The following is a 72,089-nucleotide window of genomic DNA, read 5'->3' as shown; positions in this document are numbered from 1 at the left end:
GAAGAGATATCCGAAGACACAAGAGTACAACGAAGGGATAAGATATATAGAATCGGTCCAGACGAGAGCCGACACCGGCTGTAATATGCCAATGACATCGTCTGAGAACCAGGAAATAAAGTATGATATACATCAAAAAGTCAGAGACCCATTTCTTAACAATCTTGGACCCATGTTGAGTAAAATCCATACCACCTAACTTATCCAAATTTACAATAAATACACATAAATACACAATTAAAATCTCCCCCCCCCCCCCCCCCCTCTAAAATAAGAAGCCTTTTAGTAACCAAAAACTTTGCAACTTTATGGAAAAAATCAATTCTATCAGCAGGAACATTAGGGGCATAGACATTTAGGAATCTCACACTATGCCCATCGATGGTTAAATCTATAACCAATAGCCTCCCCTCCATATCAAAATAAAAGTAATCCACAACAAAACTAACCCGAGACGAAACAATAAATCCCACACCACGACTAAAATTACTCCCAAAACTCCAAAAAGCCTTTCCCCTAAATTTTGATTAAAAAGATTTAGCAATATTTAAACAATAAACACTGGTCTCTTGGTCAAAGAGAAAATCAACATAATTAGCATGAAACAAATGAGATAAAACATTTGACTTCGAACAGCCCATTACAATTAATGGAATTTTTTTTATACATAATAAGGTTGTTTGGTCACTAACTAAAATGCACAACAATAGTATGCACGAACAAAACACATCAAGTAACAACAATGAAAACATATACAATAAAACAACATATACCAATAAATAGTAAAGACAAAAGGAAATGACAAAAAATAAGAAAAAAGCAAGATGAACACCCCAACAAATATAAACTTACCACTATTGGGAGAAGACTAGCTGCAAACAGAAAAATATGAACAATTAAGTGTGGAAAATGACAAAAATTAAACATCACAAAACCAAAAATACATGTCAATGACCTTACCCAAATAAAGTTGAAAAACAAAAGCAAAGATCAAGAAAAACGCCGGTAAAGGGCCATTTTTCGTCCAGTGAAAGCCCGCTAAGCTGGCAGATAGCATGTACCTCTGGGACAACCGCCTGAGGAGTCGCAACTGCACTCGAACCGGGCTCTGGTAACATATTAATTTCTTCTAACAAAGAGGCCTCCCTGGCCTTGCAGCTGTTGGAACAGTTGGCCCTACTGTGACCAAGTTTGTAACACCTTAGACATATTGGCATCCTGACAGTGGCGGTAATAAGCATGGATACCCTGTCGCCAAGGCGCACAATATAAGGGATCTTCTCCTTCCCCTCTTGGTTTAGTTTTATTCGGAGTATACGGACACCCGTTTTGAGGTGAACCCCATCAACCAGAACAGTTTCATTGTCAATATGCACAATGTCCCAATATTTCCCGAAAAATGATCGCAAGAACTGATCTTACAACGCCATGGATCCAATGAATCCGAAGATCCATAATTTCTACTTCATAACTCGAGAAATAAAGAGAGATATCCCCTTTACGCAAAATTCCAGTGGTTAATAGGAGACGGGCACGATTCTCCCGACAGAAGGTCACATACCACACGCCAATTTTTTTCAGTTTTCAAAACAGAATCCATTTCACTGACCTTCAAGCCTTTAAATCCCATGCGCAGAATCCTCACGATCATGTCTAGCACCCTCTATCTCAATTTTCACAGTTCTTCTGGAGGTGGCTGCATCAAAATAGCCGCTGGATATTGGAGGGGCGATAACATCTCCCCTGAAAGCCATTGTAACACTTACAAAAAAGGGGGGGGGGGCCCGAATGCCACACGGTTACCAAAGCAACCGATGCCCCACCGTAGACCGGTAAAGTACAAAAGATGGGGGAGACTCAAGAGTCACGCGTTAAAAAACCGATACCACCCCCTAGACCTGGGAAAAAGACATATCAAACATATCAACACATGAATACAAACAACAATGAAAAACACTGTTAAGGAGTTAGATATGAACACTTCTGGCTTAAATAACAATTTAAAAAAATAGATCTAGTCAAAAGGCCGATAAGCGATGCCGGTTGCCGGCTTGCACCGGCAAAATACATCTGCTAACACAACATATCATAAAGTGCTTAAAATCCTTGGCCAGCAATATTACATGCACAAATAAGTAAAATCGTGACCACACGAGTGCGACACCCGACTGCAAGACATTTGTGAAGATATTCAACGTCGCTAATAGCTCTTCCCCCGTGTGGACCCGGGGTAGATTATGTCCAAAGCACCCCATTGCTGGTCATAAAAGGCGACCGAATTGCGCAACCCGTTGGTTGCGCCCCTGTGTCGATGGAGGAAGGGATTCTGGCGGTTGAGGGCACTGGAGCCAGGAACAGTGTTCTTTTTGCCCAACACACCACTTTGGACCCTAACTTCATCTAGACGGGTGGTAAAATTGGCCCGATTCTATCAATCGGCTGGTCACGCCATGCCCTGTGCATGGAATACTTGATAATTTCGATGTATCTTATCACACAGGTTTTGATCAAAATATATGATGACCTTGATTGTGTAAAATAAAATTTGCCTAGAGTCCTATGACAGAAGGCGGTGGCTCATGGGCCTTTTTTTGTGATACGGACCGCTGAATTCTGTGTTTTTATAGGAAAATGCCATGGGCCGAACCAGCCTGACATTCTTCCTTTTATTAACAACAGCTATTCATGTCTTTATTTCTGGAGTATAACACCCCTGTAGCCCTGGTGTTGCAGCCTGGCTTCCACTGTGGCACCGTCCTTGTTGACACTCCATGGTGGGTGGGTAGCAGGGTTGTCAAAACTTCTTTCTCTCATGATGGAAACCCCACAACACAAAGGTTCTGGTAGCAAAAACAAGAGAAGACATGTTGACGTAGATAATATTTCATCTTCTGATGATGAATGACTCGTGGCCAAGATTTCTAGTTATAGAAGGCATTGATGGTGTGCCTCTCAAGATCAACAACCCTTTTGTAGTTAAACAGGCTGTTCAAGGAATTTGTGGTGACGTTAAAAGCGTCACTCGTCTCAGGTCTGGTTCTCTCTTGATAGAAAGTTCGAAGAGACAACAATTTTTTAATTTGTTAAATGCTCATCATTTTGCCAATACTGCAATTACAGTATCTATCCATTAATCTCTAAATTCCTGCAGGGGCATTGTCAATGCCTGTCTGACATGTCAGAAGAGGAGAATGCTGTGGAACTAAAATCTCAAGGTGTCACAGCTGTGAAACGCTTTACAAGAAAAGATCATGATAGTGTTGTAAAACACTAACACCTATTTATTTACATTTGCTCTTTCTAAGGTCCCAACCTCAATCAAAGCTGGTTATTTTAACATCGACGTGGATGTGTATATACCACATTCACTGCGATGTTTCAAATGCCAACAGTTTGGCCATGGCGCCAAGTCCTTTTGTGGCTCTGCAGTCTGCTCCCCTTGCAGTAAGAATCATGACAGCTCTGATTGCACAGGTGCCATCAGATGTTCGAACTGCAACGGTGAGCACATGTCCTCCTCCAAACAATGTCCAGTCTTTGAAAGAGAAACGAAAATTATAAAGATCAAATACAAAAACAATATTTCTGATGCAAAACAATTGGCAAACCTCAAAACAGTTTATAATCCAAATTCTATTCTGCCATAGTCTCCTCTCCTAAGGAAACTGTTGATCATGCTTGTCAGACAGCTATTTCCTGGGTCACGGATAAACAGACAATGTTTTATTCCACAACAGAGGAATTAACGTCATCGTCTGAAACACAGACTGATATCCAATGGAGCCTGAACCACAGCCTAAGTCTGAGACTCAACCACAGCCTGAGCCTGAGTCTGAGACTGAGCTTGAACCTCATCTTTTATCAAAGAAAAAGATAGAAAACAAATGCAAAAAAAGGAATTCACGTTCTCCAATTGAGCCTCCATGAGTTGCTCTCAAAATTTAATACAATGGAATTGCAGAGGACTTCGTAGGAATTTTAATGAGATACAAGTACTAGTTCAAGATTTTAAGCCGTCAGCTATATGTCTCCAAGAGACATATCTTAAACATACGGATACATTTGATCTGAGGCAATATAATTGTCATCTTTCTTTTTCTCCTCCGGGTGACAAAGCCACTTGAGGCTCTTCAATTTTAGTCTGGCAGGACATCATTCATAGTACTGTTCCTTTAAATACTAATCTTCAAGCTGTTGCTATCCGCCTTACCTTGAACATTGCATTTACTTTGTGCTCTTTGTATATTCCACCTTCATCTGCACTTCGACTGTCTGATCTTCAGCATTTATGTGATCAGCTCCCAAAGCCGTGCATCATCATGGGCGATTTAAATGGGCACAACCCTCTTTGGGGCAAGTACAACTACAAACAATGAGGGGAAAGTTATTGAGGATTTTCTATCTGATAATAATTTATGTTTATTTAATGACGATTCCAGCACCTATTTACATCCTGCCACAGAAACTTACTCTGCACTCGATCTGTCCCTCACCGATTCAAATATTTACAATGAGTTCAAATGGTCTGTACATGATGACCTTTGTGGAAGTGATCACTTTCCTACTGTTCTAGGAGCAATGAAACCGAATGATGACCCATCTTCGTCACGGTGGAATTTTACAAAGGCCAATTGGTCCTTATATGAAACATTATGTGCTGAAAAATTGAAACCGGACCATTTCACAAATGTACCAGATCAGGCACGTCTTTTGTCCCTAAAAGTGACATAGAAGGCCCCTCCTTGATTGGTATTCCAGATGGAAATAATGAATGTCCTTACCAGTGATACTGTCAAAATTGTCAATTAACGAAGCATACAACACTTCTCTAGTGAAGGGTCTCATCTTACACTCTGCCTTGATGGTACAGGCGAAGCTGGACGCATCTCTGTACATCCGGTGCCGCTGCCAGTGCCATAGCAGTAGGAGAAGTAGGGGGGGTGACCACTTAAGGTCTAACTACCACAGTTAAAACTGTGTGGACCCACCCGTAGACCTGTAAATACAGAAAAAAACACAGTTATCACAAATAGTCACCTGATCCAGGAATGAACACCTCCTTGAATACACAATAGTCCTCTGTAATCCTGTACTGTGGCTAAGATACTTCTTTTTTTTTCGTTTGCATAAAACTATTTATTACGTGAAAGGAAAATGAATTACATTCGCAGACAGTGCAATATATTGTCATCCCATAAAATATACCTATCACAGTGTGTAGTATGACAATACTAACAAAAGGCGAATCCAGAAGAAGAAATGTATATTATAAGTAGTGTATGTGAACAGGGCACTGGGGTCATATAAACAGGACTTAATGTTTTCAGATGGACAATTATTTTAAATCGAAGGTAAATAAATAAAACTCCTTGGTAAGACCATCTGGACCTGGAGATTTATTATTCTCCATATCCTTAAGGGCTTTAAGAATTTCAGTTTTTTGACATCTCACCTTCTAGAAAGTCCGCATTAGTCGAATTAACTTGGGGAAGACCAGTAAGGAATTGGTTACATATTTCATCATCAATGGGTTCTTCAGCCAAAAGATTAGAATAAAAGTCAACAAAAACACCCATGATGTCATGAGAGGATTTTACTGAAGCACCAGAAGGGTCTAAAATTGATGATATGGATTTACTTTTACCTCTCTTGGTCTCCTTGCGTAAAAAGTAACTAGAAGGCTTTTGTCCATTTTCAAGGTTTTTAAGCTTTATAGCGGATAACATGCCCTTGGAATTACAATATTTCCAAATCATAGAGCGTTTTTTTGGTTTCACGAATTTGGTCCATATACAATCCCGGATGACAGGAATCTGCATGACATAGATTGCGATATTGGACCTCTAGGTCCTTACGATGGGATACCCGATCAGATTTTCTTATAATTTGCACCAAATTTTGAATTTTGAGCTTGAAGGTATCCCACCATACCAAATCAATTTTTTTCCAAAGGCTGTATATGGGTTTTACAGAAGCCACGGAATATGTTTTTAAAAGAGTCGTTAAAAATGCTATTATTACATTTCCAACAGGAAGAACCGAAATCTATGCCTTCACAATCCTTAATTCTTAACGACACATAGTCGTGGTGAGCAGGGGGACATTGTCGGAGTGTCGACAGTGGATAGAAGGGAAGATGATAAGTAGAATCGATCAAGTCAAGACCCAACACCAGAAGCATTACGCCAAGATACCGCCACCAAATCTGGAAAAGAAGAACGAAAAATATCAGTTAGAGAATAGTCAGAGACCCATTGTTTAATAATAATGCTACCAGCCTGCTTACTATATTGATTCCCTCCAAATGTATCTAATCTAACATTAAGGACACAATTAATATCCCCACCTATAACTAATAACCTGCTGGTGACTAAATATTTAGACAGTGAGTTTTAAAATTCAACTCTATCATTAGGGGCATATACGTTGATAAAACGTATTTTTTTCCCATGTATTGTTACATCTAGTACAATATTTCTGCCATCAACATTTAAACGAAATTGGTTAGCAACAAAATTGACATGATTATTAATTATTATTGCTACTTCTCTACTTCTATTGTTTCCGATTGACCAAAATCCTTTCCCGTTAAATTTTAATAAATAAAATTTCTAATTTTAGGATATATACATGGGTCTCTTGGAGAAAAAGAACATCAATGCTTGAATTATTTTTTGAGATAAAATATTAATTTTTGACGTATCATCCAGCAATCCATTTCAGTTTATTGTTGATATATTATACATATAAGACATTATGTGACACATATATACATGAAATGTAATAAGAAAAAACCTCCTCATTGAGGATGGATATATTCGTTAGTATTGCCATTATTCTGTCTCATAGTTGAGGGGCATTGCTTAAGTCGTCATTCTTCTATCAGACAAATTAATATTTTAATAGTTTATGTTGGCGTTGCAGGGATGACATGTTGGAATCGGACATGGGGTCCATCAATCGCTGGAGCTCAAGGACTTTTTGTTTCTCTCCCTACTCATTCCTGAAACGACTTTTTCAATGTCTGACGAATCAGGTGCACCAGATGTGCTGGGGACAGGATTTGATACATCCTGGGGGACAGTTACCCGAGTATCTTCCATTGCTTTTTCACCCTCATCCTCACTCCTATCGACACCACCGTATGTTGGTTCATTGGCATCGTTCCACATGTCCACCATGTTTCCTCCTTCTTGCCTTTCCTCCCCGTTTTCCTTATTCCCCCGTTCTGCCCTCTTATCCTCACTCACTTTATTTTGTGTCCCCATATCCCTAGCCCTTCTCTGAATTACTTTCTTGAAAAATTCACTTGGGTGTGCCATGCACGCGCTTCTCATATGGCCTTTAAATCCACAGGGTAGGCACATTGGGGACCTACCCATGATGGCCAGTAGCATTGCCATACCATCCCCTAGCCTCACAATATGTGGAACATCATCAATGACACCTTCGTTAAGAATGATACGCACAGGGCGTACTCCCGTACGGATGATCGTTTTGTCTCTTCACACATCAATAACCTGGCCAAAATCTTTGAGGAAGTTCTTTTACGTCATCATGAAGCCAGTGTATCTTAATTTCATGGATTTTTTGGTAACATGAATGTCTACACCTTTGTAAACCATTCTACCAGCGTCCATCAACATTCGGGCACGTCTTTTGTCCCTAAAAGTAACATAGAAGGCCCCTCCTTGATCGGTAATCAAGATGGAAACAATGTCTTTACCAGATATATTGTCAAAGTTGTCAGTTGAAGCAGCATACAACACTTCTCTAGTAAAGGGTCTCACCGTACACTCTGCCTTGATGGTAGAGGCGAAGCTGGACTCATCTCTGTACATCTGGTTAACCGGTGTCATCACCGGTGCCACTGCCAGAGCCATAGCAGTAGGAGGAAGTAGCAGGTGACCACTTAAGGTCTAACTACCACAGTTAAACAGTTAAAACTGTGGTAGACCTGTAAATGCAGAAGAAAAACAGTTATCACGAATAGTCACCTGGTCCACGAAAGCACACCTCCTTGAATCCTTCAAAACACAATAGTCCTCCGTAATCCTGTACTCTGGCTAAGATACTTTCTTTTTCTTTTTCTTTTTCTTTTCTAAAGTTATTTTTGTACACGCGCAGACAGCGCTGTCACTGCAGGGCCACAACACAATTTGAGATGAAAATGCCAATTGCAATTTGCGGATGCGGGGCATGGGGACAAGCAAAGTTAGACAACATGAAATACCATGAAATGGACAACAACAATAAGAATTAAACTCAACAATACAACATCAACAAAATAAAAGCAATATTTGGTTTACACATTTAATATTAAGGCACTCGTGAAGAGAAACCTCGTGGTGAGTGCTGGGTAACGCTAATATAGCTCTTCCCCCGTGTTGACCTGGGGTAGATTGGTCCTCAGCACCCCATTGCTTGTTGTGTACAAGGTGACCAAATTGGGCAGCCCGTTTGCTGTGGGTAGCGTCCATGTGTCGGCGAAGCATGGTAGTCTGGTGGTTAAGGGCACTGGTTCCAGGAACAGTGTTCCTTTGCCCAATACACCACTTCGACCCTTATTTCGCCTAAACGGGTGGTAGGATGGGCCCGGTCCTATCAATCGACTGGTCTTGCCAAGCCCTGAGGATCAATCTTGTGGTGCACAAGTTTTTTAAACTATTGATATTATTTGTGAAAAAGTTGCAATGATTTGTTATAATCTTGGCCAATTGTTGAATTTGTAATGTTTACATTCCATTATCTAATTTGCCTACAGTCCTCTGCCCAGAAGGTGGTGGCTCATGAGCCAGTCTGGTTGATTGATTAATTTTTTAATTAATTCTTCTGCTTAAGTATATTACCTCAGTATCCTTGGTGCTGCCAGTTGGAGGTCCACTGGTATTATCTTTATGACACTCCGTGGTGGCTGGGGAGCAGGGGTGATGTACCTTAACTACACTAACCATGGCACACACAAAACCAGGAGAATGCAACCCTGAAGACCTCGTCTACTTGTTGGTATCGAGTTTTAGTTGTTTCTGCAACTGATGGTACTCCATTGAAGTTGAACCCATTTGCCATTGCTAAAGTACTTTATGGCATAGTTGGAGATGTGCCAGATGTTAAAAAATCCGTTCTGGTTTGCTGCACCTGAGGCACACGGGTAAGCAGCCAGGGGCAGTCACAAGCATAGACATACGGTCGCCCAAACGCACAATTGTAAGGGACACTGTCTGCCTTTGAAGAGTCTGCATCTGTACAGTCCTTACCAGTCTGGATAGGGGCACCACCCACCAACATGGTTTCGGCTTGTATCGCAAGGACCTTCCGTTACCGTGAAAAGTACGAGGCTAAAAAGTCATCGGAGACTACACCATGGATCCAGTGGTTCCTAAGATCCACGACCTCCTTGTCATATGGGGTGAAGTCAATCTTTATGTCTCTATACACAACAGAGCCAGCCTTAAGAAGAAGATGAGCACTGTTTTCCAGGCGAAAGGTCACATACCAGATCCCTGAAGTCTCCGTCTTCCATATTGATAAAACCTCACGGGCTTGCATTAAATCATGGGTAGCGACTTTCAAAATGTCCATAATATTTCCGCTATCGAAATTTCTAACAGATTTCACACGTACCGTGTTTGCGCAACACGCCTGGAGCAAAAATCTGGGAGGGACCGGTGGAGCTGCCGTTGCTTCTACCGTTGCTGCTTGGTAAGCCATTCTAGTAATGGGGGGAGACCCGAAAGTCACACGGCCACTAAAATAGTGGCCGATGCCCACCCGTTGGCCTGTAAAATGCAAAAAGATATTACAATACAAGAAACATTAACACTAACATTAATTCATTCAAAAGAGGGAGAATAGGGGCATAGGCCAGGACAGATTCAATCTATGATGGACATTATTACAATTAATTAATTAAAAGTTATTGTTTATCATATGTAAGATATATCAGGGGAATTGGGGACAAAGTCGGGACATACAACTATATGTACAAACATGTAGAAAATATTTATACAAGGTATTTCACATTTATATACATTTACTATTTCTTAAAAAATTGAACATACATGTAAATAAACACATTGTAGTCATTATATATGGAGCTGATTTTATAATATATATGAGAATCCCGTAAGAAATATTTTATAAACTGAAAGGTGAATTTATTTATTAAAACATGAGACAGAAGAAGGTGCATGAAAGCCAATATTTACCAAAAGCAGAGGGTGATAGTTTAAAGAAGTCCACCCTAATACGTGTTTTAAGGAGTGAAATAAAACGCCAGACAATATCGTTCCAATTAGGCTGTTTGTGTTCAAATTTATTTTTCTTCCTCATGAGCCAAATTGCATATTTTGCCAATGATAGTAAATACAAACACACAGCATACTTCTGTGAATTTGGAATGATTGGTATAGCACCAAATTTATTTGTTTCATGGCACCTTGCAATTAACCCAGAAGATAAATGCATAAGCCAAGGAAAAACGATATTCCACAAAACAACACTACATGGACAGGATATAAAAAGATGGTTTGAAGTTTCTATTCCAGACCGACAAAGGACACAGTCAGGAGAGACAGACATACCACGGGTATGAAGAATATACCCCAAAGGAAGTGAGTTATAGATGAGACGAAAATTCATTGATTTTGGAATACAGTCGGCAAATGAATGATGTAAATTTTTCCAAACAAGTCTAAAATTAATTTATGGATATAACCTCTCAATTTTATTTTCTGTATCTTTCTGAAGAAGGCAATCATAGAATTGCTAAGGGGTAAAAGATACAATATCTACCAACGGTTCCGAAATAATATGCTTTCAAATGCTTTAACTGATGATAAACACTGTAGGTAGAATAATGGAATTGTCTCTGAGTGAGGGATACGCAAAGAAAGGAACTGAGGATTGTACAGACGGAAGGATAGACCTATCCAATATTTTGCATAAAATGACCATTAAGCTGAACTTCCTTTCAGGAGGTTTTGAACATGTTTCAACTGAAATGATTGCAATTTAGATTTGATGTGAATAACACCAAGTCCCCCATCCAAAACGGATTTATACAAAACTGAGCGCCTAATTGGTTCAGCTTTGGACTGCCAAATAAACCGAAACGTTTCTCTCTGAAAGAGATCAACATAATGATTTGAAACTGCAGTAACTGCTCCACGATACCACAGTTTAGACAACCCCAAAAATTGAACAGTACAGTTTTACCAAAGATAGATAAAATGCGTCCTTTACAACATTTGAGTACTGTACGAAATTTAGTAATTAAAGGATGATATTGCACATCATCATTGACCTCCTTGCCTATAATGATCCCTACAATTTTTGAATGGTCGATCCTAGAAATTCCAAAAGGGTGGTCATACCTGTTTTTCCACTTGCCAACAAAAATTCCTTTATTTTTTAGCATATTTAATTTAGACCCAGAGGCCTTGCCGAAATACTGATATAAATCCAGAAGATGTTTAACTGAAGCATCTGATGTACAGAAACCAAGACCATCATCAGCATAAGCGGATATTTTAGCTGAATCATTAGTACCTGTAAGTTGTAATCCCTTTATATTGGAACTGTTACGAATTTTGTGAAGTAGAGGTTCCAGTGATAGTATACACAAGGATGGGGATAACCCACATCCCTGCCTGACAGACCTCGTGACCGGAAAGGGCCGAGAAATGTGCTGATAAACCATTACACAACTGGAAAGTCAGTATACAAAATTTTGACCCACTTTTAGAAATTAGGACCTAAGTGTTGGAGACTCTGTCAAAGGCCTTTTCTTGATCTAAACTAATAAATGCACATCTTTCTGCTCCACATAATCATGCACATTACGAATAAGATGGCAATTACTCTGAATTGACCGTTTTGGTACCGCACATGTTTGATCTAGATGAACTATATCTCCTATAACTTGACCTAAACGTGTGCAAAATATTTTTTATATTAATTTAGCATCAACATTAAGCAAAGAAATGGGACACCAATTACGAACGTTGTTCGAATTATTTACATCCTTACACAGAAGAGTAATGTAAGAAGTTTTAGAAGATTCAGGCAATGAACCCTCAGAAAAATACAAATGAACAAGACGAAGTTAAACATCACCAAGAACATCAAAGTTAGACAAGTAAAACTCCTTGGTAAGGGCATCCGGGCCTGGAGATTTATTATTCCCCATGTTCTTAAGGGCTTTTAGAATTTCATCCTTAGTAATTTCACCTTCTAGTAAGTCCGAATTAGTCGAATTAAGTTCAGGTAAATCGGCAAGGAAATCAGAACAAATTTCTTCATCAATGGGTTCTTCAGCCAAAAGTTCAGAATAGAAATCAACAAAAACACCCATGATACCTTGAGAGGATTTTATTAAAGCGCCAGATGGGTCTAAAATGGAAGAGATACTTTTACCTTTATCTCTCTTTGCTTCCTTGCGTAAAAAATAACTAGAAGGTTTTTCACTATTTTCAAGGTCTTTAGCTTTAGATCGAATAAGATGACCACGAAATTGCAATATTTCCAAATCATTTAATTGCTTTTTGACTTCAGAAATTTGATCAGTATAAAGTCCAGGATGAGAAAATTCTGAGAAGATTCTGCATGACATAGATTGAGATACTGCATTTCTAAATCATTTCTAAGACATACTCTATCTTTCTTTTTCTTTTTTTGTAATAAAATTAGAAAGTCCTTTACTTTTAATTTGAAAGTATCCCACCATGATAAAGTAATGAGGTCTAAAGATGGTATGTAAGTGTGGCAGAAACCCGCAAATAAATATTTAAAAGAATCATCAAAAATATTACTATCACATTTCCAATATGATGGACGAAAATCTATGCCTTCAAAATCTCGTATTCTTACCGACACGTTATCATGGTCAGAGAAAGAGCAGGGGGTTATGGTCGTAGAATCGACAGCAGACAGTAAGGTAGAAGAGATATAGAATCTATCAAGGCGAGACCCAACACCAATAGAATTTCTCGAAGTCACCGCAACCAAACCTTGAAAAGAGAAACGAAAAGTATCAGTAATATAGAAATCAGAGACCCATTGTCTTAAAATATTACAACCAAATTGATTACTATTTGGATTACCATCAATTACATCTACTCTCAAGTTGAGGATACAATTGAAATCCCCCCCCCCCCCAACAATCTATTAGTGACTAGATATTTAGATTATTGATTATAAAACTGTACTCTATCCGCTGCAATATTTGGAGCATAAACGTTAATAAAACGTAGTCTGGTACCATTTATTTGAACATCCAATAGAATAAAACGACCCTCGATGTCTAACCAAAATTGATTTACCATAAAATAAATACTATTCTTAATTATTATACAAACCCCCCCGACTTGTATTCGAACCAAAAGACCAAAACCCCTTACCATTAAATTTTGACTCATACAGTTTAGCTAACGTTAGATTATGAATATTGGTCTCCTGTAAGTAAAGTACATCAATGCAAGAATTGAATTTGTTTAATAAAATATTGATTTTAGTGGAATTATCCAGTAAACCATTACAATTAAAAGTTACAAAATGATACATTATAGTTTGTTGTATACAGTCAACTTATACAAAAGAAAAAACCTCCTCTACAAGAGGATATGATAATGTTTGAGCCATTGATCTGTCTCATAGTCCGTGGACATTGCATAGGTCGTTATCTCAAATCACCAGGAACATTTAAACCCACCCTGGGTTAAATACTGCCCCAGAATATGTCTTCCTAACGGAGGTACCCCCCCAAACCAGACATCGTTGTTTCCTGTGGACATTTACTGGGAGCTTTGTCCACATGTTTCGCCATTTTGTGCTTTCCTTTCCCCGACCTGCTTAAAGATCTGCCCCTTTTTGTTACATTTTCAGGAGTTGCGAAATGCTGACTGTTGCTGTCACTCTGGCTTTGGCTCTGTAGCTTTTGTACTCCTAAATTATTATCTTTGTTTGCATCAGACATGTTTGCGATTACTTCGTCAATCTCTGAATCTTGAGACATGTCATTCATGTTCACATCTTTCTCTTTTCATTCAACTCTTCTCTCTCCCCTTCCCTACATCTATCACTCTCCTCAACACTCTCCACACTATCCTCGACATTCACATCACCCTACCAAACATTCTCCTCTCTCTTATCATCAACATTGATGGGTATAACAGTTTGTTTCATGGTCACAATTAATTCTCCACAGAAGCATTTAAACGTTCTCTTTCTTCTCTGTTTATCCTCTTCTGGATAAGGGTAAGGCAACTGGACCTCATGTGCCCTTGTGGCCACACCCTTAACACATGGGGGATCATGAAGGGGACGTTATCAACATTTCCATTCCGTCTCCCAACCGAGCAATGTGGGGGAGTAAATCGGCTTTTTGCTCCGGGATCTCTATGGGTTACATTTCTAACTTCACTAAACACATAATTATCCACCAGCTGGACTTTCGCTCTTTCTACGTTTCTCACGTCCTCATGCAGCCAATGTATCCTAAGCAATGTCACCTTTTTGTAATGACTGAACTTAATAAATCCATCTTTAAAGGGAACAGATCCCGCATCTAGTAAAGCTTTAACTCTCCTTTGATCGTGGAAAGTAATGAACCATGTTCCGTTCTGTTCTGTGTTCCAGATCGAAAAAATGTTTTTAACAGAGATGCCAGACACAGCTCGCTGGATGGCTTGAAATAAGGCCTCTCTTGAAAGCCCTCTCACATTTGTTTCAGCCCTGATTGTGTTGGGCGATTCCAGAATCCCTGTCACTCTGGTCAACAGGAGGCCACTGCTCCGCAAGAGCCAGTGTCATGGCGACGAAAAGAAGGAAAAATGGGGGGTGACCACTGAAGAGATACTACCACAGTTTTACAACTGTGGTAGTAGACCTTCAGTTTTACAACTATTGTAGGCCCACCCGCCGACCTGTAAAACAAGAAAGTTAGTCAGTCACAAAACAATATATTTACCACTTTATCCAGGAATCCGAAACACAAGATAAATCCACAGTTGTCCTCCAATGTAGCACCAGGAACAGATACTTATTTCAATTTATTTTTTTTAAATATGTATTTACTACTCAGAATTGAAAATACAAACGCGAACAGCGCTGAAGGCATGCCACTCCACTATAAAATACCATGTCACAAAATGAGTGTGGAGTGGCAGCATTAACAAAAGTAAACTAGTAGAAGAAGAATTGAGATTGTAATTTCATTTATAAAGTAAATCCATTTTATGTAAAAGTTGTGTTTGTTTGTTGTTTCACGCCGCACTCAGCAACATTCCAGCTAAAGATGGCGGTCTGTAAATAATTGAGTCTGGACCAGACAATCCAGTGATTGACATCATGAGCATCAGTCCACGCACTTCAACAAAAGTCGCTGAATGTCATCATCCTCGCTGTCATCAGATAAAGGAGTGAGTGAGTGAGTAAGTTAAAATTTAACGTCACATCGGCAATATTTCAGCAATATAGTGACGAGAACATTAATAGTTAATAGATTTAGACGAATAAAAACCTGTCATCGACGGACAGTATAAATAACTAGACTATCACAGTTTAGAAGTAAAACTAGTTGCGTGAACAATTAAAAGAATAACCTATGATTCAACAATACATTATAAAAACGGGCTATACGTATAGATCACTAGCAACCAAAGTTAGGTCACCATACTAGGGACCGTGGGGACGTACGATACTTCTGCTACCTACACAGTTCCCCAGCAGGATTTACACTATCGCTTCAGCTGCTGGTGATTGTAGTCAATTTTAGCCAGTAATTAAAATTTACAAATATTCTAAGATTTAAAATTGTGGTAGGAATAACATCAGATAAAGGAGGAACGATTGGAGAAACGGTCGTATCACGAAGAACGCGATACTTTTGTGCATTTAGGTCTGCTAAAACGACAGCCTTCATCCGAGTCCTGTTTCCATAGCCGAATTGTTCTGACCATTCTTCTAGGGTTGTCTCCGGAAAGTTTACAATCACATTGCCCTTTTCTCCTCTACTCAAGCTAATTTTCAGGGGAAGTAACTCTTTGGCAGCGTTTGTAACAGTGGGACACTTCACATCTGGTCCATGAAGCAATTTAGAATCCTGTGTTGACTGTTCTGTTCCGGTAAGCATGTCTTCATTAGCAGGTTTAACAGCAGGTCCGTCAGCAGGTAAATCTGCAAGAACAGCGTCCACCTGTGACGACTGTTCTGCCCAACTAGGTGAGAGTCCTTGGTCGACCGAACCTGATAACACAACAGAGTTATCCACTAACTCTGCATCAGCCTCCCAAAGTATGTCCATGACTGCCATGACAGTATCCATATGGGAAGAGGCTTCCTGCACAACTGTTGTTGCCATATCCTCTCCATGCACATCAGTGGTTTTCCCCTTCTTTCCTTTCTTGTCGTTACTCTTGACAACATCTGTCTGTTTCCTCTTGCCAGCCCCTCTCACTGTCGGGGGAACAGGATCCTCTGTGGCATCCTTCTCAGCAACGCTAACACTGTCTGAAGCGGGAATCTGAGGGATCACAAGAACATTGTCCTTTGTCTTCGGGCACTTAGCTCTTACATGACCATGTTGATGACATTTCAGACAGATGGGGAGACGCCCCGGAGCCGTGATCAGCATAGACTGCTTCTCTCCAAAACGCACTATGTGTGGCAAGGCCTTCTCGTTCTCTGACAATTCCATCTTGACTAATCGATCACCTGAGAGCACCTCTTCACCGTCGATTTCATGAAATTCCCTGTGAACATCAAATACTTTTCCATATTTTCCAAAGAAATCCTTAAGAAACACACTCTTGATGGTGGCATGCAGCCAGTGCACTCGCAGGGTCAACATAAACTTCCCATAGGCATAGAAGTATAGCCAGGAGGGAATCAACATCTGCTGCTGTCTTCATAGTCAGATAGATTTGTCCATAATGTTCGGTCCTCCATATCCCGAGGCAGTTACTGACTTTAAATCCTGGGGCACTCGTGAAGAGCAACCTCCTCGTGGTGAGTGCTGGGTAACGCTAATCGCTCTTCCCCCGTGTGGAACCGGGGCAGAATATTTCCACAGCCTCCCATTGCTGGTCATATGAGGCGACTAAAATGGGCAGCCCGTTTGCCGTGGGTTGCGTCCCTGTGTCGGCGGAGGACGGGAGTCTGGTAGTTGAGGGCACTGGTTCCTGGAACTGTGTTCCTTTGCCCAACACACTACTTCGACCCTTACTTCGCCTAGACGGGTGGTAAGATGGGCCCGGTCTTATCAATCGGCTGGTCATGCCAGGCCCTGTGCGTAATATTGTATATGCACACGTGTGTTTAATGTTTAATGTATGTTTTGGCCTTGGCCGTCCATAACTTGTGTGTATTCTCAATTTTGGATTGAATAATTTGCCTAGAGTCTTACGGCCAAAGGCGGTGGCTCATGGGCCAATCTGGTACTTTCGACCTCTGAGTTCTGTATGTCTTCAATTTCTTGTCATGGGCCGGACCAGCCTGGCATTTTATTTGTTAGACAAATGCAGCTATTCATGTTGTTTTTACTGGAGTATACCACCTCTGTATCCCTGATGTTTGCATGTTGGAGATCCGGTGCAGGAAAACATCGCTCTTTGTAGCACTCCAATTACTTTCATCATGACACACAATCATTCTGGTTCAAACCGCACTGACAAGAAGAGACGTCTGGAAGCTGAGATTTTCTCATCTGACTACGATGCTTCTATTTCACAAACTTCAAATTCTTGGGCTCGGTTTATCGTAGTGGAATCACGTAATCAACTACCTTTGAAAATCAATCCCTTTGCAATATCTAAAGCCATTGAAGGTATCTGTGGTGAGGTGAAGAATGTTTCACGGCTCCGGAGCGGCTCCCTTTTGGTGGAGTGTGCACGGAGACAGCAGGCTATTAATCTTTTACAATGTACTAGCTTTGCTAACACAGAAGTTGTTGTTTCTGAACACAGAACGTTGAATTCGAGTCGGGGGATCATCCGCGACAGAGCTCGTTGCCTGGCAGAAATGTCAGAAGATGACATTTTGGAAGAACTTAAATCACAGAATGTCACATCAGTGAAACGTTTCAATAGAAAAGAATGTATCGTTCCAACCAATACATATTTGTTCTCCTTTTCTCTTCCAACAATTCCACAATCTATTAAGGCGGGCTATTTTAACATCGGTGTGGAGGTGTATGTCCCCAATCCGCTCCGATGTTACAAATGTCAGAAGTTTGGGCACGGCTCCAAATCATGTGATCGTCCAACTGTTTGCCACCGTTGTGGTGGAAATCATGATGGTACAGGCTGTACAGCAGACCTGAAATGTACAGATTGTAAGGGTGAACATGTAGCATCATCTAAATCCTGCCCTTTTTGGACACGTGGAAAAGACATTTTGACAATCAAATGTCAAAACAACATCAGTTACTTTGATGCCAAAAAACTCTTTGATAGCCGGACACCTTCATCCAAACAATCTTATGCTGCTGCTGCTGCTGTCTCTCGCCCTTCAACCAGTAGATCTATAGAATGTCAGACGGACTTGACGTGGACACATTCTGAACACCCGCTGCCTCTGACTACATCATGTGACAGTCAAACAACTCATTCTGTCAGCCCAGGTGAAATGTCTCCAGATTCTATCATTGTGACTCAGGTTGTGGCCCCATCTACACCCTCTCCTGATATACCAGCTACCAACAAACCATCAACTGAAATGCCCAAAAAACAAAAGAAGAAACAAAACAAGAAAATTTCTACTATGATCCCTACTCTCACTGAAACATCTGTAGATGTTCACAATTACTTTGAGCCTCTTGAGATGGATGTCACCCCATCTTCACACCACAACAGTGGTGACTCCTCTTCACGTTTACGTGAACGATCTCCGGTAGAACCACCATGAATCATTCGAATCTAATTCAATGGAATTGCCGAGGACTTAGGCACAATTTTAACGAACTGCAATTATTATCAACGGATATTTGTCCATCAGCAATTTCTTTACAAGAAACGTACCTTAAAACAACCGACAAATTTGATTTAAGGCAGTATAATTCGTATCATTCCTTCTCTCCTCCGGGAGATAAAGCTACTGGAGGAGCTTCTATTTTGGTGCGGAGGGGCGTTGTTCACAGTCCTGTTCCGCTTGACACAAATTTGCAAGCAGTTGCAGTTAGACTTACACTGCATATTGCCTTCACACTTTGCTCCTTATACATTCCTCCATCCTCGAATCTTCAGCGTAATGATCTACAAAAACTGTACGACCAGCTCCCAAAGCCCTGTCTCATCATGGGTGATCTAAATAGGCATAATCCTTTATGGGGAGGTTCTATCATTAATCAAAAGGGTAAAGTCATCGAGGATTTTGTTTCTGATAATGACCTCTGCATCTTTAACGATGACTCGGACACCTACTTACACCCTGCAACTGGTACGTATTCATCATTAGATCTGTCTTTGACGGATTCAGTTTTGTTGAATGAATTCTCATGGTCCGTCCATGATGACCTATGTGGGAGTGACCATTTCCCCACGGTGCTTAAACCAATTAATCCCGCTGATGATCCACCTTCACCTCGATGGAATTTTGGGAAGGCTGATTGGCTTTTATTTCAATCTTTTTGCAATGATAAATTACTATCTACGTCTTTTCAGAATGTTACTGACCCGATTCAGTTGTTCTCAGATCTACTGAATGAAATTGCTGATGAATCAATACCTAAGTCCTCGATCAACCCACGTGTTCGTAAACCGTGGTTTGATGACACTTGCAAACACGCTAGGAAATGTCGTAAGAAGGCGGAGAAATACTTCCGTAAACATCCCACTGTCCATAACTTGAACATCGTCAAAATTTCAAATGCTAAGGCGAGACGTCTATTCAAACAAAATAAACGTCAATCCTGGCAGAATTATGTCTCAAAAATTAACTCTCGTACCCCAATGTCCAAGGTATGGAACATGATCAAAAAGATCAAAGGCAAGTGATCAAATTCTACAGTAAACCATCTAAAGGATGGCGATACTTTGCTAACGAATAAGTCTGATATTGCCAATAGCCTTGGGAAAACGTTATCTCAACATTCGTCTTCATCAAATTACGTTCCTGAATTTCAAAAATATCAGCTCCAACAGGAAAAGAAAAAAGTAAATTTTACATCTGATAATGGTGAAGATTACAATGAGGTATTTTCACTACATGAGCTATATACTGCCTTAGGGCAAGCTCATGATACAGCAGCAGGCGCTGATAATATTCATTATCAGCTACTGAAACACTTGCCTGAATCATGCCTTGAAACTTTGTTGACTATATTTGATGACATTTGGACATCTGGGACGTTTCCACCTTCATGGCATAATGCCATTGTTATACCAATACCCAAACCTGGGCGGGATCATTCTGATCCATCAAATTACCGACCTATCTCCCTAACTAGCTGTGTTTGTAAAACGATGGAACGCATGGTAATTAATCGATTAGTGTGGTACTTGGAAACAAATAATCTTCTTACCAATATACAATGTGGTTTCCGGAAGAACAGAAGTACTATCGATCATTTAGTGCGTTTAGAATCGTTCATTAAAAATTCCATTGTAAATAGACAACATGCTGTATCGATCTTTTTCGATTTAGAAAAAGCTTACGATACAACATGGAAACATGGTATTTTAAAAGATCTTCATGATTTTGGATTAAGAGGCCGTCTGCCTCATTTTATATCCCAGTTTTTAACAGACAGGCAATTTCAAGTCCGAGTGGGTACAACCCTGTCTGATCATTATAATCAGGATCAGGGTGTCCCACAAGGCAGTATTTTGTCTGTCACTTTATTCAGTATAAAAATTAACAGTTTGTCAAAAGTTTTAAATGATTCCATTGATGGTTCACTTTTTGTGGACGATTTTAATATTTCATGTCGTGGAAAAAATATGCGTACCATCGAGAGACAGTTACAGCTATGTCTCAACAAAATCGAAAAATGGTGTCTTGAAAATGGTTTTAGGTTTTCAAAAGCTAAGACCAATTGTATTCATTTTTATAGGAAATACAAGCACCACAAAGATCCAGAACTATTTTTACATGGCACACCTATCAAGGTTGTAGAAGAGGCCAAGTTCCTGTGTCTAATTTTCGATCACCATTTAACTTTTAAGCCGCATATTAACTATCTTAAAACTAAATGCCTGAAGGCTCTAGATTTGTTGAAAGTTGTTGCCAACACGAAGTGGGGAGGTGATCAGTCAACTCTCCTACACTTGTATAGGTCTCTGATCCGCTCTAAATTAGATTATGGCTCCATCGTTTATGGTGGAGCCTGTAAGAGCAATTTACAAAAATTAGATTCCATTCACCATCAGGGCCTAAGACTATGTCTTGGCGCATTTCGAACGTCTCCTGTAGATAGTTTATATGTAGAAGCTGATGAACCATCGTTAAAGCAGCGGCGTATCAAATTATCGCTTCAATATATTGCAAAATTACGTTCTAACCCGTTAAACCCTGCATATAACTGTATATTTCAACCCCTTTACGAAGACCTTTTTCATAGTAAGACTAAGCTGGTCCCACCACTAGGCATTCGGATTAAACCCCACATTACAGCTGCACAAATTGATTTAGATAATATTTCTCCTTTCAGGCTTCTGTCTACCCCTCCTTGGCAACTTATCAGACCGGAGGTGGACTTGACTCTTACACAATTTACAAAACAAGACACCAATCAATTAGAATATCAGCAAGAATATTTACAAGTTAGAGCTAAATACGAATCCCACCGTTCCATTTTTACAGATGGATCCAAGGACGGCAGCACCGTCTCCAGTGCTGCTGTCATTGGATCCAAAACCGTCTCATCTCGTTTACCAGACCATAGCTCAATTTTCACCGCTGAAGCCAAAGCAATATTAACTGCTTTGGAATATATCCAAAAACAGTACAGTTGTAAACGGTTCATCATCTTTTCAGATTCATTATCGTGTCTACAGGCAATCAAATCTAGCTCTTCACATCATCAATTCATTTTAGATATTTTAGAATTGTATAATGACCTTGCTACTGGCCAATACGACATCGTCTTTTGCTGGTTGCCCAGTCATGTTGGAATCACGGGTAACACTATGGCTGATGCTGCAGCAAAGGCAGCTCTCAACAAATCTGTGACACCACTTCTCCTACCATACAGTGACTATAAACCTGTTATTAGATCCTATATCAAAGACCTAATGCAGAAGAAGTGGGACACTCAAGTGGGTATAAATAAATTACATGCAATTAAAGCAGATATCGGTTATACCTACTTGGGCTGTCAGTCCAGATTTGAAGAAGTCGTATTAAGGCGATGTCGTATTGGCCATTCTCGTTATACTCATGAATATTTGTTAAAAGGTGAGGATCCTCCATTTTGTATCCCTTGTGATGAGAGAATCACAGTCAAGCATGTCCTGCTTAACTGTGTTGATTTTTCCATCACAAGGGACAATTATTTCCAGGTTTCATCTATGAAGGAATTTTTTAAGGTAAGTTCTCATTTAATTATTGCTTTTTTAAAAGAAATAGAATTGATTGATAAATATTGATATGTATTGTAAAAAGTATGCGCTTTTAATTTGGTAAAATGATTATATAACTTAGATTGTTAGTGGCTGTACCTTCAAAGGGGGTTGAAGTAGCGTAAAATAATTGTCCCCCTGTGAGGGTACATAAGTCCTATTTCATTCAAAGTATTTTTCATTTTCCATGTTTTTAATCGTAGAATTCTTGTTGTTTTTAACTCATTTGGCTTAAACTTGCTGACAATCACCAGTAGCCAGAGCGATGGTGTAAATCCTGCTGGGTTACCATGTAGGTAGCAGAAGTATCGTAAGTCCCCATGGTACCTAGTATGGTGACCTACCTTTGGCTATTGGTGATCTAAAGCCCATTTTTATTGTGTACTGTTCTGAATTGTTATGAATTTTATTCTGATATGCTAGTTTTACAATCTACATCTGTGATAGTCTGGTGTTTTTACTGTCCTTTGTCGACAGATTTTATTGTCACTATGTATTAATATATAACTTGATTTAGTCACTATATGGCTGAAATATTGCTGCTGTGACTTTAAATAGTAACTCACTCACTTAAATCCTGGAATGGCAGTTTTCAACACATCTGTTAAGTCCTGAAGAGAGCATACCTTGCCTGTGTAGTAAACCCGGACCGTCCGGTAAGCAGATTCCACGTCGATGTCATGATCTCGGATGGGCCTATGATTCTCAGCTGCCGTATACGCCATGAAGGGAGAAGGTGAGGTGACCACTCATGATCACACAACTACTGAGTAGTTGATGCCTCACGTAGACCTGGTAAAAGAGCGCAAGTTAAAAGTTAGTGGCAATCGCATCTATGCAACAATAAGAGTAGAGACTCCATAGGAGAGGATCACATCCGAATTTTGGGTAAGATACTACACTTTGATCTTAGCCAAAAGGCCGAGAAGCGATGCCGGTTGCCGGCAAAATACATCTACTGACACAACATACCATTAAGGTGCTTTTTATTTACATGAAGCGCTTAAAATCCTTAGCCAGCAATATTACATGCACAAATCAGTAAAAATGTTGACAGCACACGAGTGCGACACCCGACTGCAAGACGTTTGTGAAGATATTCAGCGTCTTTGATCAATGTAAAAATGGAGTAAATAGGCCCATTTTCCTATGTATAAAAGAGTGCGCCGATAAAACATGGCCAGACGTTGTGTAAACGTCCTGCAGCGTCCCAGTCCAACGTGAATACCGGCCGCGACATTAGGACTTAATGAGTGGAGTCGGGGAGACAGACAGGCCAGCTTGAATTAGCTTTGGCCCGACTTTGACAGTCGCGCGTGGGTGAGAGTGACAATCCCGTCCGAATTGCCCCAATGTATTAAATAAACTAAAGGTAAAGATACTTAAGGTGTCCAGCAATGCTACTTTTACAAACGTGTACGGGTTTGTGTTGTTAAAGGAAGAGCTGCGTGTGTGAAAATGTATATTTCTAAGGTTTCGAAGTAATAAAATAGAGTATCTATTGAGAAAAAACGGAGCGGCAGTGCAAAATAAGACGAATGTGAAGATGTAGGCAAAGCTGAGAATGGTGGGCCATTCCCGGAGGTACTGCAATACCGGGTCAATACCGGGTCAACCCGTGATGAGGGCGGTGCGAGCCCCGTGGCACCTCATTCCATTCTAAAAATCAGTTTAATATCGATGTCTCCATTAGGAGACGTATCAGATATTCAGCTGACAAGAACAGATTCTTTTTCTTTTTTTTAATAATCCATTTATTCACAGGAAAAGAACAAAGAAAATGACACATTTGGACAGCAATGAGTCCATCATCCCATTAAAAATGTCAATATCACAGTTGGAGGGATGATGGCCCTAACATCGAAATTCTACAGAGTAGCACTTGAGAGTGAGTCAATATTATCAATATATACATATGTACACATGGGACCTAGAATAATAATGGACACATATCAACTTTATGCTTTATTTATAATTATAACATCCTATGGGGGCCAGTTGGGTTCAGTCGTTGGGTCATAACATAGCGATGTACATGTGCAATTTCTTACTTTATTTCATACTGATGACGCTGATTATGCATGGAAGAATGATAATAGTGATAAAAATAATTATAATAGCTGTAGTTATAAAAAAAATGGGCAACTGGGGTCAATCAGTGGGGCTTATCATAATAATGTACATGATAGAATATAAGTAGTAAAATTATTGTTGATATTTAACAATAATAATAATGGTATTATAATGATAATAGTGACTGTATCGTCATGTGGGGTCAATCATTGGGACATAGCATAATAATGGACATTTGTTTTAATTTATTCTATAATATATTTCTTGAGGATGTAATACATTTTGCTAAAATAAAATACATATATTATACAGAGAAATATTAGTGTACATTTAAGGCATTGTGTTAGAAGAGTGTTATCAGCATTTAATTTACAGAAAAAGGGGGAAGACAGCCAATACACACCGAAAGAAGAAGCTGAAAGTCTAAAGAAGTCAACATGAATACGAGTTTTAAGGAGTGACAAGAAACGTGAAACAATATCGTTTCCTTTTAGCCGTTTGTGTTCAAATTTGTTCAGGTTTCTCACCAACCAAATCACGTATTTAGCTGAAGATAAAAGGTAAAAACAAACGGCAAATTTGGACTAATTGGGAATTTTTGGCAGGAGGCCAAACTTAATAATTGCATGTGTTTTCTTTATTAAGCCACATGATAGATAATCCAACCAAGGAAAAACAATATCCCACAAGACATTGACAATAGGACAGGATACAAAAAGATGATCAGATGTTTCAAGCCCAGAGTGACAGAGAATGCAGTCAGGAGAAACGGCCATACCACGGGTATGAAGAATAAAGCCAAGAGGTAGAGCATTATAGATGAGACGAAAATTCATAGTTTTTGGAAGATTATCCATAAAATGATAATGTAAGTTACTCCAAACAAGCCTTAAGTTGATTTGTGGATAAAGACGTTCTCTGTTACCTTTTGGGGCGGTCGGGTAGCCTAGTGGTTAAAGCGTTCGCTCGTCACGCCGAAGACCCGGGTTCGAATCCCGACATGGGTACAATGTGTGAAGCCCATTTCTGGTGTCCCCCGCCGTGATATTGCTGGAATATTGCTAAAAGCGGCGTAAAACCATACTCACTCACTCACTCACTGTTACCTTTTTAAGCAAACAATCATAAAATTGTTTAGTACTTTTGGATTTCATATCTGCCAAGGGGTCCGAAACAACAGATTCAAATAACTTTACGGATCTGAAACAGTTTTGATAGAAAACAGAAGTGGTTTCAGCATGAGGAATGCGAAGAGATAGAAAAGTAAGGTTATATTGCCTTAAGGATAATCCTAACCAATATTTTGCAAAAAACGTCAACTTTGCTGAGCATCCATTAACAAGTTTGTGTATATGTTTTAACTGAAACGACTGTAATTTCGACTTGATATGTATCACAACAAGACCCCCCTCCAAAATTGATTTGAGTGAGTTAATGCTTTACGTCACATCGGCAATATTTCAGCCATATCGTGACGAGAAATGTTACATTTTTAATACATACATTTTTAACTAAATTAAAACCTGTCATCGATGGACAGTAAAATTATTAGAATATCACAGTTTATTATTTAAAACTAGCATACAACTATAAAAAAGATAGCACTATAAATTACGGTACAATATAAAAAAGGGCTATAGTTCGCCAGCTTCTGAAGGTAGATCACCATGCTAAAATTGGATGTTGACACGAAGTATTTTTTATTGCCTGAAGACATGATAAGGAGTCCGAAAAAATAACGAATTCCTTATGTTTAGATTGTTTATTTATATATTCTAGAGCAGTTAAAATGGCCTGTGATTCAGCTGTAAAAATTGAAGTCATCTGGTAATCTAGTTGATATAGTTCTCGATCCAATGACGGTGGCGCTGGCAACAGCACCTCCATCCTTGGATCCATCTGTAAATATTGATTTGTAAATGTTATATTCGCTTCGTAACTGATTATATTCTTGTTGATATTTTAGTTGGTTGGTGTCAGATTTCTTTAGTTTAGATAAGGTAAGATCCACCTGTGGTTTTACTAATTGCCAAGGAGAAGAAAGCAGACGGAAAGGAGATATATTCTGGAGCTCAATTCCTGCAGCAGAGACGAAAGGTTTAATTCTGATTCCTAGTGGTGGAATAAGAGATGACTTTTTATTGAACAGATCCTCACAAAAATTACACCTTGGTCCTTCATTTCAGAAACGATGTCAATTTCTTTCATATCAGCAAACAGCCGATCCCAATCTCTAACAATACCCTTAACTGGTGTTGAGTGTCCTGTGCGGAGTGACTGTAATCGGGATGCCGACGAACATCTTGGTTGACAGGAGATTAAGGGCTTGTTGTCTTTTGTTACATTCAACTAAAAGAGAGCCTGATCGCAAGCGTTTAATGTTTTTTACGTCTCCTGTAATTCCATGAACACCCTTGGATACTGCAAATGGATTCAACTTTAGAGGTAATTGAACAAGAGTCTCAAGAACAAGGAAACGTGGCCAGTAATCGATGGAATTCGACGGACGCTGTTCATCATCAGTATCAAGTGGACGTTTGGATTGTTTTTGTGGGGTTTCATTATCCATGCTTGTTTGTAGAGTTTCGTCATCCCTAGTCCCCACCCGCCACCGAGTGCCAACAAGGGCAGTGTCTTAAAGTCTGTGGATATCCGACAGACAGACACTAGGGATATAGAGATGATATACACAAGCAGAAGGTTCCACCAGTTTGGCCCATGAGTCACCGCCTTCTGGCACTAGCATCTAGCCAAATTTTGAATTTTAATGTAAAGTGAAAATCCATGTATAATGATAAAAGTACAACAAAGTCAAGGCAAGTCAATAACAGATCACAAGCCCAAGCCAAAAAGTTGTAGAGCAATAAAAGTAAGGTGCTCAGGGCTTGGCATGACCAGCCGATTGATAAGACCGGGCCCATCTTACCACCCGTCTAGGCGAAGTTAGGGTCGAAGTGGTGTATTGGGCAAAGGAACGCTATTCCTGGAACCAGTGCCCTCAACCACCAGACTCCCGTCCTCCGCCGACACAGGGACGCAACCCACGGCAAACGGGCTGCCCACTTTGGTCGCCTTTTACGACCAGCAATGGGGTGCTGTGGAAATATTCTGCCCCGGTTCCACACGGGGGAAGAGCTATTAGCGCTACCCAGCACTCACCACGAGTGCCCAAAATAGATGTGTATAAAACGGAGCGCCTAATAGGCTCAGCAGTGGACTGCCAAATAAATCGAAAAGTTTCCCTCTTGAAGAGGTCAACATAATGATTAGAAACTATGGATACTGCTCCACGGTACCATAATTTTGATAGGCCAAGAAGAACATTGCACAGCACTGTTTCCCCCAAAATAGACACTGAACGCCCTTTACACATTTTCTGAACAGTGCGGAATTTTGTAATCACGGAATGAAATTGATCATCATTACTGACCTCTCTACCTATTACAATTCCAACAATTTTTGACTGGTCAATCCAAGATATTCCGAACGGGTGATCAGATCTTGATTTCCATTTACCAATGAATATTCCCTTTGTTTTTGACATATTTAATTTAGACCCAGACGCCCTTCCGAAAGAATAATATTTATCAAAAATTTTTTTTATTGAAGCGTCTGTTGTAGAAAAACCAAGACCATCATCAGCAAAGGCAGAGATTTTAGCTGAATCATCAGTGCCTGGAAGTTGTAACCCTTTAATAGACAAGTCTTTCCGAATTTTATGAAGAAGAGGTTCCAGCGATAATATGTCCGTGTATAAAATTTTGACCCATTTTTTTAAATTTGCACCGAAGCCAAAAGCGTCCAAAACTTTTAACAAAAACTGGTGAGAAACTCGATCAAAGGCTTTCTCTTGATCTAAACTAATAAAGGCACATGGGAGATTTTTTTCCTCCACATAATCAAGCACATTACGATGTAAATGGCAATTATCATGAATAGACCTTCCGGGAACAGCACAAGTCTGATCTTGATGGACCACTTCACCTATGACATTGCCCAAACGATCGCATAATAATTTGGAAATCATTTTTACATCGACGTTTAGTAAAGATATTTGGTGCCAATTACGTACATTAGTGGCATTTTTGACATCCTTACATAGAAGAGTAATAAAAGATCTTTCTGACGAATTAGGCAAAGAGCCGTCAGTAAGACATCACCAAGAACATCAAAAGTAAACACATAAAACTCCTTGGTAAGACAGTCTGGACCTGGTGATATCAGTCCCCATTGTCTTAAGGGCGCCTAAAATTTCGTATTTTATAATATCACCTTCTAGTGAGTCTGAAACAGCATAGTCCAAAACAGGTAAATCATCAAGAAATTCATTGCTAATTTCTTTGCTAATTTCTTCATCAATGGGATCGGCTGCCAAAAGTTCTGAATAGTATTTAAACGAAAACACCCATGATATCCTGAGAGGTTTTTACTATTTTTCCAGAAGAGTCCAAAATAGCATTAGTTGATTTTAATTGTCCTCTCTTTACTTCCTTACGGAAAAAAATAACTAGAAGGTTTTTCCCCTAATTCTAACTCCTTAGCCTTAGATCGGATAAGGTAGCCATAAAATTTGTTTAATTCCAAGTCTTTAATTAGTTTTGTTAATTTCAACAATTTGATCTATACACAACCCAGGACGGCAAGATTCAGCATGACATAAATTTTTATATTGGAATTCTATTTTTTTGTGGTGGGCTGACCTAGATTCATTACGCACTTTGAGTATAAGTTTAATAAAATTCTGTATATTAATTTGAAAATCGTCCCACCAATCTAGAGTTATTTTTTTTAAAGCAGGAATGTTACTGTTGCAAAATGATGCAAATAATATTTTAAAAGCTATATCCAAAATAGAGTTATTACATTTCCAATATGATGGCCCAAAATTTATGACTTCAAAATCTCTAAGACTTACCGCTACGTAATCGTGATCAGAAAAACAGCATGGGGTAATTGTCGTAGAGTCGACAGCAGATAGGAGGTTGGAGGAGAGATAGAACCGGTCAAGCCGGGACCCAACACCAGTAGAATTACGCCAGGTAACCGCCACCTTATCTGGAAATAAAGAACAGAAAATGTCAGTTATGGAAAAAGCGGAGACCCACTTGTCAATAATATTAGCCCCTTGTTGATTGCTTGTTCTATTACCTCCTATCTTATCAAATTTCAAATTATAAATACAGTTAAAATCACCCCCCAAAACCATTAATTTGTTAGTTACTAAATATTTAGATATGTCTTGAAAGAATGTGACTCTGTCAGCACCAACATTAGGTGCATAAATATTTATTAATCTCATTTTTGTTTCATTTATCTTTTTTCCATCTATTACAAAATATCTTCCTTCTATATCGAAATTAAATTCCTCTACCTTAAAATCAACTCTTGAATTAATTATTATACCAACTCCTCTACTGACATTGGTACCAAATGCCCAAAACCCTTTTCCCTGAAATTTAGATTCATACAATTTTGCTAAATTCAAATTATATATGTGAGTCTTCTGAAGAAATAGAAAATCAATGCCTTAATTGAACAATTTTTACAATTTATTAATTTTAGTCTGCTGATCAATAAGCCCATTACAATTAATTGTTACAAAATTATACATCTTTGTTGGATGTTTTGTTCTAAAGGATAAAAACAACTAATTTAAAACGAGTTATACTGAAATGCACTCCATATAATAAGGAGAAAAATGTGATTCGCAATTCAATCTCGAAGTCCAGGGGCGTAGCATAGGTCGTTTTCTTTTGGCTTTGGTGACTAACCCAACTTAAGTGTCTTTTATTTAGTCTTGCCATGCTTGATTCCCGCGACCTAGACTGGGAAGCCGGCAAGATGGCAGCTCGAGCAGCCTCAGAGACACTTTGGGACACGTGACTCGATTGTCACAGTCTTTTCCCATTTCCTGGCGACCCATTATTTTTTCTCCCTTTTTTTTTTTTTTTTTGGCACTCGTGAAGAGCAACCTCCTCGTGGTGAGTGCTGGGTAACGCTAATAGCTCTTCCCCCGTGTGGAACCGGGGTAGAATATTTCCACAGCACCCCATTGCTGGTCGTAAGAGGCGACCAAAGTGGGCAACCTGTTTGCCGTGGGTTGCGCCCCTGTGTCGGTGGAGGACGGGATTCTGGTGGTTGAGGGCATTGGAGCCAGGAACAAGTGTTCCTTTTGCCCAACACACCACTTTGACCCTTACTTCACCTAGACGGGTGGTAGAATGGGCCCGGTTCTATCAATCGGCTGGTCATGCCGTGCCCTGTGCATGGTAAATGTCAATTTTGATTATATTAGTATATCATGCAGTATATATGGCATATTATCGCGTTCTGCACATATCACAACTTTGCCTAGAGTCCTATGCCAGAAGGCGGTGGCTCATGGGCCAATCTGGCATTATTGACCTCCAGGTTCTGATTGTCATCAGATATTTGTATTGGGCAGAACCAACCTTACTCTTATTCTGTTTGACATTATTAGCTACCTGTGTTGGTATTGCTTGAGTATAGCACCCCTGTAACCCTAGTGTATGTAGTTGGCTTCCACTGCAATACTGTCCTTGTTGACACTCCATGGCGGGTGGGGAGCAGGGTTGTCGAATCTGTTTTCTTTCATCATGGCTTCCCCACAAAACACTGGTTCTCGTTTCAAAAATAAGAGAAGACACGTTGACACAGATACAGTTTCATCTTCTGATGATGAAACTTGTGTTCCTAATGTAGATTCATGGCCTCGATTTCTGGTTGTGGAAGGTTTCATGGCCAACCACTCAAGATCAATCCTTTTGTTGTTTCTAACTCTATACAAGGAATATGTGGTGATGTGAAGAACGTCACTCGTTTACGGTCTGGTTCTCTTTTGATAGAGTGTGCAAGGAGACAGCAGTCTCTAAATCTGCTAAATGCACATCATTTTGCGGATACTGAGATAGTTGTCTCTGTGCACAAGTCTCTTAATTCATGTAGGGGCATTGTTCGTGATCGGGCTAATTGTCTGTCTGACATGTCAGAGGATGAGATTGAGGTGGAACTGAAATCTCAAGGGGTGACTTCCGTAAAACGATTCACCCGGAAAGATAATGGCAGAATAATCAATACCACTACTTATCTTTTGACCTTTTCACTGTCAAAACTTCCGACATCCATCAAAGCTGGATATTTTAACATCGGAGTGGATATATATATTCCAAATCCACTCCGTTGTTTTAAGTGTCAACATTTTGGACATGGGGCCAAATCTTGCACTCACGATCCAATTTGCTCCCGCTGCAGTGGCAAACATGACAATATCGATTGCACCAATGATATCAAGTGTGCAAACTGCAACGGTGAGCACATGTCCTACTCCAAGTTATGTCCTGTCTTTGACAGAGAATCTAAAATTGTGAAATTAAAGTACACAAACAACATTTCGTTTTCTGAGGCCAAGAAATTGGTAGCAGACCAAGCTCCCAATACTCCTTCCTCAAGGTCATACTATGCCACAGTTTCTTCTGCCATCAAAAAGGTGAATACTTCATGTCAGACAGCTATTAGCTGGGTCACGGATCAGCAAACTATGCTCTACTCTCTTTCTGAGATGACAACATCCGCTGCAACACAGACTGTTATACCATCTCCCCCTCAGTCTCAACCAGCTGACCTACCTAAACCAGGCCCTGAGCCAGATACTGATTCTATGCAAGATGCTGAACCTGTGCCAGATATTAAGACAGATCAAATCATTGCAACGAAACGTTTAACCACTAAAGAAAGAAAACAGCAGAAACGAAAAGAAGCTAAGGCCCTTAAGCATATTAAGGAGTCTTTACCAATCCCTATAGAGGTTCACAACAGCTTTGAACCTCTTGAGATGGAGGTCTCCCCATCGCTGCCACTACAGCGTAGAGGACCTTCCCCACGCTCACGTTCTCCAATTGAGCCTCCATGAGTTGCTCTCCTAATCTAATCCAATGGAATTGTAGAGGACTTCGGCACAATTTCACTGATCTTCAGCTATTAATTCAGGATTTCAAACCATCTGCATTTTGTTTACAAGAAACTTTCCTTAAAACTACTGATAAATTTGATATAAGACAGTATGATTCATACCATTGCTTTTCCCCTCCAGGGGATAGAGCAACTGGGGGATCTTCTGTTATAGTGAGGCAGGACGTCATTCACAGTCCTGTTCCTCTCATTACCCCTCTTCAGGCTGTTGCGGTACGTGTAACATTAAATATTGTTTTTACATTATGTTCATTGTATGTACCACCGTCGTTCTCTCTTCGACAGTCTGATATTCAAGCACTATATGACCAACTCCCTAAGCCATGTGTTATCATGGGAGATTTGAATGGCCATAACCCTCTTTGGGGTAGTAATGACACTAATAATAAAGGAAAGATACTTGAGGATTTTCTCTTGAATAATGATTTGTGTATTTTCAATGATGGTACTCACACCTATCTACATCCTGCAACTGGCACTTACTCTTGTTTAGACCTGTCAGTTGTAGATTCCAATTTACTTCAGGAATTTGAATGGTCAGTCCACAATGACCTATGCGGAAGCGACCATTTTCCTACCATTTTACAATCTGTGACACCATCTGATGTTTCTCCGTCATCACGATGGAATTTTACTAAGGCAAACTGGGCTTTATATGCAACCCTTTGCACTAATCATCTAAAACCTGATGGTTTTATTGATGTTTCTGATCCTATAAAACTTTTTTCCGATAAACTAATTCAAATAGCTGATGAATGTATTCCGAAGTCCTCTTCAAATCCTCACATACGTAAACCGTGGTTCAGCAATGATTGCAAACTAGCTAGGAAGGCAAGGAAAAAAGCTGAACAATATTTCCGTCGCCATCCTATGGTCCACAATTTAAATAAATTTAAAATATTAAACGCTAAGGCAAGGCGTACTTTTAAACAAAACAAGCGTCAGTCTTGGCAAAATTATGTCTCCAAGATAAATTCACGTACGCCGATATCTAAGGTATGGAACATGATTAAGAAAATTAAAGGTAAGGGTTCTAAATTTGGTGTTCACCACCTTAAAACTGGGAATGACTTATTAACCGATACTTCAGATATTGCTAATAAACTTGGTGAAACTCTGGCTCAACATTCTTCCTCCTCGAACTATGCCCCTAAATTCCAAAAATATCAAAAGCAGCAAGAAAAGAAACCTATAAATTTTAATTCAGATAATGGCGAGGATTACAATGAAATCTTTTCCATTCATGAACTCAATACTGCCCTTGGGCAAGCTCATGACACTGCTTCAGGGTCTGATAATATACATTATCAACTCTTAAAACATTTACCGCAGTCCTGTTTAGAAACCCTCTTGATGATCTTTGATAAAATCTGGACGTCAGGAGAATTTCCTTCTTCATGGCGTGATGCTATAGTAATTCCCATACCTAAACCTGGTCGTGATCATACTGATCCTTCCAATTATCGACCCATTTCATTGACTAGTTGCGTTTGCAAAACCATGGAACGCATGGTCAATAATAGATTAACCTGGTACTTAGAATCCCATAACTTAATCACAAATATCCAATGTGGATTCCGTAAAAATCGCAGTACCATTGACCACTTAGTTCGACTGGAGTCATTCGTTAAGAATGCCATTGTAAATAAGCAACATGCAGTGTCTATCTTTTTCGATCTAGAAAAAGCATACGACACTACATGGAAGCACGGTATTTTAAAAGACTTACATGACTTTGGATTGCGAGGCCGTTTGCCTCAATTTATATCCAAGTTTTTATCTGACAGACAATTTCAAGTCCGCGTGGGAACTACCCTGTCTGATCATTATAATCAGGATCAGGGTGTCCCACAAGGCAGTATTTTGTCTGTCACATTGTTCAGCATTAAAATAAATAGCCTCTCTAAGGTTTTAAGTGACTCCATTGATGGATCTTTATTCGTGGATGACTTTAACATATCATGTCGTGGTAAAAACATGCATACTATCGAAAGACAATTACAATTATGTCTCAATAAGATAAATAAATGGTGTTTAGAAAATGGTTTTAAATTTTCGAAATCCAAAACAAACTGTTTACACTTTTGTAGGAAATACAAACCTCATAAAGACCCTGAGTTAGTTTTAGATAGCACTCCGATTAAAGTTGTAAAAGAGGCTAAATTCCTGGGTATTATTTTTGACCACCATTTAACCTTTTTACCACATATAAAATATTTGAAAAATAAATGCCTGAAGGCCCTTGACCTACTGAAAGTTGTTTCAAATTCCAAGTGGGGTGGGGATCAGAAAACCCTACTCCAATTATACAGAACACTAATTCGCTCTAAACTGGATTATGGCTCCATCGTCTATGGTGGAGCCTGCAAAAGCAACCTTAAACTTTTGGATACTATCCATCATCAAGGTCTAAGACTATGTCTTGGATCTTTCCGAACTTCTCCTATTCACAGTCTGTACGTTGAAGCTGATGAGCCATCTCTTAAACAACGCCGCATTAAATTATCCTTACAGTATGTCTCTAAATTACGCTCTAATAATTCGAATCCAGCATATGACTGTGTTTTTCAACCCCTTTATGAAAATCTCTATAAAAACAAATCATCGGTTCTACCCCCACTTGGAATAAGACTTCAATCTGATATTTCAGCTGCTCAAATTATTCTTGAAGATATAGCCCCCACGCAGCTTTTGTCTTCTCCACCTTGGCAGTTGGTAAAGCCAGAGGTGGATCTGACATTAACTAAATTAAAGAAATCGGAAACAAATCCACTTATTTATCAACAAAAATACAATGAATTAAGAAACACATACAATACTTACAAATCTATATTTACTGATGGATCCAAGGATAGTGGCGCTGTTGCCAGCGCCACTGTCATTGGATCTAGGACTATCTCCTCCAGATTACCCGATAATAGTTCTATTTTCACGGCAGAGGCCAATGCCATTTTAATAGCTTTACAATATATCAGTAAACAGTCAAAATATAAGAAATTTATCATATTTTCCGATTCTCTTTCTTGCCTGCAGGCTATCCATAACGTATCCTGTCAACATCCACTTTTAATCAAAATTATTGAATTATTTAATGAACTTGCTACTGGCCAATACGACATCGTCTTTTGTTGGTTGCCCAGTCATGTGGGCATCAAAGGCAACTCAATGGCTGATGCTGCTGCTAAAGCAGCACTCAACAAATCTGTGACACCACTTCTTATCCCATACACTGATTTTAAACCTGTAATCAGATCTTATATTTGTGATCTTATGCAAAAGAAGTGGGACTCCCAAGTCGGTATCAATAAATTACATGTAATTAAACCAAATATTGGTTACACCTACTTGGGCTGTCAGTCCAGATTTGAAGAGGTCATTATGGGACGATGTCGTATTGGCCATAGCAGGTATACACACGAATATATTTTAAAAAGCGAGGATCCTCCATTTTGTATCCCTTGTGATGAGAGAATCACGGTCAAGCATGTTCTGCTTGACTGTATTGATTTTTCCATCACAAGGGATAAATATTTCAGTGCAACTTCAATAATGGATCTTTTTAATAATGTTTCGTCTCATTTAATAATTAACTTTTTAAAAGAAATTGAACTGATAAATAAATTTTGATGTACATAATTGTTTCTTAATTTGATAGTGTCTAATTGTGAACTGAGATTGTTAATGGCTGTGCCCTTGACGGGGGTTAAAGTACTGTAAAATTATTGTCCCCCTGAGAGGGCATAGTAAGTCCATATCATTCGACGTCTGTTATTCCTATCATAGTTTTAATCGTAGAATATATGTTCTTTTAAATACAGCTACATTCCCTAATCGTCGCCAACAACTGAAGGGATGATGTAAATCCTGCTGGGGTCCATGCAGGTAGCAAAGGTACTGTAAGTCCCCATGGTCCCCAGTATGGTGATCTACCTTCAGTTGCTGCCGATCTATAGCCCATTTTATAATGTATTGTCCTGTCTAGTGATGTATTTTTATGGTTCCCTGCTAGTTTTAAATAATAATCTGTGATAAGTCTAGTTATTTTACTGTCCCTTGTCAACAGGTTTTTATGGTTTACATGTATTTATTATATATAACTTTTGAAAGTCACGATATGGCTGAAATATTGCCGATGTGACTTAAAATCTTAACTCACTCACTCACTCACTCACTCTCCCTTTTTTTCCTTTTCTTTGCAGTGACCGACCCCTTTCTCGATTTGGAAAGTCACTTTGACTAATACTGTCTGCAAAAAAATCTTGCGATTGTTGGTGCCACACACTACCCACCTTATCTCCCGTATGATCCATCCCCCCCTTTGTGTTGTCACTGTCATCTAATGAATCATCACTGTCATCTATATTTTCTCTTTCCATTCTCTCCATCTCCTCTCTTTCCTTCTCTTTCCTTCTCTTCCCTTTCTCTTTTCTCCCTTTCCCCCCTCACCCTCATTTCTTTTAACCTTTCTTCAGCCATTTCCTGTTCTCTTAATCTATTTCTGCCCTATACACCAGCACATTGTGCCCTGGTATGACCTTTTCTATAGCACTTTAAACACAAGGATTCTCTATGGGGCATGGTGACGAGCATCGCCTTCCCACCTAATTTCACAATGTATGGCATGATCTCCTTCGCACTTTCATCAATTTCCATTGTCACGTTACGTACGCCCGTAAAAATTGGAACACCTTCAACATCTTCTGTTTCATAGTCTACACTCAAAACCTTCCCATAATTTGAAAAAAATCTTGACAGGAATTGGTTTTTGATCGTGGCATGTAGCCAATGGACTCTAAGTGTAATGACCTGTCTGTCATAGGCGTTGAAGTTTACTGTTCCTTTCCCATTTTTATGGTACGGACTGAGTCTAATATTTGAACAAAGTTACTGTCTTTGAAAGTGGCAAACCACTCACCATATCTGTCTGTTTTCCATATACCTCTGAGGCTCTGAACTTGAAATTCCGGATGTTGGGATCTGAAGACAGCTAGTAGATCTTCCTTGTTAAATCCACGGATCTTCGTCTCCACACGGATAGTGTTGGTCGCCATCTCAGTGTCCATATCTGCTGCAAGGATGCCCTCCTTAACCAAAGCGTTGTAGAACGCCATACTGAAGGAGTAATGGGGGGAGACCCGAAGGTCACACAACTCGTAAGTTGATGCCCACCCGAAGACCTGTTGTGGAAAAAGAGTCAGTAATATACAAACAAAGCACAGAGCACAATATACAATCCGGGAGATTTTGGCTAAGATACTTTTTTTTTCTTTTTTATAAAATTTATTGCCTAAATTGAATTTTGTACAGTCGCGTACAGCGCTGTTGCTGCAGGGCCGCCTAAAATTATCACAGTTGTGGGCCCTGCAGCACTAAGAGAGAGTCAGTAAAAGAAGAGACCAATTAAACCAAACAACCATAAGTAAATCAGGCACATAAGAACACAGTGTACCAGCAAGAAAGTAACAACATCAATATGGACTGGGGACAGAGACAGTTGGACATATAACTAACACTTATTAACAGGAACAAGACTAATACAAACGCCGGCTGACTTGTACCGACTACTGATACATCAACGAAGGCATAAACGGACAGGGGGACAATCAACAGGGACATAGAAAGTACAAATGGACATCGAGAACATGAAATTACACTAACCACTGACATGACAACCATAGATAGACACATTAGACGTGAAACACCAGTTTATGATTAGCATCAACTGAACAAAATAAAGAAGTAGATAGCCAGTAAGCAGAAAAGGTAGGAAATGAAAAACAAGAAAAGTCAACCCTGAAACGTGTCCTAAGAAATGACAAAAAACGCAACATGATATTCCCATTTAAGTTTTTGTGCTCAAATTTATTCTAATTTCGAACCAGCCAAATGGAATGTTACAAAATTATACATTTTTGTTGGATGTTTTGTTCTAAAGGATAAATACAACTAATTTAAAACAAGTTATACTCAAATGCACTCCTTATAATAAGGAGAAAAATGTGATTCGCAATTCAATCTAGAAGTCCAGGGGCGTAGCATAGGTCGTTTTCTTTTGGCTTTGGTGACTAACCCAACTTAAGTGTCTTTTAGTCTTGCCATGCTTGATTCCCGTGACCTAGACTGGGAAGCCGGCAAGATGGCAGCTCGAGCAGCCTCAGAGACACTTTGGGACACGTGACTCGATTGTCACAGTCTTTTCCCATTTCCTGGCGACCCACTATTTTTTCTCCCTTTTCTTTGCAGTGTCCGACCCCTTTCTCGATTTGGAAAGTCACTTTGACTAATAATGTCTGCAAAAAAATCTTGGGATTGTTGGTGCCACACACTCCCTACCTTATCTCTCCTTTGTGTTCTCACCGTCATTTAATGAGTCATCACTGTCATCTATATTTTCTCTCTCCATTCTCTCCATCTCCTCTCTTTCCTTCTCTTCCCTTTCTCTTTTCTCCCTTTCCCCCCTCACCCTCATTTCTTTTAACCTTTCTTCAGCCATTTCCTGTTCTCTTTATCTATTTCTTCCCCATACACCAGCACATTGTGCCCTGGTATGACCTTTTCTATAGCACTTTTAACACAAGGATTCTCTATGGGGTATGGTGACGGGCATCGCCTTCCCACCTAATTTCACAATGTATGGCATGATCTCCTTCGCACTTTCATCAATTTCCATTGTGACATTACGTACGCCCGTAAACATTGGAACACCTTCAACATCTTCTGTTTCATAGTCTACACTCAAAACCTTCCCATAATTTGAAAAAAATCTTGACAGGAATTGGTTTTTGATCGTGGCATGTAGCCAATGGACTCTAAGTGTAATGACCTGTCTGTCATAGGCGTTGAAGTTTACTGTTCCTTTCCCAATTTTATGGTACGGACTGAGTCTAATATTTGAACAAAGTTACTGTCTTTGAAAGTGGCAAACCACTCACCATACCTGTCTGTTTTCCATATACCTCTGAGGCTCTGAACTTGAAAATCCGGAATTTCGGATCTGAGGACAGCTAGTAGATCTTCCTTGTTAAATCCACGGATCTTCGTCTCCACACGGATAGTGTTGGTCGCCATCTCCGTGTCCATATCTGCTGCAGGGATGGCCTCCTTAACCAAAGCGTTGTAGAACGCCATACTGAAGGAGTAATGGGGGGAGACCCGAAGGTCACACAACTCGTAAGTTGATGCCCACCCGAAGACCTGTTGTGGAAAAAGAGTCAGTAATATACAAACAAAGCACAGAGCACAATATACAATCCGGGAGATTTTGGCTAAGATACTTTTTTTTTCTTTTTTATAAAATTTATTGCCTAAATTGAATTTTGTACAGTCGCGTACAGCGCTGTTGCTGCAGGGCCGCCTAAAATTATCACAGTTGTGGGCCCTGCAGCACTAAGAGAGAGTCAGTAAAAGAAGAGACCAATTAAACCAAACAACCATAAGTAAATCAGGCACATAAGAACACAGTATACACGCAAGAAAGTAACAACATCAGTATGGACTGGGGACAGAGACAGTGGGACATACAACTTTCGCTAATTAACAGGAACAAGACTAATACAAAGCCGGCTGCCTTGTACCGACTACTGATACATCACCGAAGGCATAAACGGACAGGGGGACAATCAACAGGGACATAGAAAGTACAAATGGACATCGAGAACATGAAATTACACTAACCACTGACATGACAACCATAGATAGACACATTAGACGTGAAACACCAGTTTATGATTAGCATCAACTGAACAAAATAAAGAAGTAGATAGCCAGTAAGCAGAAAAGGTAGGAAATGAAAAACGAGAAAAGTCAACCCTGAAACGTGTCCTAAGAAATGACAAAAAACGCAACATGATATCATTCCCATTTAAGTTTTTGTGCTCAAATTTATTCAAATTTCGAACCAGCCAAATGGAATACTTTGCCAAACACAGGAGATAAAGACACACAGATTTCCGATATGAATTTGGGATTTTCGGCACTAGAGTGAACCGAATTACCTCATGACTTTTTTTCAATAGCCCAAACGAGAGATGACCCAAAAAGTTCAAAACGATATCCCACAAAACAGCAACACACGGGCAATAGATGAAAAGATGATCAGAGTTCTCTATTGCCATACGACAGAGGACAGTCAGGAGTGACAGACATACCCCGGGCATAAAGAGCATACCCTAAAGGAAGAGAATAATAGATGAGACGATAATTTACAGATTTAGAAAGTGGATCCTCGAAGTGATGATGTAGATTAAGCCAAACTTGCCGAAAAGGAATACGTGGATACAGCAACTCAACTTTATTTTCCAGAATTGGAGTCAAAAGACAAGCATAAAATTGTTTAGATGTAAATTGAAAATATCAATTAACGAATTAGAATTAACGGCTTCAAACCGTTTAACTGCCAAAAAACAATTTTGATAGAAAATAGGCATCGTCTCAGAATAAGGGAAAAGAAGAGAAGTAAAGGTAGAACAGTATTTACGTAGGGACATGCCTAACAAATACTTTGCAAAAAAGGTCCACTTAGCCGAGAAATTAGACAAGAGATTTTAAATATGCCGTAAATAAAATGATTGTAAAACCCCCAGAAGAAGGAAGACTAGTTTGATGAAAAGACAACTGGAAAACACGGAGAAGAACATCAACCGAATCAACCGAATCAAGAGTAGGTAAATCAGCAAGGAATTGATTGCAAATTTCATCATCGATGGGTTCATAACCAAATAAATCGCTATAAAAATCAACAAAAACACCCATGATCTCATTAGAAGTAGTGAACTTATTGCCATGAGAGTCTAAAATAGAAGAAATGGATTTCGTTTTACCTCTCTGTGATTCCTTGCGTAAAAAATAACTGGAAGGCCTTTCGCCAATTTCGAGGTCCTTAGCCTTTCTAAAGTACCCCTGAATTGGGAGAACCTGGCTGTCTGTCCAAAATGTAGAATCATAGCCGGGGGGCGAGCATGGGTCAAAAACATGTAACAACCACAAGAAATTTAGACATTATGGGGGGTCATGTACGGTCACGTGAGTTGTACGACGTTTTGTAGAGGGGGACCGATCCACAGCCGCGGATGCAGCAGCCGCTACACCCTGGGGCATGGAGGACCCCGTCCGCATTTTCTTACGCACACTACTCCGACTTCTGTGGGGCACAGGGAAGTCTGACACAATGTCATCGTCACTGGCAGCAGGTAACGGTGCCATAGCAGTCACCTGTGCAGATGTTTTCGGAGGGGCACTCTCACTCTCACCCACATCCCCACCCTCCTCAGAGTTAGTGTCACACACCAGGTCCGAAGTCATATCGATAAGGGCCTCATCACCCTCCTGACTAAAACCAGGGGGAGTCAACACAGCCTCCACTAGGGGCACAGCCGTGGTGGTCACAGCCGCGGGGGTTACATCGGCAATTGAGCCGGGAACGGGCAATAGCTTAGATTCTTCTAACAGGGAGGCCTTCCTCGCCTTTGTGTTGTGGAAACTATCAGGACAATCAGCCCTGCTATGTCCAAGTTTATAGCAACGTAAGCAAATGGGCATCTTATCAGGTGCATTGATCAGCATAGATACCCTGTCCCCCAGACGCACAACGTAAGGTATACGTTCCATACCTTCCTGATTTAGCTTTATGCGCACAATACGAACACCAGTTTTCAGGGGGGACCCATCAATGAGCACAGTTTCATGGGAGATGTCCAAAATAACGCCATATCGTTGAAAAAGGAACGCAGGAACTGGTCTTTTAGTACACCGTGAATCCAATGAATACGCAGATCCATTATTTCAACTTCATAACTTGAAAAGTGGAGACACATGTCTCCCTGACGCAGGATTTTAGTGTTTTTGAGGAGCCTAGCGCGGTTTTCTTTACAAAAGACCCCAATCTTTTCGGTCTTCCAGACGGAATCAAACTCACTGACCTTCAGTCCCTTAAATGCATGACGATCCCCGTGGGGACCAAGGGGAGATAAACAAGAATGTGTCCTCAGCAACATACATACAAAATGAGACAATTCATAATTATGCACTCCCACTATTGGGATAACCTGGCCGTTTGAACTAAATCCAAGAGCAGAGCTCCAGATAGGCTTTTCGTGGTTGTGGGTATTTTACCCATGCATTTTATAATCATTTGGGGCACTCGTGAAGAGCAACCTCCTCGTGGTGAGTGCTGGGTAGCGCTAATAGCTCTTCCCCCGTGTGGAACCGGGGTAGAATAATTCAACAGCACCCCATTGCTGGTCGTAAGAGGCGACCAAAGTAGGCAGCCCGTTTGCCGTGGGTTGCGTCCCTGCGTCGGCAGAGGAAGGGATTCTGGTAGTTGAGGGCGACGGAGCCGGCAAAAGTGCTCCTTAGTCCAACACACCACTTCGACCCTAACTTTGCCTAGACGGGAGGTAGAATGGGCCCTATTCTATCTATCGGCTGGTCATGTCATGCCCTGTGCATAAAATATTTCACGCACACATTTGGTATTTAAAAATTAATCTGTTCTACATGGCTAAATCATATCTATCAATGTATTAAACTTGCTTAGAGCCCTATGCCCAGAAGGCGGTGGCTTATGGGCCAATCTGGTGAAGCTGACCTCCGAATTCTGTACTTCTCCCATTGATTGCCAAGGGCCGAACCAGCCTGACCTTTAATTTGGTAGAATGCTATAGCTCTTCGTGTCAAATTTGCTGGAGTATACCACCCCTTTATCCCTGGTCTTTGCAGTTTGGAGATCCGCTGCAGCATAAGACTGTCCTTGTAGACACTCAATGGTGTCTTGGGAAAAGGGGTGCTGAATTATTTTCCTTTCGACATGGCTTCCCATCACCCTGGTTCAAAAAGACGACATATAGAGACTGTTGAAAATACTACGCCCGTTCGATCCGACTATTGACCACGTTTCTTGGGTATAGAAGAACCAATCAAACTGAATCCATGGAGGTAACTATCTCCAAATGATACTGATAGGAGTACCACAAAGTCTTCCTCACGTTCGCGTGACATTTCTCCCGTGGAAGCACCACCATGAATCCACAAAATATAATACAATGGAATTGCAGAGTTCTTAAGAAGAATTTTAATGAAATACAACTTTTAATCCAAGATTTTAAACCGTCAGCTTTTTGTCTCCAAGAAACATATCTAAAAAACACAGATCTCTTTGATATCCGTCAGTACAGTTCTTACCACTCGTTTTCCCCTCCTGGTGAAGCAGGGCATTATCCACAGCCCTGTTCCACTCAATACTATTCTACAAGCTGTCCGTGTTACTTTGAACATAGTGTTTACATTACGTTCATTGTATCTTCCACCTTCCTCAACTATCTGTCAATCAGATCTTCAGACTTTGTACGATCAAGTCCCGAAGCCCTGTATCATCATGGGCGATTTAAACGGTCATAATCCCCTATTGGGGAGTACTGACACAAATAATGAGGGAAAAGTCATTGAAGATGTTATCTCAAACAATGATTTATGCATCTTCAATGATGGTAATACCACATATCTTCATCCCGCCACTGGCACATACTCTGCCCTTGGCCTTTCACTGACAGATTCAAATATTTTAAATGAATTCGAATGGTCCGTCCATGATGACCTTTGTGACAGTGACCATTTTCCAACAATAATTACAACCATTAATCCGTCTGACGAACCACCCTCATCAAGGTGGAACTTTACAAAGGCCAATTGGTCTTTATTCTAAAGACTTTGTACTGAAAAACTAAAACCCGACAGTTTCAGGAATGTTCCTGACCCTATAGAACTTTTTTCAGATATGTTGAATGCTATTGGAGACGAAAGCATTCCTAAGTCCTTCTGCAAACCCTCATATATGGAAACCATGGTTCGATAATAATTGTAAACAAGCTAGAAAAGATAGGAAGAAAGCTGAAAAATATTTCCGACGACATCCAACTGTCCACAATTTGAATAATGTTAAAAATCACGGGCGCTAAAGCGAGACGTACCTTTAAACAGAATAAACGTGAATCCTGGAGGAACTATGTTTCAAAAATTAATTCCCGCACACCTATGTCCAAGGTGTGGAACATGATTCAAAAGATTAAGGGCAAAGGATCTAAATCTGGAGTTCACCATCTTAAAGATGGTAATACACTTTTAACTATTAATTCCGAAATTGCCGACAAACTTGGTGACACTTTGGCAAATCATTCCTCATCATTAAACTATAATCCTCAATTTCAGAGGTTTCAAAAACAGCAGGAAAAGAAAAAAGTAAATTTTAACTCTGATAATGGTGAGGACTATAATGAAACATTTTCGCTCCATGAATAATATACTGCCCTAGGGCAATCTCATGACACTGCAGCAGGAGCCAACAACATCCACTATCAGCTCCTGAAACACTTGCCCGATTCATGTTTGCAAACGTAACTTAGTATATTTGATGAAATATAGACGTCCGGAAATTTCCCTTCTTCGTGGCACAATGCTATTATTATTCCTATTCCAAAGCCAGGACGGGATCATACAGATCCATCCAACTACCGTCCAATATCATTAACAAGCTGTGTTTGTAAAACCTTGGAGCGCATGGTCAACAATTGATTAGTCTGGTACCTGGAGATCAATAACCTCCTGAGTGACATCCAGTGTGGTTTCCGAAAAAACAATTACCATTGACCGTTTGGTGCGTTTAGAATCGTTTATAAAAAAATCCATTGTCAACAAACAACATACTGTATCAATCTTTTTCGATCTAGAGAAAGCATATGATACAACGTGGAAACATGGTATTTTAAAAGATTTGCATGAATTTGGATTGAGGGGCAGATTACCTCAGTTCATATCTCAATTTTTAAACAACGGACAATTTCAAGTACGAGTGGGCTCTACCCTGTCTGATCATTTTGATCAAGATCAGGGCGTCCCTCAAGGCAGCATACTATCAGTCACCCTTTTCAGCATCAAAATTATTGCTCTCACTAAAGTATTAAACAATAGCATTGATGGTTCACTTTTTGTGGACGATTTCAACATCTCTTGTCGTGGTCAGAATATGAATTCAATAGAGAGACAGCTACAGCTCTGTCTTAACAAAATTAAAAAATGGGCAAACGAAAACGGCTTCAAATTTTCTAAATCCAAAACAAACTGTATTCACTTTTGTCGTAAATAAAAACCTCACAAGGATCCAGATTTATTTTTAGATGGTACTCCTATCAAGGTAGTAGAGGAGGCCAAATTCCTGGGCCTCATATTTGACCGTCATCTCACATTCTTACCACACATTAAATATCTCAAGGCAAAGTGCCTGAAGGCTCTCGACTTGTTAAAAGTCGTTTCAAATTCCGAGTGGGGAGGGGATCAGACCACCCTCCTTCACTTGTACAGATCATTAATACGCTCCAAACTGGACTATGGTTCCATTGCCTATGGTGGAGCCTGCAAAAGCAATTAAGAAAAATTGGACACTATACACCATCAAGGCCTAAGACTCTGTCTTGGAGCTTTTAGGACCTCTCCCGTTGACAGTTTGTATGTTGAGGCAGATGAACCTTCACTCGAACTGCGCCGCATTAAACTTTCACTGCAATATATCACTAAATTGCACTCAAATAAATCTAATCCAGCGTTCAATTGTGTTTTCCACCCTCAATATGAAAACCTGTTTCGAAATCTATCAAACTTGGTTCCACCACTTGGGATCAGAATTCAACCACAAATCACTGCAGCTAAAATAGATTTAAATATGATATCACCCCACCGTCTTCTGTCCCTGACAGATGGTGAAGCCAGAAGTAGACCTCACTCTAACCAATCTAAAAAAGTCTGATACCAACCCTTTGGTATATCAACAATCTTATAACCAATTACGCTCCAAACATATTTCTCACAGGTCCATTTTTACAGACGGGTCCAAGGATGGTTGCAAGTGCCACCATCTTTGGATCCAGAGCTGTCTCCTCAAGAATCCAAGATTTTAGTTCAATTTTTACTGCTGAGGACAAAGCTATCCTAACAGCTAACCAAACAACCTAACCTAACAAAACCATTCTAAAAATTTCATCATCTTCTCTGATTCGTTATCTTGCCTTCAGGCACTTAAAAGTGTCTCACCATATCACCCTATTATCCTTGACATTTTAGAACTCTATAATGATCTTTCAACTGGCTAATGTGACATCGCCTTTTGCTGGTTACCAAGTCATGTAGGCATAACAGGTAACTCAAAAGCCGAAGCGGCAGCTAAAGCAGCTCTTGACAAACCGTTATCTCCACTTCGTATCCCGTACAGTGATTTCAAACCTACCATCAAATCTTATACTCGGGATCTTATACAAAAGAGGTGGGACACCCAAGTAGGAAGCAATAAACTCCACTAATTGAAACCAACAATCGGTCATACCTACTTGGGTTGTCAGTCAAGACATGACGAGGTCGTTTTACGACGGTGTCGTATTGGCGGCAGTCGGTTTACGCACGAATATCTGCTTAAGACAGATGAGGACGAACCTCCTAAGTGTATCCCTTGTGATGAAAGGTTTACCGTCTAGCATATATTGCTTGACTGTGTGGACTTTGCAATCGCAAGGGATTCACATTATCAAAGTGTAAATCTAAAAGATCTCTTTTCCCGTATCAGCGGCCATCTCATCATAAATTACTTGAAAGAAATTGGTCTGTATAATAAATTGTAAATATGTATGTGAAAAAATAAATGCTTGTTTTTAAATTTGGTGTGATGCTATTAGCAACAGACATTATTAAAGGCTCTGTCCAGAAGGTTAACGTAGCGTAAAAATATTGTCCCCCTTTGTGACACGTAATCCTATAGTAATTGATGTAACTATCATCAACCAGTGTTTTAAGCGAACTCATTGATAAGTATTTTTTAATATTGGCTAGTATTGTGCACAACCACTAGTGGCTAAGTGATGACGTAAATCCTGCTAGAGTATCATGCAGGAAGCAGAAGTACTATAAGTCCCCATGATCCCCAGTGAGGTGGCCTAGCTTTGGTTACTGGTGGCCTATAGCCCATGTTTTAAACTGTATTAATGATATTGTTATGCTCCAATGTTTCATAAATTGTTTTTAAATATAGTATGCTCCAATATGTTTCATAAATTGTTTTAAAACATGACATTGCATAAATAACTAAATTGTGTATATATGAGCTTGGTCTCGTCGCTATATGGCTGAAATAATGCCGATGCGACGTTAAATTTTAACTCACTCACTCACTTACATGCACGACGAGGAATCCGTACCACGTCTTCACGGTCCAGCCGGCAGCCCTCTGTTTCAATACGTACAGTCCTCCTTGAGGCACCGGCATCAATGAAACCACTCGCATTTGGAGGGGCGATGACTACTCCCCTGAAAGCCATAGTCACAGTTAGCAAGAGGGGGAGACCCGAAGGTCACACAATTGCCATGCAAAAGATGCCCCACCGTAGACCTGATTAAAGGAAAAATGGGGGGAGACTCAAAAGCCACATAGCTGCAAGCAGCTGATGCCCCACCGTAGACCTGCTAAGACAATCACAATATTAAGCAATGAAAATACAACAAGAAGCAAAGAAACATGAAATACAAACACTCTCATAGATTAGTCAATCGCAAACAAATCAATTATATCAAAACGACCTGGAACACCTGATCTTGGCCAAAAGGCCGAGAAGCGATGCCGGTTGCCAAAATACATCTGCTAACACAACATACCATTAAGGTGCTGTTTATTTACATGAAGCGCTTAAAATCCTTGGCCAGCAATATTACATGCTCAAATCAGTAAAAATGTGGACAGCACGCGAGTGCGACACCCGACTGCAAGACGTTTGTGAAGATATTCAGCGTCTTTGATGAATGTAAAAATGGAGTAAATAGACCCATTTTCCTATGTATAAAGAGTGCGCCGATACAACATGGCCAGACGTTGGGTAAACGTCCTGCAGCGACCCAGTCCAACGTGAAAACCGGCCGCGACATTAGGCCTTAATGAGTGGAGTCGGGGAGACAAGGGGAGACAGGCCAGCTTGAATTAGCTTGGGCCCGACTTTGACAGAGTCGCGCGTGGGTAAGAAGAGTGACAATCCCATCCAAATTGCCCCAATGTATTAAATAAACTAAAGGTAAAGATACTTAAGGTGTCCAGCAAAGCGAAAAATGAATGAATTCTATGAAAAATTGCATTAAAGACGAAAAAAACGGTTGAACTGTAATGAATATTGGAAAATGAACTCACTTGCACAAAGTGTAATGACGCATCAGGCGTGTGTGTAGTTCTTTAAACATCTATTTAGGGGGGATGCCACATTGAAAACGTCTTGTAGTGACGAAGCAGACTGTTGTTGTGACGGAGTGATTGTCTAGACGTCATGTGCGGCGGGCACTCGTGAAGAGCAACCTCCTCGTGGTGAGTGCTGGGTAGCGCTAATAGCTCTTCCCCCGTGTGGAACCGGGGTAGAATATTTCCACAGCACCCCATTGCTGGTCGTAAGAGGCGACCAAAGTGGGCAGCCCGTTTGCCGTGGGTTGCGTCCCTGTGTCGGCGGAGGACGGGAGTCTGGTAGTTGAGGGCACTGGTTCCTGGAACTGTGTTCCTTTGCCCAACACACTACTTCGACCCTTACTTCGCCTAGACGGGTGGTAAGATGGGCCCGGTCTTATCAATCGGCTGGTCATGCCAGGCCCTGTGCGTAATATTGTATATGCACACGTGTGTTGTATTTTAATGTATATTTTGGCCTTGGCCGTCCATAACTTGTGTATATTCTAACTTTTGGATTGAATACATTGCCTAGAGTCTTACGCCAGAAGGCGGTGGCTCATGGGCCAATCTGGTACTTTCGACCTCTGAGTTCTGTATGTCTTCAATTTCTTGTCATGGGCCGGACCAGCCTGGCATTTTATTTGTTAGACAAATGCAGCTATTCATGTTGTTTTTACTGGAGTATAACACCTCTGTATCCCTGATGTTTGCATGTTGGAGATCCGGTGCAGGAAAACATCGCTCTTTGTAGCACTCCATGGTGGGTGGGGAGCAGGGGTGCTGAATCAATTACTTTCATCATGGCACACAATCATTCTGGTTCAAACCGCACTGACAAGAAGAGACGTCTGGAAGCTGAGATTTTCTCATCTGACGACGATGCTTCTATTTCACGAACTTCAAATTCTTGGGCTCGGTTTATCGTAGTGGAATCACATAATCAACTACCTTTGAAAATCAATCCCTTTGCAATATCTAAAGCCATTGAAGGTATCTGTGGTGAGGTGAAGAATGTTTCACGGCTCCGGAGCGGCTCTCTTTTGGTGGAGTGTGCACGGAGACAGCAGGCTATTAATCTTTTAAAATGTACTAGCTTTGCTAACACAGAAGTTGTTGTTTCTGAACACAGAACGTTGAATTCGAGTCGAGGGATCATCCGCGACAGAGCTCGTTGCCTGGCTGAAATGTCAGAAGATGACATTTTGGAAGAACTTAAATCACAGAATGTCACATCAGTGAAACGTTTCAATAGAAAAGATGGTGAAAATTTCATTCCAACAAATACTTATTTGTTCTCCTTTTCTCTTTCCACAATTCCACAATCTATTAAGGCAGGCTATTTTAACATCGGAGTGGAGGTGTATGTCCCCAATCCACTCCGGTGTTACAAATGTCAGAAGTTTGGGCACGGCTCAAAATCATGTGATCGTCCGACTGTTTGCCACCGTTGTGGTGGAAATCATGATGGTTCAGGCTGTACAGCAGACCTGAAATGTACAAATTGTAAGGGTCAACATGTAGCGTCATCAAAATCCTGTCCTTTTTGGACACGTGAAAAAGACATTTTGACAATCAAATGTCAAAACAACGTCAGTTACTTTGATGCGAAAAAACTCTATGATAGCCGGACACCTTCATCCAAACACTCTTATGCTGCTGCTGCTGCTGTCTCTCGCCCTTCAACCAGTAGATCTATAGAATGTCAGACAGACTTGACGTGGACACATTCTGAACACCCGCTGCCTCTGACAACATCATGTGACAGTCAAACAACTCATTCTGTCAGCCCAGGTGAAATGTCTTCAGATTCTATCATTGTGACTCAGGTTGTGGCCCCATCTACACCCACTCCTGATATACCAGCTACCAACAAACCATCAACTGAAATGCCCAAAAAACAAAAGAAGAAACAAAACAAGAAAATTTCTACAAAGATCCCTACTCTCACTGAAACATCTGTAGATGTTCACAATTACTTTGAGCCTCTTGAGATGGATGTCACCCCATCTTCACACCACAACAGTGGTGACTCCTCTTCACGTTTACGTGAACGATCTCCGGTAGAACCACCATGAATCATTCGAATCTAATTCAATGGAATTGCCGAGGACTTAGGCACAATTTTAACGAACTGCAATTATTATCAACTGATATTTGTCCATCAGCAATTTCTTTACAAGAAACGTACCTTAAAACAACCGACAAATTTGATTTAAGGCAGTATAGTTCGTATCATTCCTTCTCTCCTCCGGGAGATAAAGCTACTGGAGGAGCTTCTATTTTGGTGCGGCGGGGCGTTGTTCACAGTCCTGTTCCGCTTGACACGAATATGCAAGCTGTTGCAGTTAGACTTACACTGCATATTGCCTTCACACTTTGCTCCTTATACATTCCTCCATCCTCAAATCTTCAGCGTAATGATCTCCAAAAATTGTACGACCAGCTCCCAAAGCCCTGTCTCATCATGGGTGATCTAAATGGTCATAATCCTTTATGGGGATGTTCAACCATTAATCAAAAGGGTAAAGTCATCGAGGATTTTGTTTCTGATAATGACCTCTGCATCTTTAACGATGACTCGGACACCTACTTACACCCTGCAACTGGTACGTATTCATCATTAGATCTGTCTTTGACGGATTCAGTGTTGTTGAATGAATTCTCATGGTCCGTCCATGATGACCTATGTGGGAGTGACCATTTCCCCACGGTGCTTAAACCAATTAATCCTGCTGATGATCCACCTTCACCTCGATGGAATTTTGTGAAGGCTGATTGGCTTTTATTTCAATCTTTATGCAAAGATAAATTACAACCTACGTCTTTTCAGAATGTTACTGACCCGATTCAGATGTTCTCAGATCTACTGAATGAAATTGCTGATGAATCAATACCTAAGTCCTCGATCAACCCACGTGTTCGTAAACCGTGGTTTGATGACACTTGCAAACAAGCTAGGAAATGTCGTAAGAAGGCGGAGAAGTACTTCCGTAAACATCCCACTGTCCATAATTTAAATATTGTAAAAATTTCAAATGCCAAGGCAAGACGTCTATTTAAGCAAAATAAACGTCAATCCTGGCGGACTTATGTCTCCAAAATTAACTCTCGTACCCCTATGTCCAAGGTATGGAACATGATTAAAAAGATCAAAGGCAAGGGATCACATTCTACAGTTAACCATCTGAAGGATGGCGATACTTTGTTAACTGATAAATCTGCCATTGCCAATAGCATTGGTGAAACTTTATCTCATCATTCTTCTTCATCTAATTACGCTCCTGAATTTCAAAAATATCAGCTTCAACAGGAAAAGAAAAAAGTAAATTTTACATCTGATAATGGTGAAGATTACAATGAGGTATTTTCACTACATGAGCTACATACTGCCTTAGGGCAAGCTCATGATACAGCAGCAGGCGCTGATAATATTCATTATCAGCTACTGAAACACTTGCCAGAATCATGCCTTGAAACTTTGTTGACTATATTCGATGACATTTGGACATCAGGGACGTTTCCACCTTCATGGCATAATGCCATTGTTATACCAATACCCAAACCTGGGCGGGATCATTCTGATCCATCAAATTACCGCCCTATCTCTTTAACTAGCTGTGTTTGTAAAACGATGGAACGCATCATAAATAATCGATTAGTGTGGTACTTGGAAACAAATAATCTTCTTACCAATATACAGTGTGGTTTCCGGAAGAACAGAAGTACTATCGATCATTTAGTGCGTTTAGAATCGTTCATTAAAAATTCCATTGTTAATAGACAACATGCTGTATCGATCTTTTTCGATTTAGAAAAAGCTTACGATACAACATGGAAACATGGTATTTTAAAAGATCTTCATGATTTTGGATTAAGAGGCCGTCTGCCTCATTTTATATCACAGTTTTTAACAGACAGGCAATTTCAAGTCCGCGTGGGTTCTACCCTGTCTGATCATTATAATCAGGATCAGGGTGTCCCACAAGGCAGCATTTTGTCTGTCACTTTATTCAGTATAAAAATTAACAGTTTGTCAAAAGTTTTAAATGATTCAGTTGATGGATCACTTTTTGTGGATGATTTTAATCTATCTTGTCGGGGTAAAAATATGCACACAATTGAAAGGCAATTACAATTATGTCTTAATAAAATTAACAAGTGGTGTCTAGAAAACGGGTTTAAATTTTCTAAATCAAAAACTAATTGCATACATTTCTGCCGAAAATATAAACCGCATAAGGACCCTGAACTATTTCTGAATGGCACTCCTATCAAAGTTGTTAAGGAAGCCAAGTTCTTGGGACTTATTTTTGATCATCACTTAACTTTTCTCCCGCATATCAAATACCTTAAAGCTAAATGCCTGAAGGCACTCGATCTATTAAAAGTTGTTTCTAATTCAAAGTGGGGAGGGGATCAAACAACCCTCTTACACTTGTACAGGTCACTAATTCGTTCCAAACTTGATTATGGCTCCATCATCTATGGTGGAGCCTGCAAAAGTAATTTACAAAAACTAGATACGATACATCATCAGGGTCTGAGGCTTTGTCTTGGAGCTTTTAGAACGTCTCCAATTCACAGTCTCTATATAGAAGCAGATGAGCCTTCTCTCAAACAACGCCGTCTAAAATTATCTTTACAATATGTCACTAAATTATATTCTAATCAGTCCAATCCAGCTTTTAATTGCGTCTTCAATCCTCTTTACCAAGATATTTACAATAAAAAGTCTTCTCTTGTTCCACCACTCGGAATCAGAATCCAGTCTGCCTTGTTTGCTTCCAATATTAAACTCCAAGATATAGCTCCTACTCAACTGTTTTCAACACCTCCTTGGCAAATGGTACGGCCAGAGGTTGACCTTACATTAACAAAATTAAAGAAATCAGATACTAACCAATTAATTTACCAACAAGAATACCACCAACTTAGAAACAATTATGACACTTATAAATCTATATTTACAGATGGATCCAAGGATGGTGGCGCAGTTGCTAGTGCCACTGTCATTGGATCCAGAACAATATCTTCACGTTTACCTGATAACAGTTCCATATTCACTGCAGAAGCAAACGCCATTTTTACAGCACTTAAATATGTCAGTCGTCAATCTAAACATAAAGAATTCATTATTTTTTCTGATTCACTTTCATGCCTTCAGGCGATTAAAAATATGTCACCCAAACATCCACTTTTAATCCAGATTCTCGAATTAATTAATAATCTTGCGACTGGCCAGTACGACATCGTCTTTTGTTGGTTACCTAGCCACGTTGGAATTATTGGTAACACAATGGCCGATGCTGCTGCTAAAGCAGCACTCAACAAATCTGTGACACCACTTCTGATCCCATACACTGATTTTAAACCCATGATTCGATCTTACATCCGAGATCTTATGCAACAGAAGTGGGACGCCCAAGTAGGTATCAATAAATTACATGAAATTAAACCAAATATCGGTTACACCTACTTGGGCTGTCAGTCCAGATTTGAAGAGGTCATTATACGACGATGTCGTATTGGCCATTCAAGATATACACATGAGTATCTTTTAAATGGTGAGGATCCTCCGTTTTGCATCCCTTGTGATGAAAGAATCACGGTCAAGCATGTCCTGCTTGACTGTATTGATTTTTCCATCACAAGGGATAAATATTTCAGTGTCAAAACAGTTAAGGACCTTTTTAATGATGTTCATTCTCATTTAATATTACGTTTTTTAAAAGAAATAGAACTTGTACATAAATTTTGACGTGCTTAATGTATTATTTTATAAATTGGTAGTGCTAATAAATAACTTAGATTGTGAGTGGCTGTACCCTCGAGGGGGGTTGAAGTAGCGTAAAATTATTGTCCCCCTGAGAGGGTATGTAAGTCCCAAACCATTCGTAGTATTTTTATGCATACCAGACTTTTAAATCGTAGTATATTTGTTAGTTTTATTCAATGGCTAAACTTGCATATAATCGCCAGTGACTGAAGGGATGGTGTAAATCCTGCCAGGGTCCATGCAGGAAGCAAAGGTACCGTAAGTCCCCATGGTCCCTGGTGTGGTGATCTCCCTTTAGTTACTGACGATCTCTAGCCCATTTTTATATTGTTTTGTTCCTTAATACTTAATTCTTTTAATTGTTCCGCAACTAGTTTTAAAATCTTATCTGTGATATTCTAGTTCTCATACTGTCCTTCGATGACAGATTTTTATAAAGTTTAAATATATGTATAATTCATGTCTAATTTCTCGTCACGATATGGCTGAAATATTGCCGATGTGACGTAAAGCATTACATCACTCACTCATGTGCGGCGTCATGGCCGACGGCCTTGGTTACGGGGGACTGTATGTAGCTGAAAGTTGAAAAATGCTACTTTTACAAACTTTTAGGGGTTGGTGTGGTTAAAGGACGGGCTGCACGTGTGAACAGGTATATTTCTAAGGTTTAGAAGTAAGAAAAAAGAGTATCTATTGAGAGCTAAGGGCGAAAAACGGAGCGGCAGTGCAAAATAACACGAAGGTGAAGATGTAGGCAAAGCTGAGAGTTCTAATTTTTGATTGAAATATGAGTGGTGGGCTATTCCCGGAGGTACTGCAATACCGGGTCAACCCGTGATGAGGGCGGAGCAAGCCCCGTGGCACCTCATCCCATTCTAAAAATCAGTTTAATATCGATGTCTCCATTAGGAAACGTATCAGATATTAAGCTGAATTTATTGCCGAAACTTACTTAAGTACAGTCGCGGACAGCGCTGTCACTGCAGGGCCGCCTAAATATACTCCTCACAAAAAGTATCAGAGACGTATCAGATATTAAGCTGATAAGAACAGATACTTTTTTACTTTTTTTTAATAAATTTATTCACAGATATGGAAAATGAAAATACATATTTGGACAGCAATGAGGCCACCACCCCTAACATTAAAACAACTTTTCACAGTGATTGGGGAAGTGGCCCTAACATCAGAAAGTATAAAGAAGAAAACATTATCAAATATCCAACGTTAACAATACTCATGCTACTGGGTTGGGGACATCCAATGGGGGAAACGTTTAATTTAGAATTGACATTTTGAGATTTTCTTAATTAATAAAGGAAAATATAGTATCTATGTACTAGTAGTATACCTACGTATCTGGTTGGGGGACATCCAATGTTGGAATTTATAATTTAGAATTGACACTATTCTATATTTATCAAAATGATGAAGCAAGACATAATAGTTTTATAACATTATTATATATAATGGAGGGGCTGGGAGACATCCAATGTGGGAAAGTTACAATTTTGAATTTGCATTGTACAACAGTTAAATTGAAATAATCAATGTTTTTATAATACAAATCATACAAGATAAATATCTTTATATTATAAACAACAACAACGTAATTGAACATGAATAATCAGAATCTTGAACATGAATAATCATAATCAAGTACTATTAACTACAGCCCATGCATAATGGGGACAAGTGAGAACACACATTTTATAATGTACAGTCATCATGATTAAAATATTTATTACACTGTGTGAATTAAATGTATTTAACACATTATGTGATCTGTTAAAATATACAGATAATTCATGTATGCAACATGTAAAGTTATAAGTAATTAAATGAGAAATGTATAATATGATTATATATTAATCTTTAAGGAATTACTTGTATTGACAGAACAGAATAAGGATGGCGAGAGCCAATATTTCGCAAAGGAGACAGAGGACAGTCAAAAGAAGTCGACCCGAATACGTGTTTTAAGGAGAGACAGAAAACGCAAGACAATATCGTTTCCCGAGAGATGTTTCTGCTCAAATTTATTTTCATTTCTCATCCACCAGATTGAATATTTAGCCAAAGACAAAATATACACACAAACAGCAAATTTACATGAATTTTGATTTGAGGGCAATAACCCAAATTTAATTAGCCTCGGGGATTGTTTTACCGACCCATCAGAGAGGTGATTTAACCACGGAAAAACGATACTCCACAAAACATTGACACAAGGACAATGACAGAAAAGATGGTCAGCAGTTTCACACCCAGACCGACAAAGAACACAGTCAGGAGAGACAGACATTCCACGAGTATGGAGAATATAGCCTAGAGGGAGAGCATTATAGATGAGACGATAGTTAACAGATTTTTGAATATTATCCACAAAGTGCTGATGAAGATTTCGCAAAATGGATTTGAAATCTAATTGAGGATATATACGTTCTACTCTATTTTCTGTAATTTTTGAAAGCAGTGCATGATAGAATTGTTTATAGTTAAAGGTCAACATGTCTCCTAAATGATCTGAAACTATAGACTCAAATACTTTTACTGCCGAAAAACACTGCTGATAAAATTTAGGAGCCGTCTCAGAATGAGGGAAAAAAAGTCAGGACAGTAGTGTCGTAAGGACATACCTAGCCAGTATTTTGCAAAATAAGTCCACTTTGCTGAGCATCCTTTTATAAGGTTTTGAATATGTTTTAATTGAAAGGACTGTAATTTTGATTTGATGTGTATCACACCGATACCTCCATCTAAAACAGCTTTATACAAAACAGTACGTCTAATTGGTTCAGCAGTGGATTGCCAAATATATCGAAAGGTCTCCCTTTGAAAAAGATCGACATAATAATTTGAAATTGATACCACAGCCCCCTGGTACCAAAGCTGAGATAGACCTAAAATGTTGCACAATATAGTTTTACCAAAAATTGATGTAATAATACGCCCTTTAGACATTTTTAGAACAGCTCGAAATTTTGATATAATAGGATGAAAGTGATCATCATTACTGATTGGATTGCCTATCAGAATTCCAACTATTTTTGAATGGTCTGTCCAAGAAATACCGAAAGGATGGTCTGATCTTGATTTCCATTTACCAACGAAAATTCCTTTTGTTTTTGCTATATTCAATTTGGACCCAGATTCTTTGCCAAATGTATGATAAACTTCTAACAAATTTCGGATTGAAGCATCTGTTGTACAAAAACCAAGCCCATCATCAGCATAAGCAGATATCTTAGCTGAGTCATTTGCACCTGGAAGTTGAATACCTTCAATACATTGCATTTTACGGATTTTGTGAAGAAGAGGCTCCAGAGAAAGTACATACAGGGACGGGGATAATCCACAACCCTGCCTGACAGACCTCGTTACCGGAAAAGGCCGAGAGATGTGTTGGTTAACAATTACAGAACTGGATATGTCATTATATAAGATTTCGACCCACTTTCTGAAATTCGGACCAAAGCCAAAAGCGTCCAATGCTTTAAATAAAAACTGGTGGGAAACACGATCAAAAGCCTTTTCTTGATCTAAACTAATGAATGCAGAAGGGAGATTTTTTTGCTCCACATAATCCAACACATTACGATGTAAATGGCAATTATCTTGAATAGATCGACCCGGAACAGCGCAAGATTGATCCTGATGAACAACATCACCTATAACTTTACCCAAACGTGTGCATAACGTTTTAGAGATAATTTTGACATCAACATTTAATAAAGATATTGGGCGCCAGTTTCGCACATTATTTGCGTTATTAACATCCTTACAAAGAAGAGTAATAAGAGACGTTTTAGAAGAATTAAGCAAGGAGCCATTGTCAAAACACAAATGCACAAGACGTAGAAGCACATCACCAAGAACATCAAAGAAAACATGTAAAACTCCTAGGTAAGCCCGTCCAAACCTGGAGACTTATTATTATCCATAGCCTTAATAGCATCAAGAATTTCATCTTTTGTAATTTCACCTTCTAGTAGTTCCGAAAGTTCCGAATTCAATTTTGGTAATTCCTCAAGGAAGTCCTTACATATTTCTTCATCAATGGGCTCAGCTCTAAACAGTTCTGAATAAAAATTAACAAAAACGCCCATGATGTCACGAGAGGATTTTACTAAGTTCCCAGATGGATCTAAAATTGAAGAAATCGATTTTTTCCTACCCCTCTTGACTTCCTTGCGCAAAAAATAACTAGAAGGTTTTTCACCATGTTCTAGGTCTTTAGCTTTAGAATGAATAATATGACCTTTAAATTCCATCATTTCAAATTCGAGCAATTGTTTTTTTTATCTCCATTATTTGGTCTGTATAAAGACCTGGATTAGTAGATTCAGCATGACATAGATTCCGATATTGGGATTCTTAATCTTTACGGTGGGATAGCCGGGCTTTATTACGAATCTTTTGGTTTTGAATAATAAATTTCTTGATTAATGTTTTAAATTCATCCCACCAGTCTAGAGTTACTTCTTTTAGGGGTGGAACATGAGACTCACAAAAATGTGCTAACAATTTCTTAAAATCTGAATCAAATATAGAACTATTACATTTCCAATAAGATGGACCAAAATCTATGCCTTCAAAATCTTTGAGCATTACCGTTACGTAGTCGTGGTCTGAGAAGGAGCATGGAGAGATTGTTGCAGTGTCGACAGCTGACAGCAAGGATGTAGAAAAGTAAAAGCGATCAAGTCTAGACCCAACACCAGCAGCATAACGCCGAGATACCACCACCGCATCTGGAAATAAAGAACGAAAAATGTCAGTAATAGAAAAATTAGAGACCCACTGTCCAATAATGTTAGCACCTTTTTGGTTATCTATAACATTACCCCCTATTTTGTCCAACTTTAAATTACAGACGCAATTAAAATCTCCCCCTATTATTATTATCCTATTAGTTTCTAAAAACGTATCTCATGTTTGAAGGAACAACACCCGATCACCCGAATTATTGGGTGCATATACATTGATGAATCTAATTCTAACCCCACCAACCGTACCATCTATGACATTATAACGCCCTTCTATATCAAATTTAAACATTTCCACAACAAAGTTAACTCCTTCTTTAATAATAATTCCAACCCCTCTACTGTAATTGTTCCCAAATGACCAAAAGGCTTTGCCATTAAATCTGGCCCCAAATTGTTTAGCTATATGTAAGTTATGGACATGAGTCTCCTGTAAGAAAAGAAAAACAATACAAGCATTGAATTTTTTGGATAGTACATTAATCTTATTGGGTGAATCTAATAACCCATTACAATTAAGTAAAATTATACATACTTGTTGTTGTTGTTGTTTATGCTACTTTCAGATTAAAAACCATATATACACATATACACATACACAAACATACACACACACATACTAACATATATAAACATATTTGTATAATATACAATATTTTTGAAAAACTGTTTATACGTCAACTCCCTAAAGAGGGAGAGGGTTTTGTTTTTTCCATTAGTCATGATCAAAGTCCGAGGGCATAGCTTATAGGTCGTTATTGTAGGATTCTGGAATTACAATGTCTCATGTAACTGATTTGTCAGCCCCAGAGCCTTGTTTTTTGTTTTTTTTGCCCAACTCTAGGCCACTAGATAAGGCATGATGTGAGCCTGTCAACGGAGGTCTTTTGTTTCCCTTTCCCGCTGACCTAGATCTACTCTCTCTAGAAGTGCTAGCACTTCTGCTCCTCTGTGATGATTCAGGAGATTTGTCAATATTCATACTTGCCATTAATGTGTCAGTGTTTTGAGTGGACATCTCCATATCTACATTGTCTTGAGATAATGCCACAGAATCTACCATGTCTAATTCTTCTTGGTCGGTTTTATCCCAAACAACCTCCCCCTCTCCCATATCAGATTGATGTTCCCTGGCATCCATCTCACATTCATCCTCACTTGAAGAACTCTCTCCATCACGGGCAACCTCATCTGGGGTACTTGATATAATATCAGTTATTCCTGATCCATCATGTCTCCACCCTTGCCTCTTTGTTCCTGCGCCAATCTAGACTCACGTTCGTATTGCGCATTAACGTTAGTCATCCATGCACTGTGCGCATCTGATGACCTTGTATGGTTGGGACAGTTGGACCTTACATGCCCAATCTTAAAACATTTGAAGCAAATGGGAAGGCGGCCAAAAGCAGAGATGAGCATTTGCATTTTATGTCCCATTTTAACAATATATGGGAGGTCATCTTTCATGGACTCAAATATTTCCAGTGTGACCAAGCGGATTCCACCGAGAACTTTGGTATTGAGAAGTTCTTCAGTCTCATTTTCTACATTTATGACACAGCCATAATTGGAAAAGAACTCCACCAGGAACTGGTTGGATATGGTTCCATGCAACCAATGGACCTTCAGGTTCACAATTTCTCTGTTGTACGCAGAGAACTGATATCTATCATTTCCAATAATTTGGGAGCCAATAGATTCCAAAAGGCCAACCATTCTGTCATCTTTAAATGTGACAAAAATTTCTCCAAAGTCTTTTAGTTTTCCAGACACTGACAACATCATTCATAGAAAATCCCTTCAATAATGCTTGAATTACCTGGAGTACTTGGAGTTTTTGTAGCCCAGGCTTCCTGCAGATGATCTTTGCAGTGTTCCTAGATGCATCCTTCTTGAAGAATCTGCTGGGCACTGTAGGGATCCTCATGGCACCTTCCTCAGCCATTGTGGAGATTCTTGAGGGGTGGTGACCACTGAAGGTCTACTGTCACTTAAAAGTGACAGTACCACCCGTAGACCTGTGAAAAAGTAAGCACAATAAAAAGCACAAAAAGTATAGTCACCTCAGGAATCCCACAATCCAAGAATCGAGCACAAAATCCACTGTATTCCTCTGGTTTGGCTAAGATACTTTTTTTTTCTTTTTTCTTTATATAAAAACGGTTTATTACAATATGAGAAACTGAAAATACAGAAAACGACAGAGAAGTCACTACCCACAAATAAAAACGCTATCACAGTGGTGGGGTAGTGACCATAACAAGAGAGAGCTAGAAGAAATAAGACATAATAAGCAACATAATACAGCAATAAGGAGTAAACAAACACAGAACAGCCCGGCGAGGCAGTGTTGTAACACTAAAATTGACATGAAACTCAGAACAAATTAATACTGAACTAGAAACAGCAAACAACTGAGAAACATTAACAAAAGGGCAATATGGGGACAGAGAGTAGGACACTAAAGGAACATGGACACGCAAGCAGACAAATAATGTCATTACACTAAATATGAAAACAAGTCTATAACATAACACAATACTCAAAACCAAAACACAAGAGCATATCAAAGAAGTCATAAATAGCACATCACACTGATCAAGCAACAGTAAATATAACATAACACAACATAACAATCAAAGCAGTGAAAACAGACAAATGGATAACGAAACATTATATATGAAAAACTAATTTTGATGAGGCATTGACATTGCAGAAAAAAGGCGAGGACAACCAGTATTGAGCAAAAGTAGAGGTAGATAGACGAAAGAAATCGACCCTAATACGTGTCTTTACGAGAGCTAGAAAACGTAAGACAATATCATTCCCAGTAAGCCGTTTGTGTTCAAATTTATTCAGATTCCTTATAATCCAAATAGAATATTTCGCCAAAGCCAAGAGATAGACACAAACAGCAAATTTCCAAGGATTGGGAATTTTCGGTACCAATCGAAACATGACAACTTCATGTGATTTTTTCAAAAGTCCAGAAGAGAGATTTGCTAACCATGGGAAAACAACATTCCACAACACACAAGAGCAGGGACAGGAGATAAAAAGGTGATCAGATGTTTCTATTGCTGATCGACAAAGAACACAGTCCGGAGAGACAGACAAGCCACGGGTATGAAGAATATACCCTAAAGGAAGGGAGTTATAGATGAGACGATAATTAGCGGATTTATGAAGACAGTCCACAAACGAATGATGTAAATTATGCCAAACCAGACCAAAAGGAACTTGTGGATACAATCTTTCAATTTTATTTTCAGTTATTTTTTTTTAATAAACAATCATAAAACTGCTTGGCAGTAGAATTCCTGATAGCTACCAGCGGATCCGAAACCAGAGATTCAAACAATTTAACAGATAAAGAACAATGCTGATAGAATATAGGTTTCGTCTCAGAGTGAGGGATACGGAGAGAAGTAAAGTCAGGTGAATACTTACGTAAGGATAAGCCTAACCAATATTTTGCAAAAAACGTCCACTTTGCTGAACAGCCTGTAAGCAATTTTTGAACATGTTTCAATTGGAAAGATTGCAATTTCGAATTGATGTGCAGAGCACCAAGACCCCCCTCAAGAATGGCCTTATACAAAACGGAGCGCCGAATAGGTTCAGCCTTGGACTGCCAAATAAACCGAAACATCTCCCTCTGGAAGAGATCAATATAATGTTGTGAAACTATGGTAACAGCTCCACGATACCATAATTTAGATAACCCAAAACATTACACAGAATAGTCTTACCAAACACCGAAACAGAGCGCCCTTTACAAGAATTTAGAACTAACCGGAATTTGGATAAAACAGAGTGAAATTGATCATCATCACTGACGTCCTGAGCAACAACAATTCCAACAATTTTAGTCTGGTCAATCCAAGAAATACCAAAAGGGTGATCGGACCTAGACTTCCATTTACCTACAAAAATTCCTTTTGTTTTAGACATATTCAATTTGGACCCAGATGCCCTGCCAAAGCGAGAATACGTTTCTAAAAGATTGTGAAGAGAAGCATCTGTAGTACAGAATCCCAGCCCATCATCAGCATACGCAGATATTTTAGCTGAATCAGAACTACCTGGTAATGGGACTCCTTTAATCAATTGATTATTACGGATTTTTTGCAAAAGAGGCTCCAGTGACAAAACATACAGGGACGGGGACAAGCCACACCCTTACCTGACAGACCTCGTAACAGAAAAAGACCGAGAAATGTGCTGATTAACAATATCGGAACTGGAAATGTCAGAATATAGAATTTTGACCCACTTTTTAAAATGAGGACCAAACCCAAATGCATCCAATACTTTAAACAAATAGTCATGGGAGACCCTATCGAAGGCCTTTTCCTGATCTAAACTGATAAAAGCACAAGGTAGATCTTTCTGATCCACATAATCAAGCACATTGCGAATTAAATGACAATTGTCTTGAATAGACCGACCAGGTACAGCACAGGTTTGATCTAGATGAACAATATTCCCAATAACATGGCCTAAACGTGTATACAATACTTTGGAGATAATTTTGACATCAATATTTAATAAAGAGATCGGACGCCATTTACGAACATTTTCTGCATGTTGAAAATCCTTACAAATAAGAGTAATTAGAGAATTCTTAGACGAAGAAGGGAGTGTACCCTCAGAGAAACATAAATGAACGAGACGCAAAAAGACATCACCAAGAACATCAAAAGAAAACACATAAAACTCCTTAGTAAGTCCATCCGGACCCGGAGATTTATCATTCTCCATGGCCTTAAGGGCTGATAAAATTTCATCTTTCGATATAACACCTTCTAGAGTGGCCGCAACATCCGAATCAAGTTTAGGTAAATCAGCAAGGAAATCGTTACACATTTTCTCATCAATGGGTTCAGCAGCAAAAAGATGAGAATAGAAATCAACAAAAACACCCATGATGTCCTGAGAGGATTTTAACAAAACACCAGAAGGATCTAAAATTGAAGAGATGGATTTTTGTTTACCCCTCTTGGCTTCCTTGCGAAAAAAATAACTAGAAGGCTTTTCACTATTTTCAAGGTCATTAGCCTTAGATCGGATGAGATGACCCTTAAATTCCATATTGTCCAAATCCTTAAGTTGATTTTTGACTTCCAATTTTTGATCAACAAATTGTCCAGGATGAGCGGATTCAGCATGGCATAGGTTTTGGTATTGATTTTCCAAATCCTTACGGAGGGATACACGAGAACTATTCCTATCTTTTAAAACCAACTTTATAAAATCCTGAATTTGAATTTTAAAGGTATCCCACCAAGCAAGTGAAACATTCTCCAAAGGAGGAATGCGACATTTACAAAAACCAGTAAACAACAATTTGAAAGCTTGATCGAAAATAGAACTGTTACAGTTCCAGTACGAAGGTCCAAAATCTATACCCTCAAAATCCTTAAGACTTACCGACACATATTATCATGATTAGAACAAGTATTTGTCACAGAGTGACGAAATATCCCCCGCCTGTATATACACGATAGTACCAAATATGTTCTTGAGATATTGTGGCAACACCGTTTTCCAACTCCAAAAACAGATTTGCCTGCTGTGACCTTGAAAATGGGGTCAAGGTCACCAAATCTGACAGGTGTATGCGGTGTCTGTATATACACCATAGTTCCAAATATGAAGACAATCCAGTGTTTAGTTCTTGAGATATCGCGGCAACACCGTTTTCCAACTCCAAAAGCAGATTTGCCTGCTGTGACCTTGAAAATGGGATCAAGGTCACCAAAACCGACTGGTGTCTGCGGTGTCTGTATATACACCATAGTTCCAAATATGAAGACAATCCAGTGTTTAGTTCTTGAGATATCGCGGCAACACCGTTTTCCAACTCCAAAAGCAGATTTGCCTGCTGTGACCTTGAAAATGGGATCAAGGTCACCAAAACCGACTGGTGTCTGCGGAGTCTGTATATACACCAAAGTTCCAAATATGAAGACAATCCAGTGTTTAGTTCTTGAGATATCGCGGCAACAAACAGGTGGGACGTACGGACGGACGTACGGACGGACGTACGGACGGTCGTGAATACTATATCCCCCGCTTCGCGCTTTCGCGCGGCGGGGGATAAAAAGCACAGGGAGTGATGGTCGAAGTGTCGACAGCAGGCAACAGATGAGAGGAGAAATAAAACCTGTCAAGGCGAGAACCAATACCAGTAGTATTGGACCATGTGACAGCAACTAAATCTGGAAAGAGAGAACGAAAAACATCAGAGAGAGAAAAGTCCGAGACCAATTGCTTCAGAATATTAACCCCTTGTTGTATAAAATCCCTATTACCACCAACCTTATCTAATTTCAAATTAAGCACACAGTTAAAATCCCCACCTAAAATAATATGTCTATTTGTAACTAAATAGTGAGCCATTCGATTAAAGAACTCCGTTGTTTCTTTCGGCACATCAGGAGCATAAACGTTAATTAATCTAACCCTAGAATTACCATTAGAAATATCAACAACAATAAACCTCCCATCAACATCATAATGATATTGATCTATCATGAACCCGCAATTATTACTAATAACTAAACCAACACCCCTGCTATTATTTGATCCAACAGACCAATATGCTACCCCATTAAACCTATCAGCAAACACTTACCTAAAGCCAAATAATGCACATGGGTCTCTTGAAGGAAGAGAAAATCAATGCCCAAAGTGTTTAATATACTAGGGCTGTGTAACAGCCCATTACAATTTATAGTAAAAAAATTAAACATGAAATGTAAGGTAAAGTGGTGAATTCATATACAAGAAAAGATAAACACAACAAATGACCAAAAGACTCCAAACGATGGGAGAAGTTAGTTAAAGGCGCCATTCTATCTCAAAGTCGAGGGACATGTCCATATTCATAATCAAGGAGACAGAAAAGAACTTATCTTAGGGCGGATCAGTCACCTCTACACATGTCACAGCCTTGGACCTTGCACTTCGGGGAGGGGTGAGGGCCGAGCATGCAGCTTGGCTCACATTACTGACCAGGTGCGACCTGAACTTCTTGGTCTCGCCACCCCCTCCATCCGACCTTGACCTTGCATTTTTCTTACCAGGATGAGAAGTGTCAGCAGCTTCAGAGGTGGCAAGTGGCAAATCAGCAAGTTCATCGTTCCCTTCCTGTGAAAAGAGATCTAAATTATCACTAACACCGTCATCTCCAGCATTCACTCCCTCCTGATCAACTGGCACAGTTGTCTCCCCTTCCTCTGACACCGGCGCTCCAGTGTCCTCGCAGTCGGTATCCATATGCTCACCCTTATCAGCTAATCCATCATCCTCCGATTCCTCCTCACCCTCAACCTCCTCTTCGACCTCGTCTGGTACCTTGTTACTGTCAGCAAAATTTTGAGTAATCTCACCTGAAGGCTTTTTACGAGATCTGGCAGCGTCTTCCACCCTGACCTCGCCCTTAGGACAATGATACCTTTGGTGCCCCGTCTCGCCACACTTGAGACACAGGGGAGGGCGACCCGGAGCTGTTATAAGCATGGCCATGCGATCACCTATTTTGACAATATGAGGCAGAAAGTTTTTGTCATTCTCAGTTACCTCAATTGCGACGAGTCTCACACCGCTGAAGACTTTAGCTCCATCAGGCAATACACAATGATCATATGAAACATTTAGCACCTTACCATAACGGGAAAAATATTCCGCCACATAGCTATCTCTCACAGTATGGTGAAGCCAATGAACCCGGAGGGTTATGACCGGTTTCTGGTACATGGAAAAGACCACATGACCATTATCGTATGGTAACGACTGGGTCTGAAGAAGAACATCCGCCTTGTGATGTTTATGGAAGGTCAAGAACCAGCAACCATTCCTCTCCGCCTTCCAAAAGGCCTCCAAATCCTTGCCCGAAAACGTTGGTAAAGCAGATTTAATAGCATTGAACATTTTATCTCTAGGAAAATTCGTCACCGTTGTCTCAGCCTTGACGGTCAACCTTGCCCTGACATCATTCACCTGAGTATTGGACAAAGGCCGCACCTTCGCGGCATTCACCCAGGCCATCTCCAGGAAAAGGGAAAAAAATAATAAATGGGGGGTGACCCGAAGGTCTACTTGATGCCGAAGCAACAAGTCCCACCCGTAGACCTAGAGAGGAGAAAAATCACACAAATTTATTGGCACACAAAAAAAGTCCCTATTATAGTCACCACTGATGTCTCCGTCAAACGCTGTGTTGTTGAAATCCTCCTCCAGTCTTTGATCTGAGCCAAAAGGCCGAGAAGCGATGCCGGTTGCCGGCTTGCGCTGGCAAAGTACACAACATACCATTTAGGGGCTGTTTATTTACATGAAGCGCTTAAAATCCTTGGCCAGCAATATTACATGCACAAATGAGTAAAAATGTTGACAGCACACGAGTGCGACACCCGACTGCAAGACGTCTGTGAAGATATTCAGCGTCTTTGATGAATGTAAAAATGGAGTAAATAGAACCATTTTCCTATGTATAAAGAGTGCGCCGATAAAACCTCGCCCGACGTTGGGTAAACGTCTTGCAGCGACCAAGTCCAACGTGAATACCGGCCGCAACATTAGGACTTAATGAGTGGACTCGGGGAGGCAAGGGTTGACAGGCCAGCTTGAATTTGAGCCGCGCGTGGGTAAGAGTGACAATCCAATCCAAATTGCCCAAATGTATTTAATAAACTAAAGGTAAAGATACTTAAGGTGTCCAGCAAAGCGAAAAATGAATGAATTCTATGAAAAATTGCATTGAAGACGAAAAATACGACAGAACTGTAATGAATATTGGAAAATGAACTCACTTGCACAAAGTGTAATGACGCATCAGGCGTGTGTGTAGTTCTTTAAACATACATCTATTTAGGGGGGATGCGACCTAGAAAACGTCTTGTAGTGACGAAGCAGACTGATGTTGTGACGGAGTGATTGTCTAGACGTCATTTCTGGCGTACGGCGTCATGGCCGACGGCCTTGGTTACGGGGGACTGTATGTTGCTGAAAGTTGAAAAATGCTACTTTTACAAACTTGTACGGGTTTGTGTGGTTAGAGGACGGGCTGCATGTGTGAACAGATATTTTTCTAAGGTTTAAAAGTAATAAAATAGAGTATCTATTGAGAACTAAGGGCGAAAAACGGAGCGGCAGTGCAAAATAACACGAATGTGAAGATGTAGGCAAAGCTGACAGTTCTAAATTTTTAATGAAATATGAGTGGTGAGCCATTCCTGGAGGTACTGCAATACCGGGTCAACTGAGCCATTCCCGGAGGTACTGCAATACCGGGTCAACCCGTGATGAGGGCGGAGCAAGCCCCGTGGCACCTCATCTCATTCTAAAAATCAGTTTAATATCGATGCCTCCGAAAACCAGGCAACAGCTCAAAGTAACAAATATCCAATTGGAACAAGAAATGAATAGAATGTAAGAAACATGGACAGATAAACAAATAAACAAAAACTTTAACAGTAAATGAAGAGATAACAACAGCAGCATATGCACAAATAAAACAACATACAAAGGGCAGTAGGGGGACATCAATAGGGGCAGTAGCTACAGAAACACATGAATGACATTTCGACATAGCATAAGCACACAGAACAAGAAGAGTACAAAACACTGGCATGTCAAATAATACAGATAAAGAACCGGCAAAAAGGGCAAGTGGGGACAATGACAGGACATAAGTGACGAGAAATGGACAAAGATACACGGTGACTTTACCACTTAACATAAGCAGCAGAAAATAACAAACACGTAAGCAGAACCGACCGCAACATAAAGCACAGACACAATCAATGAAAGAATTAATTTCAACAAAGATAGACATAGTAGTCAACAACACGAAACCATCACACTGGAATAAAGAATTTTGATGAAGATTATATAAGAAGCGTCAATTTATTACTTGTGTCAACTGTACAGAAAAAAGGAGAAGAGAGCCAGAAAGCCTGAAAAGCAGAACGAGAGAGACGAAAGAAATCAATCTAAATACGTGTTTTCAGGAGTGAGAGAAAACGCAAGACAATATCGTTCCCCTGAAACCGTTTGTGTTCAAATATATTACAATTCCGAAGAAGCCAAATAGATTATTTCGCCAGTGAAAGTAGGTATACACAAACAGCACATTTCTGAGAATTTGGAAGTTTTGGAACAAGACTAAATTGAATAATTTCATGACATTCTTTAATCAATCCGTCGGATAAATATCGCAACCAAGTGAAAACGATATCCCACAAGACAACAACACAAGGACAGTGGAGAAAAAGATGATCAGACGTTTCAATGCCAGATCGACAAAGGACACAGTTGGGAGTGACAGACAGACCACGGGTATGCAGAATATACCCCAGGGGGAGAGCATTATAGATGAGACGGTAGTTCATTGACTTTGGAAGAGGATCCACAAATGAATGACGTAAGTTATGCCAAACCAACCGAAAGTTAATTTGTGGATACAGCCTTTCAATTTTATTTTCAACGACATTTGAAAGGAGACAATTAAAAAATTCTCTGGATGTAAAATTAACAAGATATACCAACGGATTCGAAACTGTAGCTTCAAACAACAATTTTAAACTTGCAAAACATTGCTGGTAGAATAAGGGAACAGTCTCGGAATGAGGGATAGACAAAGACAGAAAATCAGGCCGATAGAGACGTAAGGACATACCCAAACAATAAATAGTAAAATATTGCCACTTTGCTGAACATCCTTTGACAAGGTTTTGAATATGTTTCAGATGAAAGGATTGTAATTTAGACTTAATATGGCAAACCCCAAGACCATCCTCAAAAATAGACTTATATAAAACAGAGCGTCGAATGGGTTCAGCAGTAGACTGCCAAATAAACCGAAAAGTCTCCCTCTGAAAGAGATCAATATAATGTTTAGAAACCGAGGTAACTGCTCCACGATACCACAGTTGAGATAACCCCAAAATATTGCACAAAATGGTTTACTAAAAATTGAAAGAGAGCGTCCTTTACAATATTTTAAAACAGTACGATATTTAGAAATTACCGAATGAAATTGGTCATCATCATGAACCTCCTTGCCCACAATAATTCCAAGAAATTTAGACTGGTCAATCCAAGAAATACCGAAAGGGTGATCAGACCGATTCTTCCACTTACCAAGAAAAAATCCCTTAGTTTTAGTCAAATTCAATTTAGACCCAGATGCCATTCCAAACGTATGAGGCACTCGTGAAGAGCAACCTCCTCGTGGTGAGTGCTGGGTAGCGCTAATAGCTCTTCCCCCGTGTGGAACCGGGGTAGAATATTTCCACAGCACCCCATTGCTGGTCGTAGAAGGCGACCTAATTGGGCAACCTGTTTGCCGTGGGTTGCGCCCCTGTGTCGGCGGAGGACGGGATTCTGGTGGTTGAGGGCACTGGAGCCAGGAACCGGTGTTCCTTTTGCCCAACACACCACTTCGACCCTTACTTCGCCTAGACGGGTGGTAGAATGGGCCCGGTTCTATCAATCGGCTGGTCATGCCAAGCCCTGTGCATAGAATTATTTCTGCACATCTGGATTTTCAAGAATGTTATATTTTGGACTTGGAATAAACTACGTATTGATATCCTAACTTGCCTAGAGTCCTATGCCGGAAGGCGGTGGCTCATGGGCCAATCTGGTGATAGAGACCTCTGAATTCTGTGTTTCTTGGGAACAGTGTTATGGGCAGAACCAGCCTGACGCTTCTTCTTTTGGATCTCATAGCTATTCAAGTCGATATTTACTAGAGTATAACACCGCTGTATCCCTGGTGTTGCAGGCTGGCTTCCACTGCGACACCGTCTTCATTGACACTCGGTGGCGGGTGGGGAGCTGCGGTGCTGAACCATATTATCTCACCATGTCTCACACAAACACTTCTGGTTCTAGCAAAACAAACAAACGTCGACATGTAGAGTCAACTTCGTCAGATGATGAAGTTTCGCCTGAAGTAAAGGATGCTTGGCCTCGGTTTATAGTCATATCTTCTTCTGATGGACTTCCATTGAAATTAAATCCGTTCGCTATCTCTAAGGGCATTCACAGTGCCTGCGGAGAAGTGAAAAATGTATCACGCCTTCGGACTGGTTCCATCTTGGTGGAATGTGCAAGGAAACAGCAATCTGTCAATCTGCTGGGCTTACAGCAGTTTGTTAATACTCAGGTTGTTGTTTCCGAGCACAAGACACTGAACTCTAGCCGAGGTATTGTCAGGGACCTAGCTCGCTGTCTTTCCGACATGAGCGAGGAAGAGATTGCTGCTGAACTGAAAAGCCAAGGAGTCACCAATGTTAAACGCTTCACAAGGAAAACACAAGAAGGCAACATTGTAAATACTCAAACTTACCTTTTCAGCTTCTCCCTACCTAGAATCCCTAACTCTATAAAAGCTGGATACTTTCACATTGGAGTGGAGGTTTATGTACCTCATCCACTTCGATGTTTCAAATGTCAAAAGTTTGGTCATGGTGCCAAATTCTGTCGTGGCAAGGCAGTCGTGTGCTGCCGTTGTAGTGGAGCTCATGACACATCAGACTGCTCTAGTGACATGAAGTGCTCCAACTGTGGCGGTGAGCATATGGCTTCCTCCAAATCGTGTCCAACTTTTGAATTTGAGTCCAAAATTTTGAAAATAAAACATACAAACAATGTCACCTACCTAGAAGCAAAGA

At 39.8% G+C, this 72,089-nt stretch overlaps 4 pseudogenes; all 4 read right to left on the bottom strand.

The window, feature by feature from the left end:
* Positions 1-23,368: 23,368 nt before the first annotated feature.
* LOC124120782 lies at positions 23,369-23,489 on the bottom strand (annotated as a pseudogene).
* A 629-nt stretch (positions 23,490-24,118) lies between these two features.
* LOC124120774 lies at positions 24,119-24,340 on the bottom strand (annotated as a pseudogene).
* A 31,080-nt stretch (positions 24,341-55,420) lies between these two features.
* On the bottom strand, positions 55,421-55,582 carry LOC125377740 (annotated as a pseudogene).
* A 13,081-nt stretch (positions 55,583-68,663) lies between these two features.
* LOC124120778 lies at positions 68,664-68,829 on the bottom strand (annotated as a pseudogene).
* Between the last annotated feature and the right edge of the window lie 3,260 nt (positions 68,830-72,089).

The sequence above is a fragment of the Haliotis rufescens genome, unplaced genomic scaffold (genome assembly GCF_023055435.1).
Source record: "Haliotis rufescens isolate VD_foot unplaced genomic scaffold, xgHalRufe1.0.p SCAF_98, whole genome shotgun sequence".
NCBI lineage: Eukaryota > Metazoa > Mollusca > Gastropoda > Lepetellida > Haliotidae > Haliotis > Haliotis rufescens.
The sequence above is the reverse complement of the archived record's forward strand: the minus strand, read 5'-3'. Positions and strand labels throughout refer to the sequence as shown.